General features: G+C 32.3%; 6 protein-coding genes across 6 annotated transcripts; 3 read left to right on the forward strand and 3 right to left on the reverse strand.

The window, feature by feature from the left end:
* Positions 1-3337: 3337 nt before the first annotated feature.
* On the forward strand, positions 3338-11330 carry TRIADDRAFT_20811 (uncharacterized protein; the record flags this gene model as incomplete). Its single annotated transcript, XM_002109242.1, has 8 exons — positions 3338-3413; positions 4383-4407; positions 4847-4895; positions 8923-9012; positions 9851-9929; positions 10184-10272; positions 10728-10805; positions 11220-11330. 8 exons carry the CDS (start codon positions 3338-3340, stop codon positions 11328-11330), a joined length of 597 nt encoding a protein of 198 aa, XP_002109278.1.
* A 629-nt stretch (positions 11331-11959) lies between these two features.
* On the reverse strand, positions 11960-14747 carry TRIADDRAFT_53148 (uncharacterized protein; the record flags this gene model as incomplete). The annotated part of the gene is made up of 5 exons (XM_002109811.1): positions 11960-12060; positions 12770-12823; positions 12980-13489; positions 13595-13854; positions 14701-14747. The coding sequence occupies 5 exons, from the start codon at positions 14745-14747 to the stop codon at positions 11960-11962; spliced, it is 972 nt and encodes a 323-aa protein (XP_002109847.1).
* Positions 14748-15786: 1039 nt separating this feature from the next.
* On the forward strand, positions 15787-20534 carry TRIADDRAFT_53149 (uncharacterized protein; the record flags this gene model as incomplete). Its single annotated transcript, XM_002109243.1, has 13 exons — positions 15787-15975; positions 16945-17061; positions 17247-17303; positions 17421-17523; positions 17639-17700; positions 17787-17830; positions 17908-17988; positions 18072-18122; positions 18436-18571; positions 18642-18813; positions 19009-19338; positions 19448-20352; positions 20463-20534. 13 exons carry the CDS (start codon positions 15787-15789, stop codon positions 20532-20534), a joined length of 2319 nt encoding a protein of 772 aa, XP_002109279.1.
* A 12937-nt stretch (positions 20535-33471) lies between these two features.
* Positions 33472-36177, reverse strand: TRIADDRAFT_37180 (expressed hypothetical protein; the record flags this gene model as incomplete). The annotated part of the gene is made up of 8 exons (XM_002109812.1): positions 36092-36177; positions 35686-35755; positions 35442-35557; positions 34846-34980; positions 34541-34743; positions 34284-34461; positions 33642-33730; positions 33472-33571 (listed from the first exon to the last, which is right to left on the reverse strand). Exons 1-8 carry the CDS (start codon positions 36092-36094, stop codon positions 33472-33474), a joined length of 894 nt encoding a protein of 297 aa, XP_002109848.1. The 5' UTR covers positions 36095-36177.
* A 1432-nt stretch (positions 36178-37609) lies between these two features.
* On the forward strand, positions 37610-41263 carry TRIADDRAFT_53152 (uncharacterized protein; the record flags this gene model as incomplete). The annotated part of the gene is made up of 16 exons (XM_002109244.1): positions 37610-37693; positions 37872-37956; positions 38408-38457; positions 38700-38726; positions 38819-38914; positions 38973-39011; positions 39088-39130; positions 39234-39305; positions 39401-39515; positions 39604-39689; positions 39770-39901; positions 39993-40082; positions 40211-40352; positions 40439-40519; positions 40647-40704; positions 41072-41263. 16 exons carry the CDS (start codon positions 37610-37612, stop codon positions 41261-41263), a joined length of 1392 nt encoding a protein of 463 aa, XP_002109280.1.
* Positions 41264-42557: 1294 nt separating this feature from the next.
* On the reverse strand, positions 42558-45730 carry TRIADDRAFT_53153 (uncharacterized protein; the record flags this gene model as incomplete). The annotated part of the gene is made up of 4 exons (XM_002109813.1): positions 42558-43728; positions 43896-44001; positions 44615-44695; positions 45541-45730. The coding sequence occupies 4 exons, from the start codon at positions 45728-45730 to the stop codon at positions 42558-42560; spliced, it is 1548 nt and encodes a 515-aa protein (XP_002109849.1).
* Positions 45731-60948: the final 15218 nt, after the last annotated feature.

A 60948-nucleotide genomic window follows, 5' to 3' on the forward strand; every position in this document is an offset into this window, starting at 1 on the left:
ACTAATATTGTGGAAGGTAGATGTTATTGTACTAGCAGTGCTGTACTGCATTAATTGTTACTACAGTATTTACAGGACTTATTAACCAATATACAACATGCATGTGATATAATTGAATGGACCTATACACTGCAGTAGTTTAGATTACTGTCTATTAAGTTTGTTTACTTTCTGCTGTAATATTTTACTGCATTATAGCTGAAGATATTTTTATATGATCTAGGGTTGATATCTACTCCAAGTTGAAATGGGAGTGTTTTTACATTCGCCCATATTTTGTAGTGTAATTAGGATATCAAATCTTCAATGTAGTTAATATTTATAATCTTTTTAGGGGTGATTACTCAATTGTAATAAAGAATAAAATAGGCACTAAATGTGGCAAAATGTCGTATTATTTTATTGACAAATTATGATGATTATGTGATCAATTTGAAAGTCTGGCAATGATTGATATATTAGCGCGCTTCGACAGAGTTTAGAATGGCGAATGGTAGCACATCTGCCTAGTATGGTATTTTATTAGCTGTAGACTATTTAATGCTGTACAAGCGCCATTATTTATTATAAAATTCTCAGCCGAAAAATAAGGATATAAAACACTTTTTCTATTTGGTGAGTTAACGTTTTCTGTAAGAAATTTGTCGTAGTATCTTTAGGTGCTTAAGTTATGTCTGGAGCTGTTATCTACCATTCATTGTTATCTTGCAGTAAGAGTCATTTAATGCTCTTAAACGTGTGCAATATTTTCATAAATTCTTCTATTTACCGATGAGACAGCTTTAGGTTCTTTGACAATGACGTCAGCTTCTATGAAAGGAACCAGCTTGCTAAAACTAGATAGCTTAATATCGAGACAAGTTGAAGAATGAAGACTATAGAGATAAAAAGAATTAAGCAAAACTTATCATGATGATTTATAATAATCAATCCTGCACTATGCGTATTTATTTATTGCTATAAAATTCTAAATTCGCATTTTCATTTTCAGTTAACTGCTGAAATTATTCTCCATTATTAATAAGCAAGCAGTTAATACAGATTAACAAGTAGTAGTACTTTTTATGCTTATGTCTGTAATTGCAGGATGATATCTGCTAAAAGAATAGTTTGCACTGTACGAATTCGAATACCTACCACGAAGTATCAGTACTAATCTCATCTTTCTCAAGCCACGGTTTACGCGTAGTTTTATTATGATTTCTTCGCAAGGTTTTGACCATCAATATGGTACATGTTGGGTATAGCTTTCAATGAAGCTTACAGATGGTATTAATCCTTAATTATTATTGTAATAGTACCTTATATAGTTATGTATTTTAGCTATATGTAGTTAGTTTTTGAATTTTCATTGTTCGTATAACCAATGCGATCATTTTATGTTATTCAAAGGTCATGATGGTAGTCGTTACCTTCATCATTTTTTATGATTAATTTATAACCAGTGTCAATATTTCATCAATATGTTCAAACGCAATTTATATCGCTGGTAAAAAGTGAAATCGAGAAAAGGCTTTGCTATTCATTTCGACGCCCTATGATTAAATTTTTATTTTATAGGCAGCAATCAATAACTCTAATGTATATACAATAGAGATTACTTCAAATGATTGGCTCAATGCCGATTTGATTGTGCATGGATTCTTTAATTTGGGGTTGTAATTCAGTAGAATGTTGCTGTTCTGCCTTATTTTATTGTAATCTTAAATAGGATTTCAACGAGATAAAATAACTACCAGAGAAACGTTTGTGCCGATTCTGAACAGTACATCGATAATTTTGCAGCTTAGACTGGTAGTTTTATTCAAGCACAGAAATATTAATATACTGATAGTATAAGTACGAATTTAATAGTCAGCTTTTCTTGAAGTATATTAATAGTAAAATGGATAATCTAAGGTCTTTTAAGGGATGATATCGGCAAGCTGTAACAAACTTAGAGTTATCAAATCATAAGTTTTTCTAACCTACTATTATAAAATCTTTTAATATCAAGCTAAAGATATTGCTGTTTATTGCTATATTTGTCTGAAATATTAGCCTCTGCGCATAAAAAGAAAATGTACCAGTATTTTAATTATTTGTCTATAAAATTATGATTTTTAAATCATTAAAGTTTAAATAGAAATGAATATTAGCAAAAGAGGATATAGCTAATTTCCGTTCATTTAGCAAAGAAAGACTACCAATAGGAGGGTTGCTACTTCGCCTTTATGCTAGATAACATACGCATAGGCTGCTTTGAACAGCATCATCTGATTGGCTAGTATCAAGTATCGCAAGTGTAACGTTATAAGATCAACTTACATTTACCAAGATTTGAAATTTAACTGATTATAAATTAGGGGATAAATGAAATCAATGAATTGAATGACTAATTTAATATCTTTAACGATAGTTTCTTACCTTGTAGTATACATTTCATAAAGTCATTATACACTGTACAGTAGCTATGGTATCGTAGGACAGGTGGGTGCTCTTTTTGATTAAAAATCGCCTTTATTCGGAATGTAATTAGATTATAGCCACAAATCGATTTCGTTTGCTGGGTGTAGAAATTGCGAGAGAGAGCTACGTACACAATGATTATTCCATATTGTTATTCAACCTACATGGGAACTATTGTTATGGCAGTATATCTTCCTCGTACGACTGGAAAAAAATAATAGTAGTTAATTGAGGAGTTCAATTACGGATAATAGCTTGCTATTTTCGTCATCTATTGTCAATAAACTTAATTTCTAATTAACATCAACTCAATTATGAGACAAGAGAAAATATTGTCTTGGTATAAAATTAAAAGCAGTCATAATAGCGCTAGATATAAAGAGGTAATATTGCCATGCAGGCAATGGCATAATAGATTCAGGAGGTGGAGACAAATCTATTCTCAATGCCCCTTTACAACAATACTTAGTAACAGCGTCTTGAGTAAAATAATGGATATGATGATGGCTATTCAATATTATTTTTTTACCCTTGTCGTCTTGTTTGATTCTCAAGTTGTTGTATTGATTCATTGATTGCTTACATAAGTTTCAGCATTTAAATTAAAATTAATTTTCCAATCAATCTATCTATGTAATAACTTCGCTTCAACTTTGTTCCTTTTATAAGTACTTTCATTTCAGTCTTTTATTTGTATTACTACGGTATTTCTTTCATCTTTACGGCAAAATTTCCATCACTACTGAGTTTCAATTTTTATGGCTGATATGGTTTATTATTAAAGATCTTTTAAAAATATTAGAATATTTTTGGCGCAGTAAACGTAAAAAATTGTAGTACCTAGTTTTATTCATATTTATTTAAGTGACGCTAAGTGAGAATAACAATTATGGGACAAACAAGATCCAAATCCATTACTAAATTATCTCCAGAAGTATTGGAAGAATTGGAGCAAACAACGCACTGTAAGTGGAAATAGAATTGCTCAAACGAGTAAAAATTAACCATATCACATTGTTAATCGTAGTACATTATTAGTAAAAGCCATTCTACCTTTTAATGGGTTTGTCGTGCTCCTTCATATCCTTCGGTATATGAAGATGAAGAATTACAACAAATCAATACTTAATTAAGAATAAGGCAAGTTCTCCGCGAGTGTGTTGACTTGTTAAATCCGTAACTTCATCTTCTAGTCTGATTGGAGTCGAAATGATTAAGCAATACCGAAAAATATGGATCATAGACCTTCTTTACTTTTATAAAATTATAAGAAATTTATTATATAAAATGTATATTTGCCCTATTTTTGCTTGCGTACTCTTTATTATAGCCAAATAGATATTTAGAACGGTAAAACAAAGGAAAGCAAAAAATTCTTATAGATATTTTTTTAAAGACTGATCACTGCTTTATTCTCATTTTATTGGGTTAAGATTGAAGAATTACAGTTGTGACCCTTCCTTTCGTCGTTAAGATTCCCAACTTCTAAAAGTGCTCCGTAGATTTAACCTTGAACATGATACTTTATAAAATATTATCAAATTTGAATATAATCTGTTCATTAGTCCAATCCAGTACGATTAATTTTTTATTTTAATTTATTGCGAAGGAATTGCTAGCGAAAATATGTTCCTATACGAGCAATAGAATTGCAACTATTTTTATGTAGTTAATTATCTTCCAACATTATCTAGTCAACTGTTGTACATTTCTGATCGTATTTGAAGAGTTCAGTTTTTCATGTTGGATTTTATAGAGTATACAAGAGTTTATAGTACTATTATTGCACCTATAATGATACAGCTTAATATCAGTTACCTAAAATTTCATCATTTTCTCTTATAATTTTAAGTATTGAAATTTGGATGGCTAATCCTGCAAATTATTTTAAAATTAAAAGTTATTTCTTGTTATTTTTATCATTATCGTAATAGTTTCCAAGAAAGAAATTACTCGATGGTAAGAATGTTATCCGATAAATTGTTGAAATGACAACTGGCTAAAACAATAAATTAAAAACATACTTTTGCCAATAGAATAAATTTCAATGTACATTATTATTACAAAATCAAATTTAATATTATTTAGGTCATATTATCAATAACGATGATGACTATACCTGACTTAGTTAACGTACGATTGAAATAGGAATAGAAAGTTCTTAAGAGATAATACCATCATCTTGTCCTAACTTTAGAATCAATCATAGAAATTTTGATTAACTACATCAATTTTAATGAATTTATTGCTACTAGTAATCGATCATGACTACGACAGGATAGGATAATTGATAGCCATTTTATTAGATGAACTATGTAGCAAATTTATGAACACTTGAAGATTTTTATGCTATAGACCTTGTTTATTTTGCTAAAGATAGTTGATATTTTTATTCAAGGTATAAAGATTTTATTAAAGACTGCCCTTCTGGACAACTGAAGCAAGATGTAAGTTTGAAAGATTTGTCGGGTTTATATACTGTTTTATATATATCCCTATCGTAGCTATTCTTAGGAAGGGGAGTAATATCTTGATAACATTGTAAAACTTAGAGTATATCGTAAACAGCAATATTTCCGTCAGTTATCTGTTCACGATACCGTATTTATAGTTGGTATCTACTGGCTATCAAATTAGTTGAACTTCTTTTTTACGTTATAGTCATAGTTCAATTTTCTACGAGTAGCATTGTTTTAGTTATTATTCCTTCCTGTCCGAGCTATCTAATGCTAATATTATACCACGTATAAATCTAAATTGCATAATACTGTACATCGTATATGTGGCCGTAATTTTCATTATCTAAATGTATTATTTTAGCTATAAGTATAACATTTTACGCTGAAACCAAGCCAGAAGATAAATATGTGTATGGTCCTTCTTAGTCGACACTTATTGATTTTAAAACATCTATTTGTCAATAGCACTCATTCCTATGCCCACAATTTATCCTTTTTGTCTATTTTGTGATGTTAATATTGCGTTTCATTAAATGTCCAAATTTTCAGCGTTTATTAATTAACAATATTAAGTGCTGTCCATACCAATCTGAAATATGCAGTATATGAAAGACAGAAGTATTAAAATTTCAATCGATTTCAAGTTTACTAGATCGTTTGCAACTTTCTCGTTACTATAAAATCTAAAATGATACACTTTAAACTATCAAAAGGTTAGTTTATTAGATTCAATTACAGATTGAAGTGCAGAATTGCAGGGGTTATTTGCGAAGCTGATAGAAAGGAATAAGTGGTAAAATTACAGCCTTATGCAAGAGCATTGGGAAGCCTTCTAAATTTCTTTACTAGAATGAAAGCTAAATGTGATTGAAATTATTTTGCAAAATACGATAATTGTTTATGTCTAGAGATCTAAAATTTTACGATTGTATGAATTTCTACAAGAAAAATGCAAATATAAGATTATACGATATTTACTACTAAAGTTGAGTGAGGAAAACAAAGTACAGTGGTTTAAACATTGACTTTATTACAAAGGCTTCAATGGAAATTCTTCCAACTTCGGTTATTGCAAATACTATCTTTTATACTTATATAAAACTGAATATAAAATTTTTACCTGAATAGATGGAGTAAAGTAGCTAGCTATACGCTTGAATATTGATAAATTATATTAATCTGCTTGTAATTACAGTAGCAAAAGACAGCGAAGCTTAGTCGATGCAGATAAATTGTAATATAATAATGCTCCACAGCAATGATAATCATGATTGACTAGATCATTCAATCATCTAACAAATGACATTTTCGAACTGAAAGTTATGATACGAGTTCTTACTTGATATATTAATTATACTACTATTTTGGTCATGATAATCTATTTAAACATTTCAAAAGATTTAAGAGGACAGTGCTTTAGCTTAGCATCGATTCTCATTGACTAAATTATCGTAAACACAATAGAAACTCGACAATTCTCAATTTTGAGAATTGAATTCTTGTGCGTTGATTGACGATACTTAGACCTTATTAATTTTTGCATGACAATTTCTACAAACTGATAATGCATAACAGAAATTTTATTAGGAATTTCAGTGACTTTACTATAAAACCAGAGAAAGTTTCTATTATTTATACGGTTCACACTTCTTGAATTTTATCTCTTACAGTAGTTAAGAAATGGAGTGAATTGGATGTAACGTTGAGAAAAACATTTACTTGTATTACTTAAATACCTTGCATCACTGCAATCATTGCTAAATACCATTACCTTTAATCATTACCTAGCAGCCATATAGCAAATAGAAGTATGACTAGATAGCACTTAAATTACTCTAAAAAGGTGTAATAGGATTAGTTTTTTCTCTTGTAGACCGGTTCGATTAAAATTTTAACCCATTGATTATTTCCTTAAAAATAATATTGGTGCTGGCAGTATACATGATTATATATACATACATTAACGTGCTGAGTGCACTTAGATTTGCTTTTATAATTATAATTAATGAACAGTCACTAAAACTAAGTTTTGCATTAACATTGATCGCATTAATTCATATTATGAATCATGATTTTTTGAAATTGTTTGTCATAACAGTAGAAATTACGTTTCTTGTGTGAAGAAAATGCGACATTGTAGATCTCTTTAGCGGCTGATATTATCGATTTCAATCCACTAAAAACTTAAGCAATACCCTCATATTTTCGTATCGCTTCGTGCTAAATTATAAATGTTTCATTATCATTCATTTTATTACGAATGCCACTACTATACTAAATAAGAGTTCAACACTCGGACAAATACAGTAGAATAATAGAGATAGCTCAGTATGAATAGCGAAATATAATAGAATAACTCTGATGTTGCAGTAGTAATTCAATTTCTCTACTAAAAATGTTTTATAATTAAATAAAGTAAAGAATAGAAATAGAACTGTCACATATCCGTAATCAATATATTATTAGTACGGAATTATAATTGAAAAGTTTTTTAATTGTTCCTTTTGGTTATTTACCAATTGGCTAATATCTGAATAGCGATAATTTAGTATCATAATAGTTTTTCCATCTCATCCTGAGGTAGAGAGACGCTCTATTTTCCAGTCCTAAGATAGGAACGACAGAGTAGATAGATTAGTTGGGTCGCTAGATGGTGTTTCTATAATCTCTTATTATATTTTCACATTGATTTATTGGCGTTATTTACAATAAATCTTTAGCCAAAATTTAATGATTACCTGCAAAGTAATGAAAATTAGAATGCAGCTATCTCTCAGTTGCATTAAACTATAGTAATTGAATGTTCATAATTCTACAAATACTATTTTATGGATAACAGTAGTTTAGTTTCGGTAATTAACAGCTATAATCGTATTAGATTATCTGTCATTATTTTGAACCTTAAGTAACTCATATCGACACTTATGGTCCATAATTTAATAAATGTACTTTAATTAGCATTAAAAACTGATACTTTTTGTGTTTTATGAAGATAATTCTAGACGTGTAAGTCATGACCAATCGATCGATATTTATCTATTTGAGCTTCATATACTTGCATGAGTGCATTTTAACTTTATTCTAAAACATTAGTACCATAACTCAAACTAGAAATAAACTTGTGGTCACACAGTCACAAGAAATTTTTTGTCATTTAAGAATCTAATCTGTATTACTACTGACACATTTCAATTTTACAAGATAATTTTAATTCATTTCCAATACATCCGATATTCGTTTTAGTATGCTTATGGAAGTCCATAAAATTAATTTAGTAACAACAATTAATGATTACTTTGTATGGTATCTACGATTTACAAGATATTTGTTGGATGAATTTTTACCGTTTTGTTTGCTATAGTTATTACTTTTTAAGTTACCATAAAGTCCATTATTGGATATGATACATCGGTATTACACAAGGGTTATCATTCTTAAAAAATTTTACCTGGTGGTGTTTCACTTTACTTTAAAATCACTTAATAACGTCGCTTTTATTAATCAATATTAGTAGCAGCATTAGCGGATTACTACATTCAACTCGCGTATGTTCATTTATTTACTATCAAAGAAAAGTTTTATTTTAATTTTCATCTTTTTTGTAAGAGAGTAGAAAAATTGCGTTTTTAATGTAATGTAATTATTGAAACCATCGATACACAGATAAAGTATGATAAGATCTAATGTACTGGTATATGAGACGCGCAAATTTTGTAGATTGACCGTAACTTGATATAGTACTGAAAATGATGCGTGTAAAATCAAAATTGATCGTTAATCTGGAAAATATTTTAGATAAATAAAGAAATTAATTAATATCAGCATCTTTATCTTTAAATCAATATATGAAAGTAATTATCAATATTCAAATATTTTTGAATTTAGTTAGAAAAAATATTTCTCTAAATGCTGTATTTTAGTTTTAAATTCGTTCGATCTGATAAGATAGAATTGTTGCGGTAAAATATATGCTTACGAAAGGAGATTGTTCTATTTTTCTATTCTGTTTAATAAGGAATTTCAACAAATATATGAACAGTTTTTTCCAAGCGGCGACGTTTCAAAATTTGCATCATTTGTCTTTAACGTTTTCGATACGGACAAGGTAAATTTTTGGCAGAGGTTACTAATGAATTGTTTGCTTGTAAATTTCGGTCGAGTATATAATAAATGACTCTATTAGTAAGCGGATTATCTTTTACTCCACATCCTAACTTAGGTCAATAAATTGCAGCTGACAAATAATTACCGATACTTGCTTACTTTTCCTCAATATAGAAATAGATTCAAACAATGATATACAAATTCGATGATTTTTGCATTGCAACATTTTTAAAAGTAAAAGCTAATAAGTCGAGAGAGAAATTGCTAGTAACTCTGACTGTGTTAAACTATCAGATACTTTGACGAAGCGTTGACTAGAGCATAACAAGAATGCGCCTATGTTAAAGCTTCATATCTGCTGATTAAACTATGGGCCATACCATCAAGTTAAAAACTTCATTGACCTTCAGTTTCACATTACTGAAACCAGATATAAACATTGCCACTACTAATTATTTAAAGGAATTTTAAAGTGGTACCATAGATTAGTTTAGGGTTTTAGTGCTCAGACTACAATTTGGCACATAAAATATATCAGTAGTAATATTTACATATCGTTTTAAAGTTATCAAACGAATATCTGCAGCATAATTTAATTTTGCGTTAAATAACTATGGATTTCAGTCTAATAATGCAGATAATAACAGAGTAATTTATATACTGGCATTAATGAATAATTATAAGTAATCTAATTCTTGTAAGAGCACAAACTTTAATTCTATTTAAATAATAAGCGATAGTTTGCTGTAACAGTGTTAAAATGCTGAGTCTCGTTTTGCTTCTTGGACCTGTATCATAAATCTGGGCAATAAATATTTGTTTACAAATTATTCTTGTAGAATCATTTTATTACTTTTGCCGAATTTTTAACCGCGTTATCGATAACATCACGCGGAACCGTCGATGAAAAATTAGATTGTAAGTAAATAGATATTTTTTTTCTTTTTTTATGATACTACTACAGAAATTACAGGAATCGTAATTTTTAAATCATCATGTAATATAATTTGGCAATACTATTATGTCACATACTATTCGGTTATAACTATGGAAGATTTCAGCACTTAAATACAGTAAAAAAGTTTGTAATGAAAACGTAAAATTGCAATCGTAATTTCTTGCTAAGAAATCAATCGTATCTGTACAATTTTTCGATAAATTTCCTCTCAAAGGGGCATTTTCCCTATATGATATTGATCATGATGGCTTTATAACAAGAGAAGAAATGACTGCTATTATTGACGCTATTTACTGTATGGTGGTGAGCAAATATAATTTAAGCTAATTTCATATGGTATAAGGGTGCATATTATACAAAAACGATGAATTGATTAATCACTGAAATTTTAAGGAGCGATTACTGTAAAAATAAAAATAAACGATGTCGTTAATTTTATCGCAAGTTTAAAATTGTAAGGCTTTATGTTTATGAGTAATAGTAGGCCCTCGCTCGTTATACTTTGCGCACTATACGATAGTATCTGTATAAGTATGTACTAGTATTTTTTACTTTACATCATATACTGTACAGTATAATTAATTAAAGCGTATATATATACAGTGTATGAATAGATAAATTTAGTTATTTTAAACGTGAAATAAGTCTATTCTAAGGCATCATGATGCGCTAAACGTTAAAAAGTGATTAAATTGTTATTTTCTTCGATGATTTTGCAGTTAATCAATTAGTAAATGTTACTCTTAATTAATTTACAGGGAAGTACAGACGAAATGCCTGCTGATGATAATACGCCCGAAAAGAGAGTTAATCGCATATTTTCGCAAATGGACAAGGTATAATTGCTGCTAGATAGTTATTTGTAATGATGAGTTTCTTTTACGTCACTTAGGCTTTAATGATTATAATTACTTTGGTAAGTTTTTAGTTAATATCTATAGTAGATTTACGCGCATTAATAGTAAGAGTTTTAATTTATATCTGATAATTGTTCTGATATCCAAATATGACAAAATAGTAGGTTTATAGATTGTTTTGATTAGATTTCAAATAATAATGTGCAATATATCATACATCCCATATACTTTACCTGATTTATATATTTGCCTAATTTATGTATAACATATAAGTTATAGCTTGCTTTAAGTTAATGAATACTGATTAGATTTTGCCTATTTTCTTATAATTTCTAAGGATACTAGTACTACATAAACTAATCAATTAAATTAATGAACACATAAATGAATTAGGATAATGATGGAAGAATTTCACGTGATGAATTTGCTACCGGTGCAAAGCAAGACTCTTGGGTGGTTAAGGTTTTATCGTTAGATAAAGATGATCAAGCGGATTGCGATTAATTGTAGTAGTCCAAGCAACAATTACTTTTGATATTATTTATACCACCTGTACAGGATATTGAACGCTGAATGATTAAAGTCTAATTGGAAAGTCCGCCACATAATTTACTTATATTACAGTATAGGTAGCAGCAAACTGACGAAGCCTAAATTAATTATAAGCGAACGCTGTTTAATGTCTATCCATAGATCACTTAGTAATTATTTGATATAGTCATATACTCGTACCTTATCTTAAATAATTGTCATACATTGAATTTCGTCAATCCAATATACAGTATACAAGATAAGCCATCATTCCTGTAGACGTTAAAAGAATTGCTTAACCCTTTTCCAAAAAATTATATGACTGTATCAGAAATCTGTGACCAAGAATTAATGTTGCTGTGCACGTGCTTCTATATGCCTTAATTTCAATATTTATTCATGTTATTGTGTGAGGATATTATAGCAATACTTACTGTGTTATTCTGAAATATTAAGCTATCGAGCTTAAGGTCAACTTTACCGCATATACGTACCAACATACTCGTACGTATTTAGCTATATGCGTACCCCTAATACATATCACTGTATTCGTTATTCAGTGAAATAAAATGAACCGGCTTTATTGCTTCAATAACCCAAAATTAATGAAAATTGGTTGAAGTGCTAGCAATTATAGCAATATTCGATGTATTAACAATATGGATGGATAAACATCCATAGTTTCTCTTTAAATCTGATAATACTTTTATAGCAATACAAAGGGAATCATAATATGACGTCACGAATCACTGCTTTCATAAAAGTTGAATACGATCATGAATAAGTTTTCAGACTTTATTGGAAAATGCTGATTTTATCTACTTTAATTAAGATATAAAAAGTATTGTTATCAAGTTACCGTATCATACTAAAATTTCTGTAGATCCTTCCATTATTTTACGTGGCTCCATGATTTAATCGTGCAGTAGTCTTTAAGGGAGATTGATAGAAGTGTAGAAGCAACCAAATAATTAAAATTACAATATTGTTTTTAACTGATCTTTAATAAGAATATCAAACCATTGTTATGGGATATTTGCATTGAGATTAATATCCTGTGGGAAAACCTTACTTTGATTAAGAAAAAGCACAGTAGTTTGAGATTTACTAGCAATTTTCCTTAAAAATATAGCAGTTATGATATGTACATATCCAGAAATGCTCAAAACAACTATACTAATATCATTGGGCATTGTGCTTTGCTAAGTTAAAAGGTAACGTAGTTCAATTTATATAGAAATCCAATACGGAACTAGTTCTCAATTACGGTTTATGATGCTAGTACTTAATTCGGGCACTATTCAGTAGTTGCGTTAGTAGTATATGAAAACAAATTTGACGAATTAGTATTAGTTTCTAGCATAGAGAGACCGCTAACATGGCATTTACTATACTAAAAAGGTATCACATACGTAATGTATCAACTGAATTATTGCCAAAAGTTCCTCCAATTCGATACTTCATTCCTAATATTAAAAACGTTTAGATAGATGTTAATTTGATACTTATTGAGCGCTGCTCTATGCTAGATACATAAATCAAGGAATTAAATGTTCAGTCTTGCAATAGATGGTTTAAATTATGATTTTACAATATATTAGAGCTGCTAGTTTATAGATTACCTGGAACATGACCAGTATAGTGTGGCATAATGCCAGAAGTTTTTGGAAAGATAACTCTCCCATCTCTAGCGCTTTTAATTTGCCTTGTTACTGTGATTGGTTTATGAGCCTCTGCGCTGCGCACTCGAGATTCGGTATGGAATTGCTTGGTTGCCACATGAGATGAAATCGGATATGATAGACCAATTATTTCCTTCTGACGAGGCACATAACCAGTATAGCCTGATTTATGGAATTTGTTGGGATCATCATCATCCATGTAACTAATTGGAACGGTTTTAGCGATAGACTTGCTAGTTAGCTTAATCGAGATTGCTTCGATGGAATTTTGTAATTCTTTCTCTTTCACTGCAGTTAGACGCAGCTTAGGATGACGTTTTTGATTAACTTGGCCTAATGTATAGTTGCTTCTCAGTGACTGCGTTTGTTCTATATCGAAATCTGCGATCGCACTATCGCAAGCAGTAGCATATCGTGCACCAAACTGTTTTTGTGACCTGGGCACAAATCCTAATACGAATAAAGTATGAACGATTACAGATTATTTTTACTTTTAACCGATAAATAAGATAACGGTCTTGTTGTGTTGATAAATTTCTAGCAACTATAACAAACCTGAATATCCTGGTATCATATGATGAACATATTTTTGATTGCCGAAGCTTTGTTGTCTAGAGTTCACTATCTTCATAGCCTTAATTTCTTGAGATGTGGTCCAGCCGGTTGCTGTTTTTGTTACTTCTTCATTTGGTAGAGTATTTGTCAAAACACCTTGCTGGGATCGGTTGATCTTTGGGCTGGTTAAAATTTCATGTGTTGAAGCTCCATATGTCCTGCCGATTTCATATTTAAATTGCGGACAGTAGCCACTATAACTGTTCAACAGTGATAGATCATATTATATTTATTAGAATATTGAAGTAATCGTTCCTATGTTTGAAAGCAATATTGGATAGTATAAAATTGTAACTTAATATTTTTAGTTGGACTCTTATTTGTGTTTATTGAGAACATATTTGAAGTCATAACGATGATAAAAGAGACTTTATAGTAGTTCACCGTATGTTGCTAGACAGCTGTGATATTGTCTAAAAATTGTAAATATCTAGTATTTTACTTTAATTAAAGGTTATGCTATCTTGGAATCGAGTAAGCATCAAACAGTACGGTATAACTGAGCCAAGACAAGTATAGCATTGAACGGTTAATACTAACTAAAATACGCCCAGAATACTTATCAAAGCTACTGATATAACATTTTCAATTTTAGTCAAGTTTTATTCCATAATTAGTTGATGTATACTATACTAACATAATGCAATTAAAAGATATCCACGTCGAAGGATACGTAGATCGATTAATTAGTTGCTTATATCTTGTGAATTACTATTCGTATTTATTTTTCATGAAATTTAAGATCGGAAAAGAAATACATTTGGAATGTTTTTTTTTATATAGTTAATTTGGTGATAATTCTAGACCGTAGTTGTTGTAAACGTGTCAGTAAAAATGTGCCGAACTGATTAAAATCTGATTACGATTTAATCAAGATCCACGTAAAGGACTCTCTTCAATTAAACTTTTTTTTTTCAGTTTACTCCTTAAAATGTCCTGTTGCCTTATATCACGATTAAGCAAATATCTAAGAATACTCTACACTTTTACTTCTAAATTAAAAATAAGATTAGCTTTTAAACTATTTCGTAAATGTTCATATTTACCCTGGGGTGTAGTAAGGTTCCGCGGTTGTTAGCTTTAATCTTCCCATGTTGAACTTGTGTTTCTTAGCGTTTTATTGGAAACTAGAATTTTATTCACAAATACATTCTCAACTTAGTTAAGCATTGAACGATGATGCACAGATAGTAAAATGAAAGTTTTGCCTATTAAAACACTATCTGTATCGATTACGACGATTCAGATTGTGGCGTCCGTTTCCATGGTAACTCGGGCAAGTGTACGTACTGTACAGTACATTGCTAAAGTGTGTTATACTGTACTGTACGGTACAATATAGTGCAGTACTGTACTAGACTGTAGCTCTAGTAATTGATGGCTAGACCAGCGAATTAGATATCTCTTGCTTTAAGTATATCACGGTATGGAGAATTTTTTTGGCTTTGCTGGCGTCTAGGGCCAGGCTACAGAGGTGGAAAGAAGACTAATAATGAATTACTCCTCTAAAGCAAACATTCATTGGCATTCGTAATAGCAGAAAAGCACACCAACAGTAGAAATAATCCTTGGTAGAACCGTAGGTATTTTTAGCTCTTCTTACAATCAACTCTGACTCTGCTCACTTACATTATCTGATTTCTTAGACCCGTTTACTCACTCTACAGTCTACAGTATTCGCACCGTCATACTGTACTGTACTGTACACTGTACAGTACTGTACTGTATAACATTAATTCAAAATATTACAGAACAGTACTGTACTGTACTGTATATTATCAATAACGCTGATCCGTGGTACAGAAACAGTACACTCATTAACTTGAATACAAAAAGAGAGACCTACAGTACTGTACAATGCCTACAATACAACATACTGTAGAGTACAGTGTATATACTGTACTATCTCCCTCTACTGTACCTCTATACTGTACAGTGTACTGTACTGTAACTACAGTACAATACTCTATACGATACACTGTACACTATACTGTACAGTACTGTACAGTACCGTAATGTACGGTACTGTAATCACTCTTAAATAATATCTTCTTCAATAATGCAATGTCGAGATTCACCACCTCAAGGAAAATTTTCAATTAGCTACAAGTGCTTCAACCTAATGACAGCATATGGGAGCCGAAAATAGCATTTTAGATTCTTATAAACTATCAAAACCATTGATCAAGCAAAAAAATAACGGTCAGCCATGGACAATTCGACCTGCACTGAATGATAAAGGCATCAAAGTTGCCGTATTTACACACGATCTTTCACTTGGATCCAGCAAGCCGCAAAACGGAATAGAAAATGCTACTAAGGTATTATATAGGTTTAAAGCAAATTGACACTAATTCCGAATAACTTCGATCATATTGATTGACAACATTTTCTTCATTCAATTAAATATACCAGTAATTACAGGTTTATAAGTAATTGACGTGAATCGTATATGCGTTGTTTCAACATGGTTCTCGGTTTTGTAATTCTCACCATCTCAGGATCTTATTTAGTAGTAGGAGAGCAAAAAACTAAGAACCTTGCTGTAACTTTGAGTTCGTCCATAATAAAGGCATGCTTAGATTGATTGCTTGCTGATTTGTTCTACAAGTTGATATGATGACTAATAAACGTGTGATCATGCACTATTGAAGTTGTATTTGCTGTCAGAGGCCTGAAGCTGTATAGCAAATTGATTGCGTGCTACATCATTGATCTCTTTCTTTTGTCATGATTGCTAACATTAAATTTAAAATTTATTACAAGACATTTCGCTATCATTCTTTTAGCAGGGATTTCTCCATAAAAAATCCATTTTATATGGACTTTTTCATCGTGAAACCCCTGCTTTTAGTAGTCCCTGTCTGTACTGTACTCATTAGACAGAGTTTGTACTATTGATTGTACTGATTGGACAGTGTCATTTATGATGAATGATTGGATTGATTTCGCGACAATTCTAAATATTGCAAGTCGTATGCTAACCGATACTTCATTTGTTAGCAACTTAAGCTGCTGCGCCATCCATTCATCCTAAAATATTATGAATCCTATGCCAGCCAAACCGAAATAGCCTTAGTTACAGAATATGTTAAGCCGTTAGAACTAGTCGTTGACGAATTTGAGCCCGATGAAATTATTGTAGGACTATATGAAATCGTGCAAGCCTTGTCTTTCCTTCACGATCGAGTAAACTAATCTTCATTTTTACTATATTTGCTTATCAAAAAAATTGATGTTAAGTGTTTGTTGCACCTTCCCTTTAAATTATTATATGTATGTACATGTAGGGTCTTACAGCACATAATAATATCGCAAAGTCGGCAATATACGTTAGTCAAAGTGATGGATGTTGGAAACTTGGAGGGATGGAATATACGCGATCGTATCGTAACATTAACGCTGAGGTGAGATACTGTATTTAAGGGTCTTTCAAATGATGCTGCTAATCTAGAAGGTCAAACATAAAGTACCCATTTTTTATTCATCCAGTGTGTTATACGTCACTAATTCATATTGCACTGTAGTGATACATTAAAATGAGCCTGCTAAAATAGTACACTTCTTTCAATTTGTATATATATTTATATAGTTCTTACGCCAGACAACAAAATACCGTTGCTCAGATGCGATATCACCTGAAGAAAAGGTAATACAGACAAATGTAGGATTTAGTATGCTATTTCGTAACATTTGCAGTCGTACGCAAATTAGCATGGTTATTTCACACATTATGTGGGCCTAATAATGTAATTTCTTTTGATAGTCTGGTAAGTTTGATCCACCACTCTCTTCCAGCCAAAGTCGTGATGTTTACGCGTTTGGTAGGCTAGTCATGTCATTAAAAGAGAAATTTGAAATTGAGAATGGTACGTAATAGCGTATAATTGAAATACATAACAGTTGCTTGAATTCAAATCGATGTATGGCATACACTGTTCTATTTATCTAGATAATGTATATTTCGACAAAAATTCTTTTCAGATGAAGTAGTACAACGGTTTACGAACCGGATATCTGAGCAATGTTTAATCGACGATCCTAAGGTTAAATGAAAATTATAATTTTCTACAGTTGACTTATCAAACTTGGAATGAATTAGTTGTTACTAAAATGTCTGTACAATGTATAGTTGCGATCGAAATTTGGTCAATTGATGAAAGAAGAAATATTTACGTTAGTATTCAATGTCTGAGATCATTTCTAGTCCACTGTTGTAATTTTGTTGTTGCTTCTTCTATTTGCTCTTATAGGGAAAATGATTTATTAGATCTTGTTACTTTCTTAAATAATATAACACTTAAATCGAATATCGAGAAACAGGAATTCTTTAGGTACTAATTACCTTCATATATCAGCAGAGTGATTACTTATGTAATAGTACAGTTGTATTTATGCAATTAAATTTTATTTCCAGATACTTAGCTAAGCGATTGCGACGTTACCGTTCCGCAACCATCGTACGAAGGTTACTGAAAATGTTATTGTCAAGATTTGCCTTAGCGGAACCGTTTGCTTCGGTTCATTTTTTTCCCCACTTGTTTGCGCCTCGCGAAAGTAGGATAGAATTTGTGATTAGAAAAGTACATCGTCAATTTAAATTTTTAAAATAACTATTACTTTGCTTAGATCACAATCATAGCAAAGATTTTATTGACGGAAAAATTAATCCGATCATAACTATGGATTTATTTAAGTAATGCTATTATTTGTGAATAGATGGTGGCTAAGAATCATGTTTCTATCAGCTGAAAGTTGTATTTCCGATATTTATATTACAGGGAAGAAGTAATTCCGATCATTGTCAAATTATTTAAAGTTAGGCATAAGCACGTCCGGCTATTAATTTTAGATCGTTTTAATACTTACATCAACTATTTTAACAAACAACAATTACAAAAGGAAGTTCTTCCCAAGGTTGCTCATTTTCTGCCATAAAATATTAGTAACTATAAAATCTGAATTGTGATGTTCTATTCGTGCTCAGATTCTTCAGGGTTTAAGAGATATAGATAATGAAATCGTTGCAGCTACATTTAGGGCTATGGCTGACTGTGTCCTTGTGCTTGGAGCTGAAAATGTGGTTGGAACCGCCGACCGAAGAACTATCTTTAAAGAAGGTCAACCTGATGTAAGTATAGTTGACCAGTTATGGATAGGTGATATCTTCTTGGCATGAGAAATGCTTACTATTGTTTTATCCAGTTTCAGAAGCCGTTGGATAGGCCACTAGCACGTAAATATAAGATTGTTGTTAAATGTTGTAAATGAATGTTTATGCTGCTGTAAACAAATGTAATTTTTGTCTTGTTGGTAGTATACATAATTTGTATGTTTCTATGGTATTGAATTAGTTTCACCTCAGGAGAGTTTTTCGTCATATGAAGTTTCTCCAAGCACAAACTATCATATCATTCAAAAGATGATCGATAATGCCAGTATAACAAGTGACGATACTCATGACGATCCAGTGGAAATTATGGAACGTTCAAGCACTAAAAATGTATTTGATACAAAATTAAATTATGAGAAATCGATGGGAGACAAAACTAATAGCAATATAAGGGGTGATTCTCCTGAAATGAAAAAGAAACTTGACAGAGAACGACGACGTGAAGAGAATCGTAAACGTAATGAAGAAAAAAAAAGGCAACGTGATTTGTTAAAATCTGGGAAAAAAACAGGTATAAGTGCTGTTGTTATGGTTATAGAGGAACCTTTTATTTTGTAGGCAGCTTCTTATTTTACAATCTTTCGTTAGATCTATTGCTGAAGTGTAATTACTCGATTTAGGTATGGAAATAACGGGAATGGAGCACGCTGCTTCAGTTGCAGGCGAAGATGATCACTTACCACTTGAGACACCACAGAAAATCGTAAACGATATTCATAACACCACTATTGATCAAAAAGTGGACGTTATTTCCGAGTCAGCATCGATTAATGAGAATGATGGAAATAGACATGTTGAGGAGGATGCGTGGTCAAACGACAATTGGGAGTATTTTGGAAAGCCTAATGAGACTGATGAATGTAGCACCACCTCTTCACCCGAGACAACTACTATGCCTGAATCGAATGAAGATTATCTTAAAAAAGTGAAAACTCTACAAACTGAGAAATCGTCCTTGAACGATAACATGGCAGAAGTTCGTAAAAACTTGTCTGATAGCGTGACACTATCTGGCAATGGAGTGGACAATAACAGTAGTCGATTTTCTACAATGCCTAACAAAGATATTTTATTGCCTAATGAAATTAAGGCAACTGAAAGTAGAACTTCAATATCCTCAATATCGGAAGCGGTTCATGACTCTGCAGCTGGTTCTACTACTGGTAGTGTTAAGACTGAGCTAGTAGAGCCCAGAAATAATCAGGCTGAAAATGGTTGGCAAACTTGGAACGCATCCCAGCCATCATCCCCTACGCTATCGACTTCCAGTTCAAATACATCTAAGAACACGCCTTCGTTAAAAAAGTTGAAAAAAACAAATAAGGTGGAGACATTGGGCCATGAATTTGATATTCAAATAAAATCTGTAGATCCTACAGAAGAGATAGATTTTTTTGCAGACATGCTGCCTGTGTATACTGCTCCAGAAAAAAGTGTCGAAATCAAAAGTAGACATAAACAGAGCTCAAAATCCGATAGCAAATCTTTATTTTCGATTCGGGATAGCACAAATGATAGCGGCATGGTTAGTGGATGATTGTTTGACTAACACATGTACTTACATTGTTCTAAATTTCCAGTTTCAATTCTAAATACGTTATCTGAGGCATTAAAAGTTTTAACATTTTATGGCAGGGTACGTCTGGTTGGGATGATGAATGGGAAGACAGTGCAGCAAAGATTTGCGAGGACTCAACGCAGGCATAAATCTTTCATTATATAAATTTATAAATTTGTTACATGAATTGGATAATGTATCGTTAGTAACGCTTCTATATGTATTCAGTACTGACAGTAGCTGATTTCAATAGTGCTGATTTTATTCTGTCTTATTCACTAGTTACAAGTGCCCTTAGCACTGGTGTAAAGAATTGCTATAAAATGCGCATATACGAGTAAACATGATGCTAACAATCTTAAAGATAATTGCATTCACCGATGCGCGTTTTAAATTTTTGTCAGCTTTGTACTTGACTATTTTACTATTTGCTAGCTTATGATCATTTTCATTTTATTATCAATTTTAATCAGGTACAACTAGCGAGTCTATGATAACACTTCGTCTACTGTACGTACAGTATAGGTATTAATGAAATGGGCCAGCGTTACTATATTGACTGACACAATATTTGATTGTATCTTACTACAATATTTATTTCACGTCGCATCTAAAGTTATTTTTCTAACCCCTAAGCTACTACTTGTTTCCTACTTAAGAAGCTGCATTAGTGGATGTATAAAACATGTTGCTAGAATACATTTCTAACTAAAGACCCGATGTTTCATTAGAAGTTTTATATTCCTAGAATTACAAGTAATTTTAAGTTAGAAATTTATTTTACTTTAAACTTCTGATTCATTGAGGTGCGTTAATTTCGTAAGCCAAATTTAAGCCTATTAGTTGATGATTTTTTTGCTTGAAATCTTCTATTACTATTGTTACTTTGATCAATTGAGGTAAAATGATCATTATACCAAAATATTCTACAGCAAGTCAATACGTTAAATTGCTCTGTACAGGATGATCGTTTTAACTATTTCTATTACTATATACGTATATGTGTACGCGTATATGCATTGCAAAAGGTAAATGAAAAAGATTAAAATAATGTAAAATTTATTGGTTGCACATGGTCAACTACATTTTTCTGCAACAATAATTTTAAAATTATTAATTACAGTTCATAAAATATAAGGACATAGCTTTTGCGGAATAAAATCATTGCTCTTTCGAGCAATTGCACAAAATTGTAACATTATAATGGAATAAGAATTTGTATGATGTATAGAAGGATGTAATAAACGATGAAGAAAGCTCATTCGGACTTTGTAAATAAACTGATGTTAACATCAAAGTTATTTTTCCAGGGATCACAATTTTTGTTAACGTGTGTCGGGACGGGACTACTGCATATTCCGTTTTGAACAATTAAGGGTTTGATATAAGTCATGACGTAATAACTACTACGTTGTTTGAGTATTCGGTTTAAATTTTAATCAAATACAAGGCTGTTTCTTAAGAAAAGATTTTAAGATAGAAGATAAGTAATGTACAAAAAAAGTTCTTGAAGAATCCATATCAATTTCGATACCAAGACTGGGGTGACGGTGAAGCCTTTCTTAAAGCAGCAATTCGACTTCGATGATGCTCTAGTTGGTTTCTAAGCGTATTAATGCTAAAAGAGTTACTACGAGATAGCGATTGCTCTGCTACATCTGAAGACTGAACATCACTTTCTAGCATGCTATCAGGATTTGTTAATGATCGACTTCTACTTTCGTCAATCATTACATCGGAGTCGAGATCGTCATCATGACGACTAGTCATGATTAATTCAGGTACTTGGGCTTTTGTAGTTAAGGAACAGCTATCGATAGCATTACCAAGTTGTTGTCCAATTACCTCAGCATTTGATTTGTTATCATCACTATTTTTTTGAATATTAGTGCCGAAACTATTACTTGAATTATAGCTTATTATTGGGGCTTCATTATCATCACGATAACTTAATTGTTGTATATCAGGAGGGATTCCGTCTTGTCGTTCAATGTTGTCGCTGATGGTATTGCCATCCTATTTATAGGATAGTTAAGCCGTTGAGATTGATCTTTAGCTCGATTACTTAGTGCTCCGTAAACAATCGTAGATGGAGTATTAACTCCTACCTTATCAACGTCATTGTTGGAACTTCTACCGTGAATAGCGTACCGATTCATGTCTTCCTCTCCTTCTTGTTGCGGCTGAAATTTGTCACGATCAATATTTCCTTCATCATCTTCAACTAAGGAGTAATTAGGCTGCTGTTGGTACACATTGCTGGTTGGTGTTGTATAACTTTGATCTATTGCACATTGATCATTGACGTTATTGCTCTTAGGATGAGCCAAATTGATTTCTGCACGTTGATAGCCTGATAATTGAGATCCTAGTCTAGCTAATTCAGCCTCCTTAATTACTAATGCTTCGTGGGATGTACTAACGGTATCATGCTGTATTTTTAGCTCATAGCTTAATTGAGAAACTTGTCGGCGTAAATGATCTACTTCATCACTATGTTCTTGTTCTACTTCTTGTAGTCGTTGGACCTGCTGGCGTAAATTTGTAGCCATTTGTTCGCGTGATGATAAAATATGAGCATGGTTTTCTTGTAAGCGATTAATCTATATAGTGAGAAAATAAAGTAATCAATCCTATCGTTTTAGGTAATAGCAAGCAAAAGCTACTGTTTATTTTTAAGATAAGCTCTGTAAAGGAGTTTTAAATAGTTCTAAGTTTCAGGAAAACATTTATACCATGTTTATACTTTATAAACAGTAATTAAGCTAAATTTGTTCTATGATTTTAGTACATTACTCATTAAACAATTGATTAATCACTAATTATAAAAAATGTAGACTGTAGTTCATTTTTTGTGATTTTATACTGTTATCTAAAGCATTGACTTTTAGAAAATATATCGTATTATTTAGTTGTCTACGTCTTGACATCAGGTGAAAGTATAAATTATTAGCTACGCCTACTAGAGCAGATCACTAGTTTTACTGAATATACTTGACTATTGAATACTTATTAGCCATCAGAATTACAACACAATACATTTATAACTATCGCCTTATATTAAATCTGAGAAGATGCAATAAATAGTCACGTATCAGTTTCTAATCATTTGATTTTAACTATAGATAACTACCTCTTGCTCATGCTGTTCTTGACGGATTTCTTGCTGCTTCTGCATTCGTCTTATTTCTTGAATGCATTGTCGTTCATAGTCCTCCTCACGTTGACGAGATGCGCCAACTTCTTCGGCTAAACGGGCAGCATCGGCTTCTTTAGATGCTAACATCACCCTTAACTCGTCTAATTCTTGGCAAGCTATGTCTCTTTCGTGTTCCAGTAGTTTTTGTAAGCGTCGACACTCGTCTGCTTCATCACCCTATTACATAATTATGAATGAGATACCATATACAATTTATTAGATATTCTTAATTTGTTACTTGTTTGTGCTCGCTTTTATTCTGATAAATACATCATCCGATCCCAACTGATGATGGATCGAGTATATTCTAAACATTTTTAATAGTACCCTTACTAAATATTTTGTGCGTTTACCTGAATTCTAAGCTGCTCTTTGGTTAATCTCAATTGCTGATTTATTTCGGTCATTAATTTTTGTTGCTCGTCAATTTGGTACTCTGCATGTTTATTAGTTTGTTCCAATTCAACTATAATGGCTACCTTATTTTGCAGTTCAATGTGATGCTGTTGATAGACTTGTTCCAATTGCTGATAGCGTGATATTTGTGTATTATAATCATTTTGATTCTCTCTTAATTCTAGTTCTAATTCACGAATTTGTTGCCCTTTACGATCAATTTCACTTTGATGCTGTTGTACTAAATGTTCTAATTGTTTATTTTGTTGCTTAATTTCACTTAAGTGCTCCTTAAATGAAGTATCCAGCATTGAAACTTGGCTGCTGCGTTGCTTTAATTGTGTTTGCTGTGTTTTCAGCATTGCTTCTAGTTCCATAACCCTTTCATGATCTAATTTAGCTTGTGTTGTTGTTTTATTTAATTCTAAATCTTTCTGCAGTAATTTCGATTGCAAATCACTGATAGTTGATTCGGTTTCTTTTATCTATCACATTAAGAAATTAAAAAATGTTAACAAATAGATTAATGCTTAGCTGCTGCTTTGGGTTAAATGCCTTACTTTAAAATATAGAAATATAGAAATATGTTTAATAGTAAGAGTATCCGACGCTATAAATTTATTTCAAAACTCTTTCTATTTTAAATAGATTTTACTACCCTTTCTGTGCAATTATATTAATAGAGCATTTCAACAAAAATTTATCATAGTATGAAGTGTCTTCTGATTTAGTCCAACAATTAAGTATTTATTAGTAAAAGCTTTCACCGAAATACCTCAGCTTGGTATTTGAGAACCTTTGTTTCAGTTTCAATCAAATTCTTTTGCGTTTGTTGAAGAGAATCTTCCGTTAATTTTAAGTTATTATCGGCTGTCATTTTTTGAGCGTGAAATCTTTCTAATTCTAATTCTTTTTGGTGGATCGTTGTCTCTAGATCTTGTATTTGCAAAGATTTTTGCTGTAATTGTGACTGACGTTGATTTAGTGTTTCATTTAAATGATGTGAATCTTCATCTTGTTTCTTTCGCTGGGAACATAGCTGACGTATTTCACTTTGCAAGTTTTCAATCTAAAATAATATTAACAGTTAAATAATCCCTCATTTTCTTCTATCAGGTAGCATGATGGTCATATAAGCATGATCTAAGCGTAATGGAAATATTAATTCTATGCCTAACATAATACTGGTTTATAAGCTGTGTATAATTTTCGTTTTACAAAATAATAGAATACAAAAAAGGCACTTTTACTTCAACATGATACCAAATAATACATAGTACATCTAATTCTCTTTGATTCGCCGTAGCACTGATATGAAGACGATTGAGCAAACCTAAATGCATTTGACTTCTCTAATTGGATAGTATTGCTGAACGTGACGCTCTAAATTTTATTCAGTAATCGTGCAAAACTTATGCAGTGATTAAATGTTTAGATAATATATATATCCGTTCATTTTTGCTTTTCTACATGATTTAAAGTGTAAAGCATATTTACTTGATCTTTATAAAGCTTCGATTCCGTCTGTAACTTCAATAAATTTTCATTTAGAGAATCATTTCTGGCTTGTTTTTCAGCAATTTGGCTATTTAGTTGTTTTAACCTCATATCAAGACTGAAAATAATTATGGAAACGTTATTCATTAGCAAAATTTGCCACCAGCCAATCCATAACGCGATAAGCAGTAGTTTATGAAATTTATAGTTAAAATATAAAATAGCATAGGTGCTTTTTCGTTGTAATTTACCTGTGACATTCTTGACTATAGCTATTTATATCAGCAGAGCTGGTTTGTTCAATGTTTGCCAATTGCCATTGAAGTTGGATTTGACTTTCTTCTAACTCGGCAATCCGCTGCGTGCTTTGTTCCAGCATTTTTTGTCTCTTAGTAACAGTCTCTTTCAATTCCGCAATTTCATCAGCTTGTTGATGTAATTCCGATCTCGATGTAGATAAAACTTGCTCTAATTGATCGATTTGCTCCTGTTTCGATTTCTGCTGCAGACCATAATGATCTTGATTCTGCTGAAGTTGTTGCGTTAACTGAACGATCTGCTGCTGCTGAATTGTCAATTGTTGCTGTAATTGCTCGGCACGATTTTGTTCTTGCAGTAACTGATCTTCGACAAGTTTTAAATCGATATCCTGGCGGTTTGCTTGACTTAGCTTTTCAGTAACTTCTGCATTAACTTGCGTCATATTTGTTTTCAGTTGTTGAAATAACGATGTTTTCTCTTCCAATTCGTGACTAGTAGTATCGAATTGCTGATTTAAATATGAAATTTGATCGTCTTTTAGTTGAATGGTTTGCCGTGATTTATTTAATTCCTCTTCCAGTGTTTCAAGTTGATGATTATAGTGATTTTGTAGCTGCTCTAGCGATTCTCGAATCTCTTTTTCTCTTTCCGTAACTTGCTCCATAACTTTTATCTTTTGCTGCTGTTCATTTTCTAGTTCTGCTTGTAATGAAGCTATTTGTTGTTGGTAATCATGACTACCAGACGTGGTTTTATCTAATTGTTGATCCAAAAGCGCAATTTGATTGGATCTCTGACGTAAATCATGTTGCAGTTCATGCAAATTTTCAACTTTTTTCTCGTATTCACAACGAATATCTTCACATTCATGGTCCTTCTCAGCTAATTGACTTTCCAGGGAGGTTACCAAAATCTTTTGTTCACCTAATTTCTTCTTTAGTTTAGCTATTTCGTTGGCTTGCCTAATCGAATTAAGTAGGTGGTATCGTTTACTAATTGATAGCGACATGTAAATTATCTATTATCTAAAGTAAACTTTCAGATGCCACTTCAATCCCGTATATTGTAGAATTAATATTAGATCAAAAGGATTCTTAAAGGAATAAATAAACTATATTCATTCAAGCAATTCGGATATTAGCCGTTATTGCAAACAAGAAGAGTAGTAGTAAATCAAATCTCGAGTATTTATGAGCAATAATATGCAGATATCATACGGTATAAAGCTTATTGAATTATCTGAAATTATGCTGTTAGCTTTAAATTTGTAAATACTACAGTGTACAATAGGCAAATAAAGATTCAACCAAATTACTTCCTTGATAATCGCTCATCTTATTTCAGAATACCTTAGACTCATTTTATCGATTGTAACTAAATATTAAACTTATGATGTATATATTTTCGTATGATAAATTATCGGCAGGAAAGAAACATTCTCGTGGTAGAATCGTAGAGTATCGGTCGAAATTTGACATTCAAGTTATTATAGTAAATACTCTAATCTATTTATATATTTGATATCATCGTTTGGGATACAGTAACTCACATTATAAGGACATTATAAAATTACTGTATATGCGTATAAATATAATTCAATAATCGGATAATTCTATAAAACATTAAAATTAATGACAGTAATAATCCATTATACGAGTACAATAAGTCAAGGTGTAAATTCATTGGTAGTAAATTTATAAAAATCGTTTACGGTGCAGGTATGCCTTTAGCATAAAACATTTACGGTGCGCTTGCCGTTGGAAACGTTCTCATATAATATTGTTTAGCTTTTATTTCGTTGTTGAAATCTAGCTATTGTTATTACTAGTAATATTACTATTAAAGAATATAACAACGATCATAAACTTACATTTCTTGCTCTTCATCCATTTGTGTCAACATCGTCTCTAACTGTTTACGATCGGCAGTTTTATATTTATCTATAGCATCAGATAGCTCGCTTCTTAATGGGCCTTTATGAGGTGATACATGAGGGCTAAGACCATGCTGAAGTTGCTGTTGTAACTGTTGAATATCTGCATCCTTTTGTGCTAATTGCATGCGCAATTCTGCAACTATCGAGCGTGTAGATGGGCTAACAACCTGTTGTCTATCTTCATGTGATGAAGCATTTGATTGAAGATCTTGAATATCATCGCTGTGAGGTATTTTATCTTTGCTAGAGTTTGTATTAGGATACCCAGGCAATGCAGATTCCTTTAATGGTGTTGATAAGTGTTTTATATTTAAGTAAGATGTATCATCATCATTTTTAAAACTAGAGTTTTCTGATTCAGTTGATTTTGAATTATTAACACCCTTCTGTTCACGAACACGACGTGCAAATGCCTCCAATCGCTCTAAAGTTTGACGGCTTTGCTCGATCTGTTTTTGACATCGACCCAACTTCTCACTTTGTCGGGCAATGATTTGTCGTAATTCAACATTTTCATTTAATATATTCTCTGACATTCTATTTTCTTGCTCAAGTCGGCCTAAACGTTGACTTTGACGACTAATGGTTGATTTTAATTCTTCGTTTAATCGCTGATAACGTACTCGATGTTCATGATTAGCTTGATTTTCATTCTTTAACCGGTTGCATTCTTCTTTCGAGTCACACGCTTGCTGCTCTAGCGCTGTTGTTCTTTCTAAGAGTGCTTGTCTCTCTTTACTAAAATCTTGGTTACTTTGTTGTAGTTTTTCTTCCGTGTGATGATGTTGACTTTTTAGCGATTTTAATTGTTGCTTTAGTTCTTGTATTTGTTGAGTAGCGTCATTCCATTGCTCCATAGCCCTAGATGGGTAATAGATATGAGATAGTCAATCGAACGAAAGGAAAAATGATGGAAAATATAAAAAGATTAATTATTCGTATTATAGCTATAAGTTCATATCACAGGAGACTAATCCTCTAATAATGTCGTTCACATGCTTGTAATAATTTAAGATTTTATACCCATTCTTCTCTTCATTCAGTTTAGATAATTGTAAATCCCACTCTTTCTTTTCATTTTGCACTATTTTCAGTTCATCACTCTTGCTTTGTAGCTGGTGTTGACTTTGGCTTAATTCAGTCTCAATTCGTTTCATATTTTTATCCTGAACTGAAACCTCAGCCTCTAAGCTAACAACTCTGTCTTCTAATGATGGTATATGTCGTCGCTGATTTTCAATTTCTTGGCTTAAATATTCAATTTTGTTATGGGATTGCCTTAATTCGTAACTTAAATTTTCATGGTCATTATGTAACTTATGATTTTCACTGACTAATTTGCTGTTTTCTTCCCTCAAATTAGACAATTTTTTACGCAAATTGTCATAGTCGGAATCATTATTTTTCAGGCTATAGTTTGACCCAGTTTCATATTGATCATGGCCAACTAATGACAATTCAGAGCCACTTTGCTCACCTTTTTTACTGTAGACTAAAGAGTGAGTAATATTACTATGATGTTGAATCAAAGGCGCAGATTGATGGTGATGATAATGAAGTTGTTGTTGTTGTTGTACAAGACGCCCATATCGGTTCGCAGTATTATCGTGTCCTGTATGAAGAGCACTACTGCTGCTACTACCGTAGGGATTAGCATTTCCGATAGTTTCTTGAGTAATTCGTGGTGATTCGTGGCCACTTATGTCAGCAAGACTTGTTGGTGTCGTAGACAACTGATTAGGCTCCATAGAAGAATGTTCATTACCACTTTGCTTTAGGTGAAAGCTGGTTAATGAGGATGTTTCACTGGTACTTTATAGAAATGCAAACAGGAAAAGACATTTTTGATCAAAAATTTGACGAAGACTACCAACTAAGAAAGGTAATTTACCTGCTCATAGAGTATTAGGATTTTTCGACAATTTTAATCAACTGTATATTTAATGATTATATTTAATTTCATTTAATAGATAGCAGATTAGCGTCAAGATGACTCTGATTTAAAATTCAGTTCTTGGGACTTAGATCTAGGCGATACTATGTAATTCTGCCTGTCTTATACCGCATAGGCCAAGGCTAAATTTATGTGATTGTTAATACATTTTTACATACAGTTTACCGGGGGAACACTATGAAACTGTAGTCTAAGACTTTTATATATGAATTTTGGCTATCTTTATACAGAATCTTGATATTCATATCACGAAATGATTTAGTATGCGCTGAAATTGAGATCTTAAAATACTTCTTAAAGTCGCATTTGTAGCCTTAAATGATGCGATATCATGCTAAATATTTTTATGTCCACGCGAAATATTTAAATCAAAAACGCCACATATATAGGAAATTTATGCTGTGAATATGAGAAGCTACAGGACCAGTATCAAAATAAAATAAAACTTGGAAGACATGCATATGTTCTCAGATATTGCCTGTGGAATAGTAGTACAAGTGTATAGCGTAGAATACAGAAATGATATTAGAAAAATACTTTAATTAATATGTCATGTATTCATCTAGCATGCACTATGCTTTAAGTAGCTAATAAAATGATATTTAATGTAGAGTCGACAGGTCATGCACAGTATTATTAATTTAGTATTGTAAACTTATTAAAAAAATGAAAACAGATCAATAGTGCATTATTGCAATGAGTGTATATTTGATTAAAATTGAAAATCAGCAGCTAGCATGAGTACTATGCGATTATTAACTTCATTTAAGCTCTACTGTCATACGGACGGTCTTTATTAATAGTGCATGAAGACGAGTATTTTTCTCGTGTACTTAAAGTAACTTTGCATTTCTCACTAATTAATTGCTAAAAGATAGTACCTGTGACAAATATTAGGTTATTTAAGTTCAGTAAAGTATCTTCAGTATCGTGGGTTGACGTATGCTTTACATTACATTAGCGTTTACAAATACTAACAGCTTAGTTTATATATTCTTAAAAAATGAGATATGGTTAAATTCGTTATTAAGTTGTCGAGTAAGGCACCTATATTATAAATTACTTGCTTTTGCTTATTTATTTCAGATCTTAGGTAATATTTGTAAGGTATATTCGTTAATGTTAGCAGAAAATGTTTGATTTCCTATGATTGTACTATATCAATAATATAGAAAGGTTTTAATTTAAGAAGTTGATATGTCTTTCTTAATGCTCTACATGTTAATAGTATTTAGTTTCTACTAACAGGCTACTCTTACTTTATTGAGAAAAGCGATTAGCTGCATATAGTAATGGATGTTAGTCGTATTTAGTTTACTGATATTTACTCCTTTAGCAGTAAATTAAATATTCAATGATATTACGCATGATTCAAAGAGAAATATCAAGGAAACAATTCACTAATTAAATGAAATGAACATGTGGAAGTGCCATAATTAGACATCATCAGGTATTGAAAGAATAATAAAAATGGGTTTTGTCTTTGGAACAGTAGATATTAACTCCAGTTAAGCTTTTATTACTATGCATGATGGAAGTAATTATAGCTAATAATAATAGTATTTAGGATTAAAAACTTGATTATTTCAGAGGTATGGGTACATGCCAATCTATGATATATGTATGGTTTCATTTTTGCAGTCTATTTGTTACGAAAATAAATGTCTCTATATAAATTCATGCCTGTGACTAAATCTGTCTAGGCTAAAAAATTTTATTTCGTAAATATTAACTTCGTAACTGCGAAGTTACTTAAATTTTAAGGTTATAGCTTACCTATTTAATTCAGATTGGCTTAAACTTTGTAACGATCTTTCCGTTTCCAGTAACTTTTGACGGAGTTCGAAGCAATCTTTTATCAAGGAGTCTTCGTCGTTCATTTTATGCTTGGAATAAAATTATTTGACCACTAAATCACTAATTTTCTTGTCGTTTTTTAAGTACTGTCGAAGCGGATACTATCAACTTAACAAATAATATTTACCGGTGATTGAGACTAAAACAATTGAAACTAAAATTTCTTATTGCTGTTGTAGTGCTAGGACGGCTACAAACTTTAGGTATAAATCAACATTTAAGATAACCTGAAAACAATAATCTATACACTTTGTTGGGAAGCGGTAAATGATCGCCCTATAGGAATTAACAGTGATTACTAAATATTGAATTGAAATTTATCGCAGTGCCTGGCTTCTGTGCAGCGATATAAGTAGTTCATAATTATAATGAGTCTAAACTAGCATATCATATCTGTGTAGATTGCTTAGTATTTAATTAAGAGTCGTAGATAAATCTAATTTGATTAATTTCGACAGTCCAGTAAAATTTAAATTGCTACTAGGATCTCATCGACAACTTATTAATATTCCTAATGAATTTAAAGTATCGTGCTGATTATATATATAAATAAGAAGTAGGATGTAAAACAAAATGTAATCGCAATCGTTGAACTGTTCCACTAATAACGACGATGTACTACTGAAGTAGATGTAAATTTTTTTTAACTATAGTCATACTAATTACTTAACAGCTATACTTGTTTCGATATAACAATTGCGTCTTCCCTTTGCATAATTATCATCGGATTGTAAATTATTCGTCTTATTTTGTGGTTGATCTTTGCTGGTTTTTACAGAATTTCTACCATGCAGCGTTAAACACCAATCCCAAGTTCGATTACCGATGATTATTAATAATAGAATTATTATTATTTCTATATTTACTGTTCACTTCTAGAAAAAAGTGTCTTATAAGGAAGAACACTGTACACTGTACAGTGTATACTATACTGTCTACAGTATATTATATATTAATTAATTATTATACTACAGTATATATAGTAGTACTATTACAACAATGCTGAAAATTAACAGAACTTTAGTTAATTTAAAACAACGAAATCGACCGTTACGTTGCCTTGATTGGTTTACACGATATGGCATGTGATGTAATGAAACAATGTACCGCTCTATGCTCGGGCACTGTATGGTACCTCCACGCAATTTGGATTGGTCGAAACGACACACTGTTTATAACTGTACCAGGGACTTTTGAGAAAGGCATCTGTCTTACAAGTCCTTGACTGTACACTATACACCACCGTGTATAATCAACGATAAAAGGTTCTTTACTGAAAAAAAATAATACAGTATTGTACTGTACTAATTAGGAGTTGTGGTTGCATGTACTACTGTAATGATGGCAGCTGGGCGCTGCCATAACGACGAAAATCGGCACTTTCTATTACCTCTACTAGTAGCTTATACCCATTCATGCCGTACACTGTAATTTTTCATTCAATGTTGTGTTGAATATACTGTAATCGTCTATAATTATCGATAGCTTGACTATGTTAACTTTTTACAGAGCACTGTCTTAGGGGTCTATGTATACGTAGTAGTCCGTGACTATATGTAGTGTAGTCAAGTATAAAGTTCATACTCAATACTGTATCAACAACACTAGACTTGACTAACGTAGCCTGAGCATGCAAAGATTTTTATTTTGCAATTCTTATAAATTTGCGCAACAGCGCAAATCATGTATTGTAATACATGCAAATTTCAATAAAATCAAGTCTGTTTAGAAAGAAATTCGTAAAGCAACTACATTGAGATGCGATTAAGTAATTAATATTAACATGCGAATATATTCAGTCCGTCTGAAAAGGCCGAAATCAATGATGCGCACATTCTGATTACGCTGTAATTTGAAGTGGACAAAAAATTAAACCATTTCATAGATTTACTCGAATTTAATATTCAACCACTCTGTACATAATCGCATCATTAAAATTCGATAAACATGGTTATTTTTACATGCAATCCTAAGATTAAGCATGAATTACGATTCGTCTCCTGCACCTAAACTTTGCAAGAAAGCAGCTTTCTTCTGTGCTACCCTCTCCTTACGTTGTTCTAAGGTTAATTTCTTTTCATTGAACCTACAGAAAGCAAAATGGCCATTTCAATAAGCCGCAAATAAAAGATCTCAGCGAAACGTGGATTGCATACCTCTTGTGAGCTACTTTCTTTTCTTTCTTAGCAAGCGGTGCAGGGTTAGCTCTGATAGCAGAATGTGCACTCTTATACATTTCCTCGACCTAGCGCAAGTTAGAACGTTAATTCATACATAAAGCGATCTTACACGAGAATTGAACTTAAACACAGTGTCTCTAGTTTGGAGTACACATAACAATTAATGCAATCATATTGGCTTATTATGTAAAGGAGCAATGAAATGTTCATATGAGAACAAATATTGCCGATAATATCTTAGAGTTTGTAATATATGATATATACCACTATTTAATAGACAAAAGTATCCTGTACTAATTACATTACCCAGGTACCGATTTGCCATATCTTATACTAAATACTTCAGAAAAGGATTTTACTAGCATGACAACATCCGCAATAGCTGCGGTATCATCGAAATCGCTTGCTACCGCAATGTGTTTTCGACTGATTAGCAAGTTCGAATATTTCGCTTATCAATGCTTTTAGAAGCGAAATAGATTTACTGTAGCTTATGATTACAAAATAAAAATGCATAACTGCACGTGTTAGATCTCCTAGGAATTTACTAACTAGTACTGTACATTACATCATCAGATATTATGGTATTACGGATTAAACAATCTAACTTTCACATACCGAATCTGCTGTAATACCATTTTTGATAAAACGTGAAAATTGTGACCTGTAGGCCTCCTCATCTTCCCCTTGGAGCTGTCGCATATAATCAGCTACATGACATCCAAAGATGCGGTCCCGATGTACTCCAGCATCATATGATTTACTTTCGTTATCATACCCTGGAAAACGCTTATGCCTAAAGCAAGATTCCTTAAGATTAGACGATATTTAACACAATCTAAATAAAAAAAATTCTAAGTGGTAAAGGGTCGTACTGATGAGGTATATTTAGGCCACCGTCTACGGCACCCTTCAACGTGCCGAATATACGTGCCCCGGTGGTAGTTCGAGCTAATCCAACATCCAGAAAGCAACGGAAAGCTCTAGCACCTTCATCTGGTTCTTCAACTTCAAAGTCTTCTCCGTCGGGCTCTTCCACACCAACATATTTATCGGCTAAGTTCAATTTTGTTAAAACCTGATCAATTTAATACATACTGGTTATAACCTCGTTCCTTCCATCTCAGTGGTGTATGACTAACATGCTCGCTTTCATAAGAAATAAAATTATAGACCTTACCCTTCGAGCGAGCAATAATCCGGTACAATAACAAGCGGCGTAATTAGTTAAACCAACTTTGATTCCATAACGCGGAAGCTCGTGAGAGTACGCAGCACAAAAAATTTCGTCGCCCTCCAACTTAGCACATGCAATCTGATAAAAACAATACGTACAATCAGCAACTTCTGTTACACCAAGCAATGTACTGTATACGGCTTATTTTGTAAGACTATTATAGAGTAAATTTACAAATATTTGAGCGTTTCACAATGTGTATGTAATATCCGGATCAGAAACTACTCACCAGGTCGATAATAAAATGAGTATCACGGATTTGCTATTTTAGGAAATGTTTATTCTAATGCACTATGTATACGCATACACTGTGTAATTCACGGTACTATAGTTACATTTATGTGATGCAAGCATCAGCTCAGCGCCAGATAAGAATGTCTAGATGCGATCAGGCGAAAGCCATCACAATAACCATGCAAAATTTCGAAATAGTGCAATGATCGAGACGGGGCATAGTGGATTTTATAACAGTAAAGTGCGGCTAATGGGTAATCAAAATTTATAATTGCAGCGCGGTTATGAGCATGCATTCAAAGTACCTGGCAAATTACATCTTTGTTTGTTAATCGAACAACCATACGATATTTCGGTGAGTTATACTTGTTCTTGTCTTGCGTGCATAGTCGCTTTCGTGCGAAGTAATCGGTTTTACCCTCTACAAGAATTTTAAAGTTTTCTTTAAATACCCATTCAACGAGGAAGAAGTAATGAAATCACGCCGCCATATCAACTCCAAAATTTAAAGCGTCACTACTATGCAGTACTGCTACTAGCACGACTTACCTCGTCTGCGCTTGTATTTGACTTGAAATCGTTTAAAATAGGCCTTATTCTTGACAACTTTGACGAAAGTCTGTCGATGATAAAACAATTCGCAGATCAACTTCAATTACGTTACATGATAAGGACAGCGATTAACTAGTGATAGACATTTACGAACAATTTTGACAGTGAGTAACTAACTTTAATAGCTTATCATACAAGCGCTGTTACGTGCAAGCAGTTTTATACTGCACACTGTACAGTATAACAGGTGAACTTAATGGCGGTGGCATGCTTTTCTGCAATAGTTTTTACTATCGTAAAATAATCGCAACAATCCGATAATGTATTTCAAAGATTTTATGAAAGAAGCATATAAATATGATAGTGACAGCATCTTTTTGATAAATGTGGAAAAAAAACGCACCATTTTGATATTACTTGAGTCCTTCAAAGATCAATCCGCTGATCCTAATGATGGCTCCAAAGCGACACGAACAGATTAAGAAGAAGGAATTTCACTCCTTGAGACGCATGCTTATAGAGGTTTTCTGGCACCAATAACTTGATCTACAGTACTGTACTGTGCAGAAGGTGGACAGGCTAGTACTGTACACTGTACACTTACAGTACTGTACAGTACACGTTCAAAAATATGATTGAAATACAGTAGAAAGACTACTGTATATTAGAGTATTACTGTACAGTACAGTACAGTATGACATGTACATTGTACAGTACAATGTACAGTACTGTGCAGTACAGGTCTACATATAGTACAGTACAGTACTGTACAATGAGTGTACATACTGTACTGTACTGTATACTTGAATTTAATATTAACAAAAAGAAATTAAGTGTTTAGGAACTCGTTGTCACTTGATCTTACTGTAGTATTATTAAAACTGGATATAGAAGTACTGTATATACAGTACTGTACTGTACATTAGTTCGGACGGGCGAGAACCTGTATTTTGTAGTTGGTATATTCAAAGTTTTTACACACGATTGTACACCGTACAGTACTAGCAGGCACTAGTATTAGTCTTAGAAGTCCCTGCACTAATGGCTCCGATCGGACAGCAAAGTCAGAAATTGTACAGTACTGTAATACCAGCATTGACGTCTATTTGATGAAGTACAGTACTTCACTAGAAGAAGGTACTGTACACTACTACCGTACACTACTGTACTGTACACTGTACAGTACTGTACTGTACATTGTACAAACTCTCCAAGCCCGAGAACCTGTAATTTGTAATTGGCAAAGTTTTTACTCAAAACCGTACAGTACACTGTACTGTATTGTACAGGTCAGTACTGTACTGTACTGTTGTGTACTGTACTGTACAGTATTACTATCTAGAGTTAACACTAACAACTGTATTGAAAGTTCGTGCTACTCTCACTTAGCATACAGTACAGTACTGTACACGGTACACGATATAAAGTTACTGAACCTCTGACAGGTCTACACGGTACGGTATAAAGTTACTGAACCTCTGTTAAATGAGCACATTATCGTAAACCGTCAGTAAAGCGACGGGAGTTTGCACTAGTTGTATCGAAAAGGGGCGGCTTATACTGTATACGTACGCCGTTCACACTTACAACGCATTATACTGTACAGTACAGTACTGTACAGTAATAACAAGTTTGCATAACAGTGAATTGCATATACTGTACACTGTACACTGTACACTGTACAGTAGTACTGTATTGCATCGTACAATCTAACAAATAAAGCGTAGTACAGTACAGTACAGTACTGTACATGTACTGTACAGTACAGTACAGTACAGTATAATAATTTACAATACTACAGTACACTATACTGTACACTGTACTGTACAGTACAGACTGTAATACACCATCTCTAAATTGTAGCAGTTGTACTGTAATTATCCATTACTTAGCAACCATTTCAAATACTTTCCTTGTCAATATGGATGCGACTAAGAGGCCATTGCAAATTCCTCCAGGTTTCTCAACCTACGCTGAAAAACATGGCATTTTTCAACTTCTTGAAGTAAAGATATGGCTAATTAAAATTCTATAGAATCTTGCTGTTAATTATCGTTTCATGAAAACTATTAGCATTTTGCATCTTGTGCAAGTACTGAATGCCAGCAGTGCACTATAATGTTAGTATTTGGGAAATATGCGCATATTAATTTTCACTAACTTGAGTTAAACGTTTATTTCAGCGATTACTCCAGAAGATTATTATTACACAACCTGATGATCCGTTAGCCTTTATGACAGATTTCTTGAAACAGGATAACGACGATGGTAATTTATCATTTGTAGAAACGTGCGCTAGTAGCTTATTTACTGTACACTAGTATACCGTAAGCTAACAGACACAATATCAAGCGGCAGCCTTCGCAATTGTATAAACAAAGTAAATTTGTTACGAATGCTACGACTATAGATCATATTGACAGTAAATGATAGAAGTATTTCAGCTTTTAACGATAACTCCTATATCAGTATTTAAGGATTTCGATTAAGTAGCAATGTTACTGTGCAATTATATGTCGCTATCTTTCATATCCAGAAGGCTGACATTATGATTGTACGCTAATTTACATACCTTATAACGTCACTTGGCTGTTCTTGACTTAAGTTAGTCTATTTTGTCTATGGTCTTTGTCAGCGTCTCTACAATCAGTATATACTATGAACGATTTTACTTTTATCACCTTGTTCTATATAATCGTCAACAATTTCCACTTTATAGTCCACAAGATTGTAGTGCAAGGTCCACCTGTGTCCGGAAAGCGGCAAATTGTGAGTATTATACTTGTATAGTATTTCATAAATGATCAAATCTAACAGGATTATTATGCAATTATATAATCTTGCTCTAGAGTAAAATGATAGTCCAAAAATTTGGAGTTGTTCATGTTACACTACAGAAATTATTCTATGACTCAACACTGTCCGAAGCTAAAAAGGTTGTATAATGAATGGTAAATACAGCATTTACTCTTATTGCTTGAAGTTCTAAACTTTACTTTATAAATTGAAAGGCCATCGAATATTTGCATGAAAACCAGGTAATTCTAAGATACGACTACATCTGATACTATTACTCTAATAAACTTAAAGTAATTATAAATTGTGTTATATTATTTAACTACCTTCTTAGCACATTCCATCCAATATTCTCGTTCCAATACTAGAGGATCGATTACGAATGCTCGATTGTCAGAATAAGGCAAGCTTCTATTTATTAAAATATCGGGTAAATAAATAGACTGATATTAATTATGATAAAAAATAAAATTTCGTTTTATCGCTAGGGATGGCTTCTTGAAGGATTTCCACAAAATAGGGAACAGGTTGAGCCGCTACCATAAGAATTATTAGAAATAGTTTATTTACTTTACCACTAATTTGAGGTGATACTATTTGTAGGCTCTCGCGATGCAAGTAGCTGGAATAATGCCTAAACATTTTGGTAATTTAGTTTTTATTAGGCATTTATTGATGTTATGGCGTTCTGCTGCTTAACATGTAAAATAAATAGTTCTCGTTATAACTTTTAAATTTGACTGTTTCAGTCTTACTGGATGCGCCAGATGCTGTATTAGTAGAGCGTTGTCTTGGCAAGCGAATTGATCCCATAACTGGAGGTTTGAGTACTAAATTATTACTTTTATAATAATATTTAGCTGCGCTTATGGAAGCCAGTACTTTACTGATATCTGTAACGTATTACTTTGTCTAGATGTTTACCATATCTTATTCTACCCACCTGATGATGCCCTCGTGGCAGATCGACTGGAGCAGCAACAAAACTATAACACTGATGATGTTTCAAGTCGATTAGCTATTTTTCAAAGGTACAACTAACATCATTCCTGAATAGGTTGCTAGAGTATCAAAATTCGAAAATCAATTTAACTGTGACCATACTAATTTATATTTTAGGCATATCGATGGTATCATTGAATGCTATAACAAGGTATCTAAAAAGATCAATGCCGATCAACCGATTGGTGATGTATTCGCCCAAGGTAATGTTCACCAAAAATACCACTGTAAATATTTTCGTTAAAGCAAGATCTTTATTAATATTATAAAATTTTTTCAATAGTTCTTAGTTTTCTATGTACCAAATCGAAGTCAAATTCACCATTTACGCCTCGTGTTGTTTTGTTGGGACCTACTGGTAGTGGAAAAAGTACTCAAGCTGATTTACTATCTAAGAAATATCAGTTGATTAATGGTAATTTTTTAGCATATATTTTGATAAAGAAAAGGCACTTTGGCTAATAGGAATTTGCAATCTAAAAAAATTTATCTATGTACTATTGCAGTATGTGTCGATTCTTTGGTTAAAGAAGCTATTGTTAAACAGTCTAAAGCTGGAAATGGAATTAAGCTTTATCTCGATCGTGGTGTCGCAGGTAGAAATTATCTTAGTGTTGAGTTATGAAATTCATAAAGTAATTGGGCTCGAAAAACCGTTGTATTATAAGTAGACAGCCATTGCACTGGTAATAAGCTTATATCTGTTTTATTTTTACTTTTATAGCTCCTGATGCACTAATGTTCCAATTAGTAAAAGAACGCTTATGCCAATTAGATTGTATAAAAAAGGGTTGGGTTCTTCATGGCTACCCGCGAACAAGAGAACAGGCCGTAAGGATGGCAGAAATAGGCCTGGAGCCGAATAGGTTATTAGTATGTTTAATTGATTAACTTTCAATGAATGATATAAAAACTCATCAATTTATTTCATTTTTGCTCCTACTACTGCTAGAGTCTTTGCCTTAGATATTCCCACTGATTCAATATTAGAACGATTATCCCTTCGCGGCACCGATCCAATAACAGGCGCAAGGTACGATTATGCAGTGAAAATTGCAGTGGGCGTATGCTTATATCTAGTACTCGTTGCTAATGTTACTTTAACTTCAAAAACATAAGATTAAAGATATTTTTCTGCTTCTATAAATATTCTCATACAGGTATCATATGCATTATAATCCACCAAGGACTAATGAAATTGCTAGTCGTTTGAGAACTGTAAGTTTGTTATTATTATTGATCAATTCCTTATAATCTTTCTATATACAGCACCTCTTCGACTAGTAGAAACCTTGCAAATATGTGCAGTACAGCATAAGCAAAAAGAGAACAATACAGCACATATAAGATTTGCAGGAGAATTAATTCAGTATTGCGTACAATTGAAAGCAAATATCAGAAGATTCATTAATAGCGTAGAATGTAAACCTGTATGAATCAAGTACCATACACACGTAATTACAAACCACTACAGATCCTAATCAGATATGTCGTATATAAGTGAACTGGAAAAATGCTTGAGGGCAGCTTTCAAGTATTTAACAACTTTGAAACCTTAACATGATTACTTTTTCTTAACTTAAAGCACCCGGATGATACCGAAGACGCGATTATGAAGCGTTTAAGTGCATATCAAATATTTATAGACGATATTTGCGAATTTTATGGTAATACAATCAAACATATCAACGCCGATCAAGATCCTCATACAATCTTCGAAAGCCTTGAAGCTGGAATTGTGTCTCCGCTTCCAGTTAGACCAGATACGCCGTTTTAGATGCAATCTACAATGACTTATCTATGGTTACTAGAACTTTAAATCAGTATGTGTTATATGTATATCAATAATTGAATTAATTATAAGTTAGTTATTGTAATGATTTGAGTGTAATATAATACCTATCTACTTCAGTTCTGACTATGTATCGCATCTTTATAAATGTTTCTTATCAAGTATAGATTTACAGCTTTTCACTGTCGTAAATTGCTATCTTGTAGGGAGTCTGTAGAGAATACTTCTTCAGCTAACTTCACAATGTCTTATTATCATTTTTTAATTCCTATGTGCATGATTGAATTTATTGTAACTACAAATGCTTAATAGTAAGTTAAAGGTACAATGTAGACAAAAATATATTAAATTGCGTTGGATCTTAAATTATTGATTTATACTGTATTATTTTTACTTATTCTGATGAATAAATGTTTTCTTCAATTTTATTTTGACGGTATCTGTCCTTTAATGTTACATGTACAGTATGCTGTAAATTTTACACCGCAGCTCAGGTGTTAACTTGGTTTCATCTCATATTATCTATTTTGATAAAATGCTTGAAGAAATTGAAAAAGGATTAATACTAGTCTATACGATAAATTGATATTAACCATAGGATGATGCACTCACATATCGCAATATATATGCTATTAAACAGCCAGTCCTCCTGATATTTAAAACCATTGATACAACTACTGTAATTTTTCTTTCCTTTCTTGAAGGTAAATATTTGCTTGATGTTTAGATGTAAGAAACTAGTAATTGACTTTGTGAAATAAATCAATTTTAATAAAGTTTTAGGAAATTAGATGTTGCTTGTAAATTTAGACTATCACGATACGGGCTATGATGGCAACAACTCAATTATACTCAATTATGTTCAAAGAAATTCTGCTTCTACGGCAATACGACTATAAGTATACGCAGTAAAATATAATACCATTATGATGTAATTACGAATACTCGAAATACGATATTTTCCCAGCTTATTCCTTAACAGGCCTGATTTTAATATTTTCGAGTCAAGTAGATTTTAATTTATACAGTATGTGATCAATGGGGTGTACATAGATAGCACGAGTATGACATTCACAGGTATTAGAAAAAATTCATGTTTAAGCTAGTGCAATGATTTAGTTACTTCTATTATGATTAAATCGTTTTTAAATACGAGATATGTAATATATACCATATACCATAGTTAACTGTCGCATTAAGATACTAATACTAAAATGAAAGAATATAAAATAGCAAACAGGAAACAACGCTTGATAGATTAAAATTATGTCCCACATAGTTAAACGTGCACTGGCAATTCAAGGACAATTGTACATAAAACTTGCTCGCCATTTTCATTTAAAGCTGTGAAATTAATAGGTTGCGTTGCTGAGCCAGTTTGTAGGCAATCTTCCAACTTCGAATAGATTTTTGGATATGAATCCTTAAAGTTGATATAGTGATCTGTTAATACATGGAGAGTATGTTGTAAAAACTGCTGCTTAAAATCCGTGGTAATTCCGCTACTTTTTTTCAGGTCATACATAGATACAACAACATGATCATGATGCAAGTTATCATGATCATTACAATCTGTTAGCGAAGGCGGATCCAAAGTAGCAGATGGCGTCAATAAAGTAGGATATAAACGGAGTTGAACACATGTTTTATATGATTTACTATATGCATTACCAGTAATAATGCGTAGAGAGTTTTTACTTTGCCTTTTCTCTAAAGGGGCAACAACAGTAACACATAATAAATATTCCTCTATTGGATTGTATTGATCGCACATCGAAACCAATATAGATGCTTTAGATACGTGTCCAGCGGATTTTAGTAATGTCGTTTTATCAGCGTAACTAGGAGTATACGATAATTTTTTTAGGTCGTCGACATGAAATTCTTTGGCTATTTCTAGTGAAGGTAAGACTAATAATAAACATCCCCGTCCATACAGTTTATACTTATCCATAGCTAATTTAGACAACCATAGACTTGTTTCTTGATGTTGAATGCACATTACGACAATGTTATGGATGCATTCTTTGATAGAAGCCACAACTTCAGACAGTTTCTGTTGCTGACTGTGGTTATCATCAGTGCAATCACTGATATCTATTTGTAAATGGCGAGCTCGACTACTGATCATACAAACTGCCTTATCACCTTCTTGATGCGATTGTTTCCTAATGGAAATGTCAGCTCTACCTTTAGCATCTACCAGGCTTACTGAATCGCTTAGGATATTTTCATCGTCAGCGAGATTTCCATCACTGTTACGTGATGATACAGAGTGATTACTTAGGTAAGAATCGTTAGATCCAATGCGATGGCGTGTACAATCTTGATTGTCATTCGTATGAAAGTCTGATGATTCGCCGGTGTCATGGACATAAATATAGTCGGTATTATTGTAATCTACCAATGTGACTGTTGACATAGACTCTGAAGTCGCATCAGCTTGGTGTCTTTAATATATAATAATATATAAATAGCAATTTTTCTATAAGCTAAAATTTACGTGCTAAGCCAGCGAAAACATTAAGACTAGATGATAAAACAAAATTCTGCTAAAAGAGCTCAATACACTGCAGTAACATATAAATAATAATTTATTTGGATAAAATAGACTTACATCTTGGTTGGATCTGTGGCAGATCCATCGTTGGCGTTATAGGAGTCGGGAGATTTTCCTCCTGCTTTCGTTTTCATTATTGTATCGTTGTTGTTATCATCAATTTCTAAGAAACCAATTAAAGAGACTTGTTATATTCGAACATCACACCCTAAATTTTCATATGAATTGAAATATCTAACGAATATGGATGGTGTGATACATTCGTATATTTATCTTTGATGGGTATTAGCACAATGATCAATTTAATACACAGTAAGGTGCATATAGATATAAATACTGAAAACTGTAGCAGTAGAAAAAATCGTTGTACTACAAAGGCGCATGGATATGATTGAATTTTTTAAGCTCTCTTAATTTCGCAAGTCCTTTACAAGCTAATAAACATGTTCGTATCATGGTATGAATGAAGATAAGGCTAAAAAAATTTAGCACCTACTTTTACTCATTGTAATATTCAAATATCACTCGTATTTCACACAATCTGATGAAAGCGTCATCTTTGCTTAAGCGTGGATTGAGCTCCTTTCGATGCAATTTTTTAAGCGTAATGAGCTGGTGCATAATTTAAAGAATTAAAGCATTACGCGTATCTCATGTAGAAACTTAACCATTAGCTGTATACGATTAAAGTGACGCAAGTGTGGTTATGATTTTCTATTTTGTTCTTCTGGGATGGCAACGAAAACATCGAAGCTCAGTCTAATTAGCATTCGTACTTAATAATAAATAATTGACTTCAGAGAATAGAAAACGATCTCGTTTCGCTTCTTGTAAAGAAGAGTCAAAGAATAGACCAACTATGTAAAAGTAAATAATAAGTAGGTTAGTAGTAACAGAGTTACTACAAATTACTACAGTAGTACTGTAATTTCTAGAAGTCCATGGTTAGTACACTCACGGACTCTTTAAGAGAATAGAAATTCCTGGTACCGTAAAGTACATTATTGTAAATCATTCATTAGTAAAAGTTAGAAGAAGAATTTTACTACGTTACTGTACAATGTATAAAATCATTGATTGTAATCTTGAAAGATTTTACCGGTAAAATACGCTTCCATTTGAGAAATATTTTAAACGACTTCCATCAAGTATTTTCTATGAGATTGATAGCTTTGATGTTAAATGATAAGAACGTTATTTACTTAAGACATTTTAATCGTTTGAGCTAGATTTGATATTACGTATTATGATACTACAGTACTGTATTTGTTTCGATAAAATATCCGCATAATAAATTGAAAAGAATAAAAATTCATTGCAGCATTACGCAATTACTTGACTGCATTAATTAATTTTAGGAATGAGCTTATCAATTAATTTCACTACAGCACTTTGTATGCTTTCAACTCCAAGTACAGCATTTTAAAAATGGATAAACTGTACACAAGACATAATAGCAGTTTATGTTATTTACTCGCGGTTTAAACGAAAAAACAATGCAAATGTAGATTTGATTGTTTATAGGAAACTAATCGTGAGCATTACATGCTCATGTTATTAGTTCTCAGCAATAAGTAATTTCGGGTTAGGTAATAGCGACTCGTAATTATTCGCTTTGACTATGTAAGAGACACTTTGGATCAACAGTATCTCTTTCACAGTCGATTCGATCTTTTTCTAATATTGATCAATTAGGTCTTACCTGTAGTTTGTTCATCTTCTTTCCTTTTTTCAGCATTGCCTTTAAAAAGAGCTTTTCCAACTAACATCGCTAAATATGCGATAACAATAACCGAAAGTGTACATAGAATTAATTGATCACATACGGAGTTGTACATAAAACTTTCCATGAACCAATTATGGCAAAAGTTAAATATTGAATTGATAAACATGATGAGTTTAATATACGAATATAATCACAGTGTAATAACAGAATTAATACTCTAAGAATACAGGGTTAAGAGTTAAGATTCGTTAATTCAAAGAGGAGATGATGGACAATTGTGCAGTGAGCGACAAGTGTCATAAAATACAGTACTGTACTGCGATCAATACGGTAATTTAATGCAATTTTTAGACTCTGTTTGGAAATATGTTGAATGCCCAATTTTGTATCAAATGTTGAGAGCCTGAAAATGTAGAAGGCTTCATAAAAACGGAGATAATCTATGAAATGGTAATGGCGATCACATCATTGCTAATCAAAATATCAGTAACAATGTTGTTCTGGAATTTTGGTTTCTGTCAACTTCTTGATGTTGTGGAGTAATTTACTGCCGATAGAGATTGCTACATGAAGAGGTGTAGCTACAGGTTGCAAGCGAAGGTCTCGTAGTAGCGTAGGAAAGATTGTGATCTGGTGAAAAGCGAAGAGGTTATTCGATGATTTACTAACTGTAAATAAATAATATTGCGAACTACCGCAATTCCCTAGGTTTGGCCCAAATACAGTACTTTCCGATATCCTGGAAAGTGCATATTTCCCGTAAAGTACTACTTTAATTTCAATTTTCAACCGTGTAATTTAAAGACACCTACTGCGTTATCTATGACTGTGATATTTATTCAAAGATAATTACTGATTACAGTACTGCACCACTGTAACTGCAAAGTGAAATTAATTAATTTTACCGATTCACGTCCATGTTATTTATGAAGCAAGCGTGGTTGCATTGTTAAATTTTTTCCTCAAGGTCTTAGATAAAGTACGGTACTATACTGTACTTAAATGCTATCGATTGATACAACGTTTAAATAAAATCCGTCAAAGTTTTACCATTTTATTCCATTTATGAACACTAAATTGGAAAAGATCAGGCTATGCAGTACTGGGTTAAGGGTTACTGCACTGTATGTAGGTTGTACTGTGCGGTACACTGTACAACGAGGACTCTTAAGCCCCGACAATAGTATTGGCCTAATCCATTCTTCGATTTTACAAGTCTTGTTCTCCATTTCGTTTGCATGAAATGATATTTGCTGTTGATACAGTCATCGTCAACAGTGAACAACTGAGATTTCAGATTCACAAACTCGTTTATAATATTCCAGGACTTTTCTTTCTTTAGAAATCCCTATTGCGAACAGTAATATTTTTAACAACTATGACCACGCTTGCTTGACTGTAGGCATATTCGGTAAAAGGGCAGTAGCTCTGCCGAGAGTGGAGTTAGTTGTAAGAAAATTTTTCATATTTCTTCACATTTCTATGCGGTGGAATATATTACAGTACAGTACAGTATATAGACTACGAGTGGATTGATGATTTCGTTCGCTTTGCTTACCTGATCAGATGCACATAGTTATTTTACGGAGAAACAAAGTTCAACTTACAATCTCCGGTATAGATTGATTTTACTTACATAACTTCTTGCTGTTCGTTCTAATCATGTCCCAAAAGTACCGCCGGAGTAGTTAAAATGATTCGTATCTACTTTTGGGTAATGATGGTGAAGAACAAAGTTATAACATACTTTATTGTAAGTCTTCAATTTTTTTACATCATTTTCTAGGTATAAAATGAATTTAATGTAAACAGCTATCCGTGATTGTAATCATAAATATACCGTAAACTTTCTGTAAGTTAAAATAGAAATCGATGAGAACGTTCTAAAACTAACTGTGCATTCTTAAAATACTGCATACGGTATAGGGCATTAAATTTGCAGCGAATATTTTCTGCTAATACTTAACTTTGTACATTACCTTTTTTGATTTTTTGTTCTCTATAGTAATAAGATACTAACGTGTCAATTGAGTAAGCCTAAGAAGACCGTACTAAGCATGGTATCACCGATATCGGAATCTCACGTTTTGAGATTTTGGGGCGCTATTTATGAAAGTAGTTAACACGTAGGAAACCAAAAATTTGATTTACTGTAGGATACCGGACTGCGCTTTAATTAATGAAATGCAGTAATACTGTACAGTACTGTACAGAACTACAGATACAATAACAAACTCTTCCATACTATATCTTGCTAGTGACGACCAGATGACTAATGAATGTACTTGTATGTAATGTTAGTTGAAGTTGTGCGAACCATATTGGATCTTAACCTTGTTAAGGTAATTTAATTTTGGTTCGGATTTTACTTTTACTTTTAACGTGTGACATCAATTACTTGCTTTACACTGCACGTATCATATCAATGTACAGTGCTGCAGTGTACGTACAAGGATACGGTGCTGTCGTACGCATCTGTTGCTATACTGTAAGTGATCATCGAATAAGATGCTTATAAATGTCCATACGGTAGACCCTTCTCAGGAATAAAATGTGATTAAAATCGTTGGTGGTTATGTGCATTATACAATACTAGTGCAAACTCCCGTCGCTTTGCTGACGGTTTACGATAATGTGCTCATTTAACAGATAGTATTACCATTTGATAGACCTGTCAGACAAACTCTGGGACAAGGAAACGAACAGTATAAGTCTATAAGTAACTACTGACTTAAATGCCCTTTTAGTAAACGTTAATCACACACAGCGAAGTACCGTAAAGATAGAACTTTTATTACATAGACACATCTACAACTTTTCACCATGCAACTAAACTCAAACGTTCCCGTTTATGTAGGAAGCATTTAATTTGTAAATAAGGACAGTATTATTATTATATCTTACCAGGTGAGACATCTCGTCCAGAGAAGCGTTTGGGTCAAAGCCCTTTCGAAAACACGACGCCGGTCGCCCGATGTTCAAAATATAAATTTTTATATTGTGGGCGACCAGTATCGAATTTTGGAAAGGGCTTTAACCCAAACGGATCTAGATGCTCGACGCTGGGTTTTCGCCGCCCATATGAATGTACCAAAACTGACATATTCCTTACATAGCTTTTCTGTCAGTAAATATTTTTAATCTCTGAACTCACACTTAATCCAAGTATGTATGTTGTCTAATTCAACTATCAATAGCTAGAACTTGAATCATCTTACTACTATCTACACATACTAACAATCAATATCAAATACGTAATAAACTATCACAAATAATGTCCACATTAAGGCATTACTTATCTTACCTAGCACTACAAATATAGATATTTTCCGTATTAGCTACTACTGTACTTATTAAAGTATCTTAACGGTAAGGTAACACGGTAACATCCATCAACCGTACAATTTAACCACTACTGACTGACCTACTGTATTATGAAACTTACATTAATGAAAAACATTGCCTTTTTCCTTCATATTATTACTGCACATGCTGTAATTTTTTCATTATACAGTAATGTTATAACGGCACTAGCAATTTACTTGGATTTTGGTTTTAAAATGAGCAAGGTCGCCGTCCAAAAGGAGTTGCGACGATGCAGCTTGACGCAAATACAGCAAAAATTTGATCGAATTACGCACATTCAAATAGCAACTCAGGAACAGATATCTATATGAAAAAGAATGACTGCACGACAGGCATAAAAGAACCAGGTGTTGTGATTGTAGCTTCGGCAGAGACTACTCCACAAAAATATTGGAAAAATTTTTTGATTTATGCAGGAATTATGGAGTAGTTCTTGGTTACGTCACCATGAAAAATTCATCTACACTCTACAGTAATGTCGGACTGCTTAACTGTACAGTGTATAGTGTACAGTACAGCCATATGTAATGTTACCGGATGGTATTTCGCAAAGGATGCTTGCGATATGTAGAGGATGAGATATATATTTTATTAGTATCTTAGAGAGAGAAAAAGCAAGAAGACTCGGAGGAAAGTTTATTAAGGTTACAGTATACATACAGCAGACTGTACGACGTGAATGTACTTGCGGTGCTATACGTTTTATATGATAGTCCATTATGTTACATCATGGATGAAATTGAGATTACAGTATTGTATCATTTACGATTTTACGTACTGTCCAAGTGCACCAATATTCCTAATTGTTTCCTGACAATGAACGCATTATATTGTACGATGCTATCAAATATCAACCTTCTCTATTTGTATTAAGATTGATAGGAGTGCTAATCAATACAAATTTGGTGAAATGGGGATAAATTACGTGCATTCTCAAGCCACAGTGTTATGAATTTTGATGATGCTTTGCCAATTACAGAGTACTGTACGGTGTACAGTATAGCATACGAAATAGTTCCCAGAGAAATATTAATTAGCTTCATAAACGACAGTCAGTTAGCATTATAATTATGGTTTGTGTTTCACACGAAGTGACACCATTCGTATACCCTTCATTTCGAAACAGTATCCAAGTACACTACTATATAGTTGCCATCTCATTACGTTAAGCAAACGCGGAAAGCAAGAATAGGAGTAGGAACGAAATTAGTACGAGAGCTAGAATGGTGACTAAAAGATTATTACGAATTTCATTGTTAATTAAGCAACGGCATTCGTAAGATCTTCTTGGCATATAACGATAAATGTTGGTTTATATCGTTCGTATTCTAAAAATCGATAGTTACTTTGTAATATTTTAAAAATGATACGTATATTTGTCTTGCAAGGATACTCGTATTTGACATTTAATGAGATGATTTTAGACGAAATCTTTCGCAATAAACCAACAGTGAAAGCAATAAATGTAGACGTACGAATACTGTACAAATCCAAAAATACGCTCGTACATAGGCTATTATACGACTAAAAGGTAATCGAATTCTGTGTAATTAAACTAAAGAAGTATCCTATGAAAATAGTTATGCGGTACAGGTAACTAAAATAAAAATATTGTTATCATTTACTATAGACCAATTCGTACTGTGCTAGAAGTAATTTTCAGGATTACAATCATAGTAGTGTAATACATACTTTATTCCCTTTCAATGACGGTGGCGAATATTTCACTGGCAATGATTATCGCAGTTGCATGCTGTTTATAGCAAAGTATTTACTACTATTAGCAATACTTGGCACAATGTTGTAAATAGAATAATGACAATGTGGTGTCTGCTTAGATCTTTCGTTCAATTTAAGTTGATAGCATCCAATGATACTGTTACGGCTTAACTTATGCAACGGGCAATTTTTACTAGCATGGGTGATACATCGTACGCCTGTCTATTATCTAATAAGAATCAATATATAGTCTATCATTACTTGTGATGTTATTCTAATGCTTACTTATTAAATGTTATGAAAATATAACTATTTGAAATAATAGATTATAATTATCAAAAAAGAAAATTGGTGAAAGCTTAATACTTAATATCTTACATTCTGATACAACGTTCTTGGAATGAACCTATTTCAAATTTGTCTTGAAAAGCGTTAGCGGTCGTAGTGCATGCTTTACCAATATCGCAAAAGCTAAACTATTAAGATTATCTTGCAGAGCTGATTTTGAGACCAACTACTAGAACAAATGTGATCAACAACGACTTTGTTCTCCTTTTAGTAGCATTCCTTTTAGTCGTGAAATCGGAATCTGCTTATGTTCACGTATCTAATCGTAGCCATAACAATTATCAATAGTGTGGCAATTGTATTCATTTAAAATACGTCTTTATCGCTCTAATTGTTACGTAAATTAACGAAGAAAAATACATTATCATGAAATATTAACAATAATAAGAGTTTACCGATATCTTACATATAAAATGTTTTACAATCGCCAGTCGACCTTTCTACTGTATTTCATTGTTATTAAAATTTGAATTACTCCTTTTGAGTTTCCTTGAAAGGTCAAAGATACATTTAGTTCCCTGTTTATTTTTTATATAAATGGAGTTCTAATAACACAAATTACGAGGCAAAGAAAGAGATAATCATCACAATATGTAAATATTTTAAGTGTTGCGACATGTGATATGCTCTTTGTCACCAATTGATCATTATTTAGACATTATACGATCGCAATACCTAACACTTTATATATTCGACTACTTTAATATTTAATAAAGTCATAAGTATATAAAATTATAATTCGACTTTACTATCACAATTATCAATTGAGTAACGTAGAATCAAATGATAAATCCTTCATTTAATCAGGCTATCATAAAGTATTATACGGTAATTTGAGTTTAAAATATGGATAAAGCATAGTATAGCACTGTAAATGTTGCGAAACTGTGGTACGAAATAACCAACTAGCGATTGTTAAAATTAAAGAAGATAATTGAAATGCTTAAGTACTTCGGTACTAGTCTCCTAGTCTAAATGCGGTATTTAGTAGAATAAAAATTTCTAAGACGAATATTGATATGTGGAATGATTGCCTAGGTTATTCATGAGAGTTAAAATAATATTACTAAATACATAAGAGTATGCTTAGTATCACTAGAATACGAAATAATGCTATTCAGTGATGAATACAACTGTGCCCTCTGTATTGCAACCGGTGATTTCAGCGTACCAGAGCATGATTCGAAAGTGAGCTACCGTGCATGATAGCAGTTCGTATCTAGACTTAATTAATAAGATTTCATTTGTTATGTTGTTGCTTGGATGTATATTGAACAAGCTCTTTCACTCATATTTTCGTATTATACACCAACGACAATGAATTTGATCACTTTTAATGTATTGTCTATTTTACTGTTCATTCTGTATACTACTATTGTGCATACTAGTATATGCTAGCTGCTACAAGATTAAAATGAGCACATAGCGGCAATTTTTAAATTGCAAGCCGAATTTTTCTCATTAAAATACCATGTAATAACAACATTTTATAGTGTGTACTATTACTAACTGCTTATATATCGACAACATGAAATACAATGACATCTTATACATTGCATCTTATGAACTTTATTAGCTACTATTCCTCTTTCAATCTATTGCTTATATAAGAATCCGTACCGTATTTAGTAGCATATACAGTACAAGTATACTGTATTCGGATAAAATTATTCTGAATAGCGAAGGCGATAGTTTCAATAATTAATATACGAGTAAAACGTATTATTCTATTACGTGCCGGCTTATACTAGTATATTTATTAAATTAAACATTGCATAAAGCCTTCTAAGCTGCTGACTAACAAAAAAACAGGGTTAGCATATACGATACTAAGCTATTGTTGCCTGTTTATTAAAAATTTGGCTGACGTGCGGACATCTTGAACCCTGTGATGTCATACTCTGCAGCTGACAGTTTGTTGTATAAACTACCGCTTTATATAGTACAATAATGTAATTTGCCAAATCTTACCTTTAGGGAACCCGATCGCCAATGCAGAACCCAAATTATTACCGTTTGATTTAAAATTGAGTTGAGTACCATATAAAGTATACCGGTATGTACTGTATATACATAATTTGCTTTGTATATCATAATGCAGTTATTGAATGTGGAATAGTTTAGCATCCTTTAGTATCAGACTAAATGGTCGCTAAAATGGTTTAAACTTGTAGTAAAGGTGGTAAAAAAATTGCAGGCGTTGTGATTGATAAAAGAAAAATATAGGGCGAGTAAGTGGTTACTAATAAGCCGTTTCCAGCATGATTATTGAATAATTGAACGCCAGTATTGGTAGTACATTAAGTTGTGTTTTGCTATATTGCTTTCGTTTCATCATGCAGACAAGTTATTACATTCATAATGTTTGACAGCTCCGCATTTAACTAACATAAATCCATACAAATTCGTCTATTGCATGAAAATTAAAACAAAGCAAGCAATAAAATTGTTTCAATACTTGTTTCTAAAGCTTATGGTAATACGCATTTTTAAAATCTGAATAACGTATACCATTCAAATTTTACAAGATGAATCTTACAACATACAATATTACTAGCTACGTAGACTACGTATTATACTGTAATTATCAATATATATTGCAAACAAGTTCTAAGATAATATACTGTAGTATATTGAAGTTATGTTTTCTGTTTATTGCTCTGTCAGATTATACAAACAATAGTGATTCAATAATTTTAGCATATACATTAGAAAGTATATATATGGCTAGAGCTCATTAATATACAGTAGTTTCATGCCGTCGACAAATAATAACGTATTTATCAATTCGGTTATCTCCTAAATGCATTATTATAAGCTAGCTATTAATTATACAAATAAACTGGGTTTTAATATTAAGCCTGCTACCGCAAACTAATGAAACGCTAATGAGAAATCTACACTATTGCGCATTTAATTAATTGTGATCTTTGTCGATTCGCGCATAATATCCTTATATTCTCTACTTAGAATGACAAAAATGTGAACGAATATTGATCTGTTCTTTGTTAAAATTTATTTCAAAAAGTTGCTTTAGCAATGAAACCGGTAGCGACTACTTACTTAATAAAAAACATTCAGGAAAAGTTAATAAGATTTTACGGTTTCATTATCATTCTCCATAATCATTTCTATTCATATGTATAAACATGTTTAAATTTTAAACTATACAAAGAGCGATAGTCATAATAACAATAGGGTTTGCTCAATAGAATAAACTAATTGAATTAAGATCTACAGCTGTTATTAGATATGATTTTGAAGTGTAATATGCAATTAAAGGGCTCCTCATATAAGAAGTAGTAAGTGCCTTCGGAAAGTAACTCATTGTAAAATGATTATGGCGTTTCAATCTCTTTAAAATATGTATTACATATCAGCTGTGGAGGTTATTTAGCAATTATTTGGGATATTGTAAACTGACTAAGGTGCACATTTATAAATTTCGAGATAGTTTCATGACTAAATGATTTTTAATGGCTATATAGTTGATGTTGAGTTAATACGAGTATATGACTTTGCCATCCAGGTCAGCTTACTCGTATAAATCGAAATAACATCCGCTATTTAAATGTCAAAAGCTAGCTGCGAAGGTAGATATTTATAGTTATAGATTGGATTAAGAAAGTTGCATAATCCGAATCAACATTGTAATTGCAATAGGTTCCGTTAGTCATCACTGTTCACGCATAACTAAACCTAGACAACAATAAGTTACGATGAAATTAATGAAATTCACGTTTAATAGCAGCCACATCTTTAGCATAATGTGTTATCAGTAAATGATAATTTCAATTACGTACGTTTCATATCGTCACATTTCTCATTTAGGAGTATTGCTATAGCCAACAAGAAGAATTCTTAGAAGTCCTGTAACTTGCCTTGTTAACCTAACCCTTCGTTACTTTTTACCATCTAATTTTGTTGTTAATTGATTTATAAACAGCATAAATTCTTATCAGCATTCAGTTATATGAACATTGTCTCTGTACACACGCATATACGAATTTTTACTTATGCGATACCTGTTCAGTTATGCATTGCTAAGCTAGTAGTAGACCGAGAAAATTAAATTTTGAGAATAAGAATTCAATTTCGTTATAAGTTCTTTCAATTCATATTCTTCTTGCTATGGACATGTATTACTAAATCTTTAAATTTTTTTTATATTTATCTCGTATATTCACTTAAATGTGTACGGTAATTACCTTTACAAAATCTAACTTTGCTAATATTGCTGATTTCGCTAAGCTTATGAATAAGGGTCAATTAGTACAGGCCGTGACATTGATAGTAATGCGATCTTTTTATAGTTAGACAAATAAGCTTAGCCTTGTGAACATGTGAATTAACGCTAGAATAATTTCGCAAAAAACTCTGTGTTTCATTTCCGCACGTCTGGTTTGAGTTATTATTTGCTGTCAGCCTCGTCTTGCTGTTTATTCACCGTGAATAAAATTTTATCTAGACGAAACATCGGTCTTTTTGTTCGATATTTTTGAAGAGTATATTGTACGTAATGGTAATAATATAAACACTGATACTGTAATATAATGGAAATGGTAATTTGGGTATGGTCTTTATCAAACCCTGGCGGCACCCACCCCGAAATGTAACAATGGAACTTATTCCATTCGATCTATATAAAGTATTTCGCCTGCTAATAGATCAGATATTGAGAATAAAAATTGTTGCATTTAGCTAGTGGCGGACAAAGTGGATCTGATTCTTACTTCTAATTTAGGATATTGCAACAATAAAAAATATTACGATCTCGCCAATTCTCCTAATTTATATTTTATATTTAATATCAATTTATAATTTCTCATTTTAGGCAATCAAATATGGCATTGCGATCTTTTCATACATAATCGCTAGTGCCTCCCGCAACTTCGATATGTTTTCATTGATATTAGAAACATATACTGTGAAATTGATCAAACCTTTTAATATACTTGTATACAGCTTACAACAGACTTAAAATATTTCTTCTACCTCAATAAATCCCTAAATTTGGAGTTTAATTTATTAGAATTTAAAAGTTCAGATTTACTTAACGTTAATATGAAAGTAAAATAATCTCGCCCACCAGTATTATATAGTCCTTCCGTTATGTCTTTCATTTAATTGCCAATCGTAGTAATTGCACAACATCCACATAAAATCGACGCCATTTTTATATTCGGTAGTAAACTATTTTTCTGGTGGCGGTAATTACAATATAAGTGGTATAAATATATCTATAATTTGACTATAACAGGATTTTTCTTTATCTTCATAATGTACAGCAACTATGTCTCAGAACAATCCTTATTATTTATTATTCGAGAGTTACTACCTACTTCTATTACTGATTTAGAGTAATATAAAACTACTTGCCGTACTGATAAATCTTTAGAGAGATCTCTCAGAGTCTCTTAAACGATTTTTCTGGTGGAGGTAATTACAACATAAGTGGTATAAATATGTCTATAATTTGACTATAATAGAATCTTTCTTCATCTTCATGATATACAGCAACTATGTCTCAGAATAAACCTTATTATTTATTATTCGAGAGTTACTACCTACTTCTATTACTGTTTTAGAGTAATATAAAACTACTTGCCGTGCTGATAAATCTTTAGAGATCTCTCAGAGTCTCGAATAAATCTTCAATGGAGACATTTATTTTAAGGTAGCATTTTTTTTATACGGTAGTACTCTAGGATAGATTTTACTCTAATGTTCAAATTCTGCAACGTGACATATTTAGCATTCTATTATAGTAATGGTAATAGTTTATTTATTCTTTATCATTAGATCTTCCTCCCATTCATTCAAGTTATATATATATGAATAACATAATTGCTATTAAGGTGCTATTGCTGTCACTTCTGTATACAAACTCATATCAAGTTCAATCATTCATATATTATTGTGTAAATACGCGTATAATCCGCCCAGAATAGCAAAGTAGAAGCTTTACCAATAGTAACACAGTGACGCACACAAGCTTAGGTGATTTAGAACTGCTTTATTACGGTAGTTTAGGTTATTTCTATATGTACACTATATTCGCACTCACATATTTCTTGTGCTACTCATTGCTATTACAGTGTCATCTTTTCACTGCGTATAGTACCTTTGATGCGCGTACCAAAGATACACTAATTATACTAATTATAACACGAGTTACAATATCCTACTCATGGCTACTACACAGGGTTATGCTATGCTATGCTTGCCAAAATAGCCCAAAAGTTAAGGTAAGAATACTGTTGCCATATGACACATTGAGACTATAGTGTATAGTAGAGTAGACTACACGTACGAGTTCATGTATGCAGTTGGCAGTTGCAAATCTCGTGCATCATTCTTCATCTTTTGTACAGTACTAATAGATTTCTGCAATTTCCCTTCAGTTAACTCAATACCATACGGTATTCAGTGTCCGTATTATCCTAGACACTATACCGTACAAAGTGCCGGAGAAATTTTCCTGATTTGAACGAAAATAAAATAATAAAAAAAATGTACAGAACTTTAACAAATTGCATATCAAACGATATTAGACGAGTCCATTTGCACGAATCCGTCATTATAATTTACGTACGACGTCTACAGTAGATCTTGCACTAATTATGTTTAAAGTGAAACCGTCATTCTCGAAATTCGTCAGACAGTTAACTGTACAGAACAGTACTATGTACTACAGTATAATTTGTAGTTGGCATGTACTGAACAGTGTACAGTACAGTGTAGGGTATTCCAAAGTTTTTACACTCGACCGTACCACTGCGTACAGTACAGTACAGTACTTACTGTTCGGTGTACAGTACATTATACTGTAATAAAGATAACTGTCCAGCTGCAGTTTATTATGTAAGCACTCGGTCATTGTAAATGTATAGAATATGAATAATAATTAGAAAGAATAATTAGAGGCTTTATTTATCAGAAAATCTTCCAGTACGCTTATTTTTTTTTTTATTCTGGGAGGTTTCCGTTGTTGATATTTTATACGCATCTCTGTGGTAGATATCAATCATCTCCCCATGCTACTGTAAATGACGAGAACTTATTCTAGTGTGGTTGATTGGTTGTTATTTGCTGCATCATTCTACGCCAAACGTATGAACTGTTCGTATAAAAATTGAACACCAACAGTTTCGGACTCTATCCAGCATTTTACGATCGATTGCTGGTATTTTACGGCTTGGTTACTCACGCGTATTGCCCAAAGTTTTTATTCAAAGTCTGAATACGAAACGATAGAATAAATTTTCACTTACCAGAGCATGGATCAAAGCAGACCACCTTTAACTAAGGCAAAATCACTACTAGATCCTCAATGCCCTTCTAAGACGGCAGAACCCAACCGATTAAATCAAGAATTCGTGGATAGCGTCATGAAAAGTCAGGTTGGTTAAGGATAACTTAAATTCTTTCCTAAAATTTCTTCAAACTTATACTATAGTTGTACTTTAGCTGAGCAATATTATACATGTATGCTATATATATGCACTAGCTTTATAAATTTTGTAAGATCATAAAAACATTAATGATCAGTATTATTAATTACTTATATTATTCGTAGTCATTAAAGCAATTTGATATCGTCGGTATTAGGGAAGGAGCATTTAGAAATTATTGAGGTTAAAAGTGCTTCTCCATCAAAATTTCAATTAGTGCACAAAATTTCATTCTAGAGAAAGTAGTAATCCTATACAGATTGATAATATATATAAAGGATGTGGGTATACTGAAACTGCATCATGATATTGTATATGAACTATGGGCTACAATAGAATAACTTGGATTATCAAGTTATTGGATCTTTTCACTTAGTTTGAAACTATTAAGATACTGTATTTTAGCTTTTACTACATATTTTGAAAGGTGTGATGCCGTATCAGTACCTTATTATGGAGTAGAATGCGATATTATACTTATGCATATATCTTATTGTATCCTTAGTTATGATATAATTATTGTTAGATTTATTTTTATTCCTTCTCTATCCGCTTAAATATATACGTACATACGAGTACAAGAGTATATATATATATATATACTGTATACTGTAAGTGCAGAAATCGTTCGCACGCGAAAAAATTTGATAAATTTGGATTTTATCTTTTACAATGAATTTATTAGTCTGAGAGATTAGACGAACAACGATGTAGTGCTTTTCTACTCAATCAAGATCTCATCCAATTGATCGATAAAGTACAAAGCAAGGGAAGAATGGATGACCAACGCTTCACGAACGAATGTAAGACTGGTTACCAGAAATAGATTGCTGCGATTTCTTAATAACATTCAAAATATTTTGTATGGGCAGAATATAAGCTATAACGTACTGTATGAAATAATTCCACCTGCGAGTCAAATACAATTAGATTTTATCGATCGTTTTCTCTATGATGTCTATTAATTTTGAGGCATATCGGTATTGTTGTAGTAGGATCTCTAAAATTTGATGTTTGCCGAAGATAGAAATACTATCATACTTTAATTGTCAAAAAATTGGCTAAAAATTATCAAAATGAAAAATAGAATGTAGTTTACGCGTATATGTGCTTAAGGGTCAGCATATAGAAACGATTCAGTGATCAGATATGTAGGTTGTAAAATTAAAATTTGCCAAATTATTTCATATAAATAATCATAAAACTAATTCTTTCATTTTAACGGCAAAGTTTGTAATAATCCTTCACTTTGCCTATTTTTTAATACAGCAGCTAGATCTAGAATATTTGTTTTAGTTTTGCACTAATACAATGTATAGCAGTGCTTTTAGATTAAAACAGTTTGCTTGCTGTGGATTTTTTGCTCGTCGATTGTTTGTATGTTTGTATATTATACGTAGTTACGTTTGATGATGTTACTCCAAGTTACGGCGTATCTTGATTGGCAATCTATGCCTAGTATACAGTATAGCGTAGACACAGATACACCTTAGGACAATTAACCATATTTAAATATAAGTTGGAGCAACAAATATAGCACGGCCAATTAATTATTTACTTCGATTATAAGAATTTGGCAACGTAGTTGTTCTCCATTGCTTCCTGAATGCTAAGTATATACCGTCTTCGAAATGGCTCGCTGTGATAAAATGGAATCAAACAGAGACTCAAACGCTGTTCTATAGTAGTATAGTAAAGTATGAATACAAGTAGCAATAAAACTCTTATCAACTAACAACTGGGTTATCAGTTAAATCGAAAATTGAAAGTGGACTTTACGATGCTTTAAAAGTAACGAATCTTCCTTTGATTTAATTTTAACGTTTACTGCATCAACAACATTCAATAAATGCTATAAAACTGTCTGTTAATTTCACCAGGAATTTACGACGTCTAGATTATGATTGGGCTATTAATATTTTGATAGTTGATATGAAAAACAGAATACATGGCAAAAAAAACGATCATCCAAATGTTAATTATGAGCAACTAAAGAAATATAGCATACTTACAATGCTTACTATTTTATACTATGATGAACTACTTTGCCAATGCTTTATATCTATTGAAGAGCTTAGTTGTCAATCTTATAGACTAGTAAAGTAGTAATGCGATTCTGTACTATCTTGGAATAAATCTAATTAGTTTCATGATGAACACGGTTTGCAAATTATGGTGAAAATTTGGCAGTCAATTATGGTGAAGTTGTAATTTCTAGTATAATAAGGCCATAGTAAGAGTGGTACATTGGATCAGTTAAATGTATAATGTTACAATGAAACAATGAATTGAAATATCCAATTGCGGAGACTACAGTACTTTGTATTGTTTAATATAAAAAATAAGGTATGATTGGAGGGATCAAAATGATAGGCGAATGTATAACATTTATGATCAATTTTCAACTAAGTATCGTCGTATCTAAGCTATTCATCAACATTTGATTAATTATGGATAACGATATCGCTAATAAATAATGAAATTTTTATTCTTTTAT

Source organism: Trichoplax adhaerens, genomic scaffold, assembly GCF_000150275.1.
Source record: "Trichoplax adhaerens TRIADscaffold_2 genomic scaffold, whole genome shotgun sequence".
NCBI lineage: Eukaryota > Metazoa > Placozoa > Uniplacotomia > Trichoplacea > Trichoplacidae > Trichoplax > Trichoplax adhaerens.